The sequence below is a fragment of the Quercus lobata genome, chromosome 10 (genome assembly GCF_001633185.2).
Source record: "Quercus lobata isolate SW786 chromosome 10, ValleyOak3.0 Primary Assembly, whole genome shotgun sequence".
NCBI lineage: Eukaryota > Viridiplantae > Streptophyta > Magnoliopsida > Fagales > Fagaceae > Quercus > Quercus lobata.
This window is the reverse complement of record NC_044913.1, coordinates 26,177,210-26,249,298: the sequence shown is the minus strand read 5'-3', so window position 1 is coordinate 26,249,298 and position 72,089 is coordinate 26,177,210. Positions and strand designations below refer to the sequence as shown.

The following is a 72,089-nucleotide window of genomic DNA, read 5'->3' as shown; positions in this document are numbered from 1 at the left end:
TAGGAATATATACTTGGGGGGGCCGGGTTGTAACAGAGATATACCAAATATAATTTTTAAGTCTATTGGATACAAAATTATCAACTTTCATATATTATTATATACTTGAACATGTTGGGAATTCAACCGAAATTTCAAACCTGTGAGAAACAAAAAAAATAGAGAAAACAAAATGCCAAAAGTAAAACAATCACACACACAAGACAATATTTACGTGGTTCGGCAATTTGCCTACGTTCACAGAGTTGCAGGAATTTCACTATTATCAAAGAAAATTGCAATGTGTTCATCAAGCATCGAAGTATTAACATTTGTTTCTACAGCCACAGGTGTCCTAATTTCTGAATTGCTAACATCTTTTTTCTTAAAGAATGCATCAATTGTTTTTCGTTTGCTCATAATTCTTTTAGCTTTAAGAATATGACTCAATTAACCTGAAAAGAATTTTAAAAAATAAAATTTTAATTAGAAATTTTTGCTTAGTTATATGAAAATTATTCATACTCAAGGAAAAAACAAAATTTTTACTATAATTTAAACAGTCAACCCATTTTTAATACAACTTTAATTAATAATAACCTCTCAAATAATTTAATTAATTTATCTTTTATAATGTATTGGTTAATTTAATTATATAACTTTAATTATTATTGTTTAGCATAACAATAAACTATATTGCTTTAATTTATTTGTCATTAATTATAATGCTTTAATCCTAGTTGGTAATTACGCGTATGTTACACGTAAAATACGCGTACATACATAACAATTAATAAAACTCTCGTTTGCCAATTTGTTTCTAATTGTACAGTAAATTACGCATTATTTTGGAATGAGAGTTTCATTCCGGTTTGTAACACACAAAAGTTATAAATTGCGAAAACATACGGGCTATAAAATACTAAAGAGATAAAGTTGAAGTCAACTACAGTAATAAATGATTAAACAATTCCTAAGAAATAGCCTTAAAAGAGTAAACACATATTCTTTGTTACAATTCCAAAAATATAGCAATAAACAATTAAACAATTCTTAAAAAATTACAATAAATAATAGCTAATAATTTAATTATTAACTTTTGAATAAATATTAATTATTATTTAATAATGTTGGTTTACACTAAAAACCAACACACTAACCATTGACCAACAAAGAGGAATAACTGCATAAGATAAAGACAAACAGGAAAAAAAAAAAAAAAAAGGGGAAAAAATCAACCAATGAATGATTGAGATGTATTCAGCAAAAAAAAAAAAAAAGAGTGAGATGCTATTAATGTTAAAAGAATAAAAAGGCTCAGGCAGTCAGGCAGAATTCATTTCCACTAAACGTCTAAACCATTTGGTCATTCAGAGAGAGAGAGAGAGAGAGAGAGAGAGAGAGAGAGAGAGAGAGAGAGAGAGAGAGAGAGAGAGAGAGAGAGAGAGAGAGAGAGAGAGAGAGAGAAGAGAGAGAGAGAGAGAGAGAGAGAGAGAGAGAGTTAGAGAGAAAAACCTTGAGGGAGGGGCGGTCTGCCAGAGCCGGAACCGGAGCGGAGGAAGCAACGATGATCTACAAAGATTTACAAAGAAAAACCCTCCGGCGTCGACGATCTACAAAGTAACAAAGATTTCGTTTCATTTTAGTGACAGTGAGAGAGAAAGAGAGATAAAAAGAGAGAAATACCTTGAGGGAGGGCCGGAGGGAGCACCGGAGCAGAGGCCGATCTCCGATCTGCGATGAGGGACGAGCGACGACGGCGACGACGAGCGAGCTGCGGCGTCGCGGCGACGTGACCGTGGGTTTGCTTGGGTTTGGTTTTTATCTGTGTATTGGGGATTTTTTTTTTTTAGATAAAAACCTCAGTCTCTCTGTGTTCTCTGAGTTTCTCTCTGTGTTCTCTGTGTCTGGTTTGCTGTTTGTTGAGTTTGGTTTGCTGTTGAGCTTGATTTGCTCTGTATAGGCAGTATCGGGCATTGTGGTATGCTGTCACCGATTTGATTTCTCTCTGCCAGCGACGTGATGGTTGGATTTTCTGATTCTCTGTAATATTTTTTTTTTTTTTTTTTCGGTTGAGAATGCGTGGGCTTGCCGTGAGCGAGCTACTGGGCTCACCGTGGGCTTAGCTTAGCTTGCCGTGGGCTTCTCTGTAAATTTTTTATTTTTCTTCAGATTTTAGTTCAATTTTTTTTTGGGCTTTTTTTTTTTTTTTTTTGCTTGAAAGTAGAACAGATAATTTTTTTTTTTTTTTAATTTGAGTATGTTACTAAGTTTTGATTGGGGCCTGGGAGAATGGGTGAGAAATTGGTAGGGGGGGCCGGCTGCCTAAGGTTGGGGGGGCCTAATTATTTTTTCTTCATAGGCTAATGGGGAAATTTTTTTTTTTGCAGGGGCCTCGGCCCCCCCAAGCCACTATGTGGCTCCGCCCCTGCACGCATATTATACCAATATATTAGAAAGAGACGTAAAAATTAAAAAAAAAAAGTTAGGAAGAAAAGTTTAAAAAAGGAAAAATGAAGGTCTCCATTGCAAAAATGGGAAAGGGTGACCAAGCATCATGATAAGCATAGACAAGAAGATATTGGGTGCGCCTAGAGATAAAGCACCCCACTAGCTTTGCCTTTTTATTGAATTCTACCTCTCTTTAATCAAAAAAATATACACCCATCGGTCATGATTCATGAAACTTTAAACCTACGAACTCGATTCATCCTAAGTTTCCGCAAATCCAAACAAAACACATTATAGGAAAATGATATTTTAAGGAACAAGCAACTAAAATTATCTCTGATTTCTTTTTACCATGCTTTCTTTTTATTAGGAAAATGGAATACCTAGAGTTTGTTAAAATTAAGGGATAATTAAAACATGGTACCGTTATTAAATGGATGTTATGAGGTACCTATTAGGGTTAATTATTGGGTACTTCTCGAGTACCATAAATGCGTACTTCCCCTTTTCACATAACTGTGAGTCCTACTAATTAATTTATGGTAGGACCCACAATTCAGGTGAGGAAGGAGAGTATGCATTTATGGTACTCCCGGGATATTCAATAATTTTCCACCTATTAGTATTACCTTTCTTATGCCTAAGTGAAGCTTTGAACTTAACAGATGTCTTAACAACATTTATTACTGAACTATTTTAAGAAAATTTTTATGGGAAAAAAATTGATTTTTTGATAGTTTTTTCTATTTTTTTTTGAAAAAATAAAAGTGCTATCAGAACTTTTTAAAAATGGTTAATTAACAAATGTGTAAAGTCTATATTTTTAGGTTGGCAATCATGAATGAAAGTAATCTTTAGAACTTAGTTTGTCTAGTTGTTTAGTATTGAAATAATATTTGAAACAAGACAAATGGAGTTCAAAACAGCTGAAGACTCAAGAAATCAGAAAATTGGATTGTTGAAGGCTGCATTTCGATTTGATGGATCTTAAGCACATATAAATACAAACCGTAGAGCACGTTTTTGCACACTCAAGAGGGCAGTATTCTATACACAGATTTGGAGATGTTTCATACATTTTTGGAGCTACAACTAGAGACCTTGTGTAAACAACAGATCTAATCATAAAGCAAAGTTGTTGCATCCAATCAACCATAGTTGCTGTTCTAAATCTTTGAGTGGAGATCTCAAAGTCACAAATAGGAGAGTTTGTGTGTAACAATTTCACAGAAGAAGAGTTCGTGGATTCAAAGTTGCATGTGGTTACGCCAGTAAATACTACATGAGGTAGCAAAAGATTTATGGTTAAGTCTACTATACAAATTTCGATTATATTTAGTGAAATGTTGCCTAGAAGATAGTTTAGGTTAAATTCTCACCAAGTTTTTTTTATTTTTATTTTTATGAAACCACAGTTTCATAATTTTTTTTTTTGAGTTATCATTCTTGGTGCTCATGTGATTTGTGCTTGTTTGATGGTTTAATCATTTTAATCAAGATCAAAATTAATTAATTAATTAATTGATTGATTGATTAAAAATTGGTTAATTTGGTGATAAGTGAGGTCTAAAACCCTAACAAAATGCTCTAAGAATATATTATTGTTTGATTTAGGACAAAGAGGCTTCTAACTATTTAACCCTAGGCCATTTATTAAAGCAATTAGGTATTAAGTGACTAGAAAATCATATTATTGGTTGCCACTCCTCATTCCCCTTAAGGCTTAAACCATGTATTTTCGTCAAGAAGTTGGTTCAGAATTAAGTATAGATAGTAAGGATGTAGTAACTACTAACTAGTAAGGCAGCATATGGGAGTTGATGGGGATAAGGGCACTGAGGATTGGCGGAAAATGTTTTTCGCTTTAGAAGAGGAAAACATTTATTGCTTCTTTTATGTTATTTTGAATTGACTTTAGGAAGGAAAATGTTAGATTTACAAAAAAATTTAAAAGTTGATATGGTGAGTGGTATCAGTTAGTGAAAAAATGATATTAATAGTGAGCTCATACGAGAATGAGTAAGAATTGCCTTTAACAATAGTTTGTAAAAATATTATAAAATAGTTTGTTATTGTAACATTACTCCTTTAAAAAGTTAGTTTTTCTTTTTTATCAAGACTTTCTGCCATACCAAATACCAAAAGATATGAAGAAAAATATTATCAAAAAAATATTTCTTACCAACACAAATAGAGCGTTATTCATAAATACATTCGTCTGTCTGCTAATACTTTTGTTGAAAGATGAAGTGTCGAAACATGTACAATGCCACGATTCAGTTCGCAATAAGTTTCGGACTGAGCCTTGTGCCTCATTTTGGTAACATAATAACAATCCCTTCTTGTGAACATCCTTATGTATACCCTTTTTTTTTTTTTTTTTTTTGAGAAAGATCCTTATGTATACCTTGATTTCTTTTAATAGCCATCGTATAAAGAAAAAAAGATTTGATTCTATATTTATCCATTTGCTTCACAGGGTCGAGTTCCTTCTTCTCTTTAAGTATGTCTAAAACTTGACAACATTTTGATATTTTTTTTTTTTCCACATTAAAAAGGCAAGAAGAATTGGGCACTGTATTGGAACGAGGTTTAAAGAAATGGACCATATATACCCATTGGGTTCGGGACTACAAGCAGGGGAATTGATAACCATAGCATTTATCCCAACGGACCCAACTCCACAAGGGCAATAGTGGGCATTAGTCGGAGGAATGGGGTTTTTCCCAAATGTTTTTTGTTGTGAGATTCAAACTTGAGACATCCACCCTCCAAACCACTTGGAAGTAAGCTCAATGACTATTAGACCACTACCCTCAATAGTGAAATGAACCATATATATTTTGATGAACTAGTGATTAGATTTAGATAGTTGACAACATTTTTTTTATGACAATACAACCATGTGTTTGGATTTAATAGAGGGAATCTAATCTACTCTATCTAAGTTTTACCTAATGTGAGTACTTATGCTTAAATGTAACTTGACTTGGTTGTTATTTAAGTAGGGGGAAGTCAAATTTATTTTGCTTTGGGCATTGTCTAGGAAGGAGCGTTTAGACTGTTAGATAAGCTTCTTTAAAAAAGTTTTTGGGTCTTCTCTCTTTTATTAGGTATCAAGTTAGGCAAAAATGGCCCATTACCATCAATTTTGGAAATAATTTGCTCAGAAACACTGTTTCCGAACTATATAGCAATCTACCACTTTTTCGGGCCTATAGCGGCGTTTTCCTGAAAAAATTTTTTATAAGTCCCATAACAGGTTAAGGGGTCCTATAGTGGCGTTTTTAAGCCCTATAGTGACGTTTTTGGGCCCTATAGCGGCGTTTTCCTGCAAAATTTTTTTGTAAGTCCCATAACAGTTTCAAGGGGCCCTATAGTGGCGTTTTTAAGCCCTATAGTGACGTTTTTGGGCCCTATAGCGGCGTTTTCCTGCAAAATTTTTTTTATAAGTCCCCATAACAGGTTCAAGGGGCCCTATAGTGGCGTTTTTTAAGCCCTATAGTGACGTTTTTGGGCCCTATAGCGGCGTTTTCGGAAAAAGTGGTATTTCCCTAATTATTTCCGAAACAGTGCTCTGTTATTAAATATTTCAAAAATTAATGCTAATGGGCCATTTTTGCCTATCAAGTTACCTGACTCTCAAAAAAAAAAGATATCAAGTTACCCCACAATTTGGGCTTGATCCAAGTGACAAAAGGTAGCTCATTTCTACTTTATAAAGAACATGGGCTTAGTAACTCAAACTAGTTACATCCAACTTTACGTCCTATTTAAAAATGGGCTTAAAACAAATGGTGAAACCATTGTCAGAAATCAGAATTTAGGAAAGGAAAACGTGTAGGTAGAAACTAGAAACCCTAATTTATTTCAAAACTCACTAATATAACTAAAGCCCAACTACACAACATGGCATGCGTGTGTGTGTGTTTTTTTGGATAAATTAATTTGGAGGTTTTATGAAATGAAACTTCTCTTGAGGGTTGTATAAATAATTAAGAATTTTTTTTTTATAAAATATATATTTTAAAATTCAAAATAAAAAATAGCAAGACAAGACAAAAAAAAGAAATGAAAATGAGAATATGTAGAAGTATAGAACTAAGTTTTTCAAGAAGTCATTGGTACAATTCTATGAATTCTTGGATATGTCTAAAATCATTTATAGTAGGGCCACAGACACATACATATGATAACGGCAAGCTGGTATTGTTTTGTTTTGTTTTGTTTTTTTGAGAATCAAGCAAGCTAGTGTTCTTTTCTCCTATATTCTTTATCCAATTTATTTTTAGACTATAAAGTATGGTCATGCGTGGCTCCAAACTCTTTTTATGTTAGAAAAAACTTAGGTACTGTACCTTAGATGCTGTTTTTTAGATTCCTTTCTTAAGATTCAGTCATGTGGTTACTTAACTAAAAAATACACTTCCTTTCCATGAGAAAAAATCCACATGGCAAAATCTTAAAAGGGGAACCTAAAGAACAGAACCTAAGTATTCTACCTAAGTCTTGCTATTTTATGTTTTGGGGAGTTGGTTGAATAAACAAGATATATATCCAGTGCACTAAGTTATATAAGAGAATTTTTATATAAAAAAACAGAGGTATATAAGAAAATGCTACAAATGACTCATTTTCATTGCATAATGTGACACCATAATAAGTTTTGGAGACTAAATTATGTGATTTGAGAAAGGTCATATACTACACCTAAAAACCTCATAAATTGATGTTGTAGTGGGTTGAGTTTGAAATCTCCAAATTTATGTTATGTCCAAAGTAATGAGTCTACCATCTAAATACATCATGAAAATTCAATATATATCAAAATATTAAGTAAGAATAGGAAAATGATAAATTTATTGTATCCATTTGATTTGACAAAGGTTGCTATTTTTCTTGTTGAAATTTGAATCGATTTGCAATACTTTCTCCTTATTTCTCTATTGTCAATCATCTGCATCTTTATTTAGTCTTTCTACAAATTATTAAATCCAATGGAAAGTTTAGTAGGAAAAGCAAACGCAACAGAGAAGGATATGCGTATGAAGCCAAAAATCGTCTCGGAGATGTGATCTTTGATTTTGGTTCTCATTGATTGCAAAAGAATAGAAAATGTTTGCAATGGGAAAAGTCGAACAACCTGGCAGGAACAACCATGATGACTGACCTTCAATATCTAACTCAGCAGGGACTAACCATCTAGAATTAGCCTATCTAGCCACTAGGAATCCAATGCTGGATATCTCCAGCAATTCTGTAATGGTACTCTTGTTTTAAATTTTAATGTTTGTTTATCAATGGTATAAAAAAATAAAAAAAATCCAATGGAAAGAGAGAGAGAGAGTACCAATTTAATAACTTTTTTATTTTTTTTAAATGAGTCAATTCCATTCCACTACCTTTTACTACCCTCCGGGCATATGTTTTTATTTATTTATTTATTATTATTATTTTATTTTTCTTAAAGATCAAGAGAAAACTCATTTATACAGCAAGAATGGAGTGATCAAATAATTAGTGTACGTCTTGGACAAGATGAAAATTTCAGCTTATTTGTAATTTCAGCTTATTTTTACTACTATTTATGGGTCATACTGCATTTTTTTGTACTATTTATGAGTCCTACTATACTATTTAGCTAACTTTTACCTTTATCTATAGTACTTTCAACAAAAAGTTTTTAGTTTCAGCTAAATAAGTTATTTTCAAACGGACACTTAGTGTGCGTTTGGAAAGCGCATTTTGCGCTTTCCAGACGCACGTTTGCGTTTCAGTTACTCTTTTTTTTTTTTTTTTGGGAGCCAAAATGTTTGACTTTTCCATGAACAGTGCACACTTGTGCACTGTTCACGGACCCATAAATTTCACTTTTCAGCAATTTTTTCATTAAAAATGGATTCTACGGTACTATTCACACATTTAAAAATTATTTTGCTACAGTGTTTTTCAGTTTTTAGTTTTCAGTTTTCAGCTGTATCCAAACGGACCCTTAGATGCGGCTTGGATAGAGATTAATATGGCCTTTGCGTTTTGCGTAGCGTTTTGGTCCCTTTTTTTTTTTTTTCCTCACGCGTTTCATTTTTGACTTTTTACCACATCAGTGGGTCCTGTGCACTATTCACAGGACCCACAAATTTCACTTTTCAGCAACTTTTTCATTAAAAATGGATCTCATGACACTATTCACACATTTAAAAATTATTTTACTACAGTATTTTCAGTTTTCAATTTTCAATTTCAGTAAAATAAGTTTTATCCAAACATACCCTTAATCAATGGAATGTGACAAGTACACGTCTTCTTATATTTTATGTGGGAAATGTTGAACAAATAGATGAATCACACCGCAGATTATTAATTTGAAATTGCAGCATGCAGCTAGTGCATAAGATTTCAATTTTTTACAGGATTTAAGAATACTGATTAATTGGAAGTCTTGGATAAACTAATTCGGAACCTGTAACACATATGCGATGAGGTTTTTTATTTATTTATTTTTTTTTTTTTTGCATTGAAAATTTATGGTGAATTTGAGTTTGCTGAATGCCAAGAGATTTTTCTCTTCAAAATAAGATGTAAGAAAAAAAATTAATCTTTCACTGAAGCAATAATAACTTTTATTAAATTTATCAATGGTCATATACGCATCAAGTAAAAGAAAATATGATAGATTATAATATAGACTCCGTATCACAAAGTTTTGTTCTGAAGCTATCTAAACTTTTTTCAAATAACAATAAAGATACAATCAATGAATAACTAATAAGAGAATATAAGTCACAGATATAAGATGAGAATTCTACAGCAACCCAAAGTCTTCCTCGAGCAATCCTCAAACTCAAGCCACATGCATGTGATTCTTAAACCAGCTATTCTTCACACAATATTGTAATGGAATCAAAATATTATAGGCTTAAAATTTGTGTTTGATAAAGTTGATATTAGGATAATATCCATTAAAATTTGCAAAGGGGTGGGTAAGTGATGCTTGAGAACACTATAGTCCCACATTTATATTTATTCATGTAATAAAATAAAAGATGTCAAACACAAATAAAGTTAATAGGCTTAAAGAAGCGTTAATAATAATAATAACCCAACAAAATTAAAAACCTATCGAAATGCGTTAGGAACAAAAACGGAGGCCTCATCTTCCTTCTAGGGAGGGCATCCAAATTTTTTTGTTGGCATGCCTTCTTGTTGTATTTATAGTAAATTAATTGTTGTGACCGTTTATTAGTGAATAACTTAGAGTTGGTTAACTGCTTAATAGTAATGGGTTTCAAAGATGTAGATACAATTTGTAAGGCATGAATAGTTTGCCAAAATAGAGGCATAGATACAATTGCAAGAGCATGAAACATAGTGATAGACCAAAAATGTATTGACCCATTTGGTAAATTAATTAATTAATTATCTAAGTTAATTAATTAAGTCAATTTAACGTGCAATAACGTGGTAGCATAAACAAATTACCAACTAAGTTAAATGCAACGGAAAATAAGTTTGACACAGGTGATTTGTTTACGAATAGGGAAAACTACCAAGACAAAACTTCACTTAGTGAATTTAAGGTTACTACTCCCGAGAATCCACTATTATCAATCACAAGCGGTTACAAGTAAAAAGAATCTCAGTACCTAATATCAACTTATAGTTGAACCCTTACCCCAATACCCAATTGGACTTGTATTGTAGCGGCAATCTCTTCGTTCAATGCACGAATCCCAGTACATGACTAATCAATGATGTACGAATCCTAGTATGTGACTAACACTCCAACTTGAGGAAGATTGTTGGCTGCAAAGTTCTTCAGTTCATCAATAGTGAAGATCAGAAAGCTCATTGGTCACAAAACCCTTGGCATAAAGACACAATAGTTTCTACAGAGAATATGATGAATTAGAGTAATTTCTGTCTCCGGTCACAATATGCATGGATTATTCTTTTTCAACACCTTGCATCCATTGTGATGGCTTTTAAAATAATCCTTATATATGTTTAGGGTTGTGAGAAAAGAAACCCTACACAAATACTCAAGGATATGCATGTAATCAGATTTGAAAAACCTAATTTCGTAATTCTTGACAGATGCAGCTTGTGTCAAGCTTTTGTCGAGCTTCAACAGTAATTTTCGATAGAAAAGATTCTGTCAAGACTTCTATCGAGCTTTAATGAACAACACATTATTCACTTGTTTTTTGGTCAAATTTGCATGACTTTAGTAATAAACTTGAACACTTGTTTCTTGAAGTATTAAACCTATCCTAGATCTACCCAATTACAAGTAAAGTGTATTTTGTCTGAGGATTAGTCAATTACATAAATATGTCCCTGACACACAGATTACAGGTACAAATGGTAAGTCCAAGACACAGATTCAGGTGAAAGTTAAGAATAGTTTGCAAAAATGAATTACAAAGCAAATGCAAGTTAAGAATGGTTTGTAAGAATAAATCCAAGATATAGAGTAGTTGCAAGAACAGAGACAATTTCAGATGCAAGATGTAGAACAATTGCAAAGATATGACATAAAGTTTGAAAGATAGTTTGCAAGAATAGAGGCATAGATACAGTTGTAAAAGCATGAAACACAGATTACAGGCACAAATGGTAAGTCCAGGACACAGATTTAGGTGAAAGTTAAGAACAATTTGCAGGAATTAATTTCAGAGCACATGCAAGTTAAGAACAATTTGTAAGAATGAATCCAAGATATAGGGCAGTTGCAAGAACAGATAAGATAGTTTGCAAGAACAGAGACAATTTTAGATGCAAGATGTAGAAAAATTGGTATAAAATTACAATTTGTAAGACAAATGAGCACAGTTATCAGATAAGAAGCTAAAAAAAAGAAGTGATCTTACCTCCCATAGTCTCCAAGGTCCCACATGCTGGTGGAACACTCTTGGACTCACTGTGTCCATGACCAAGCACATGTAAGCCAAACAAGCATTCCCCCAGTTTGCTCCCCAAGCATCCTCGAAGTTCCAAAAGACCGCTAGGCATGACAAAGAGATGGTCTAGCCAGAGTTGGCGAAGAGAAACTCCCCCACCACATAAAGCAAGAATGCTCTAGCCATCTTGGACCTATCCCCCTGAGTCTCCTGAGAGCGGGAGAGGAAGTCACCAGAAATCTGGTAGTATCAAATGGTCTCACAAGAATACCCAATAGCTCTTTACCAAGTGTCGTCCCCGACACGCTCTCGAGGTTGATAGGAGGACCCTTGGCTCTCAGCTTGCTTAGCCTATGGAAATCATAGGGAGTCATGGTCATCTTCCTACCAGTAATGTGAAAGGTGTGGGTAGTGTCCCAACACCTCTTAGCCAACGCCTGAACCAGCACCCCGCTAGTAGAACTCTCAGGAAGACGAGCCTTGAGCGCCTCGAAGCCAGCTGCCCTCACCAAGGCCTTAGTCTAGGGCCAGAATGTCCCGAACCACTCCATGATGTTAGTCATATTGCCCCAGCCAATAAAAGAAGGACGACCTTAAAATTGACAAAAACAAGTGCGTGATGGAAAAGCATTAGAATGCATGATGGTATAACGTATAAAACTGTTTGCAGAACCAAACATGCACGCGGATACTCGTGAGTATGAGTACGCATATTGGAAACTTGTGTGTGCATTTTTTATGAACAAATATGTACGTGCATGCACGAGTATGTGTACGCATGGTTTTGAACAAGTGTGTGCATAAATGAGCATGCTTATGCATGGTGAACCTATAATTGTGTTCATCGCTGTTCTTCAACCCCCTTGGATCAAAATCAATCCTTGGCATGTTTCTACCCCACCTAAAGCACAAAATTTTCATCTTGACCCTCCCTACAACAAAACTCAAGCATTTTCAAGTCCAAAAATAGATTAAAATGGAAGATCAAAGAAAAACTTGAAATGAGAAAAAGTTTGAGAAAATTATCAATCTGAGCTGTGCATTGTAAGATAGGTGTTGATCAGACTTGTAGAGGAGCCTCGTTTAGACGAGTAGCATCGATCCAGCCAGTGAGAATGAACATATCGCTAGAAAGGATGTAGGAGGTTTTTGGAGCCATTGGTTTTCTTGAGAGGATTTTTGAGAGAAAACGAGCAAGGATTTCAGATTTGTGACTGAAATGGGAAGAAGAGAGGGGAGGCAAAAGTTTTGGGAGTTAGAGAGAATATGAAGAGGTAGGATGAAGAAGAGAATAAAAATAAGAAAAGAAACAGTTGTAACTGTTGGAAAATTTGAAAAGGCGGGAATGGCACTAGATGGCTAAACTATGTGTAGTTTAGGGTGCGTTTGGATACCGCTGAAAACTGAAAACTGAAACTAAAAACTGAAAAACACTGTAGCGAAATAATTTTTAAATGTGTGAATAGTATCGTGGGACCCATTTTTAATGAAAAAGTTGCTGAAAAGTGAAATTTGTGGGTCCGTGAACAGTACACGATGTGCTGTGATTGGTCCAAAAAAATTTGAAAAGTCAAAGTTTGCGGCTACTGTTCATTGAACAGTGCATGAACAGTAGCCGCTTGTGGGAAAATCGCGTGAAAAAAAAAAAAAAAAAAAAAAAAAAAAAAAAGAAAAACGCAAACGCGGATTGGGCAAAAAACGCCCAATCCAAACGCAACCTTAGTCCAAAAAAAAAAAATCTACAAGCCTTGGAATTTGCTGAAATATCCCTAGTGAATCAATATATCAAAATTTGCATGGAAGCCCCTTGAAAAGTCATAATTTACAAAATATCCCCAGTAAGTCTTGAAGAACTAGAAATTACAAATGGGTCCTTGATGGGTTAAAAAAAATGTCAGAATTTGCACAGAAGTCCCTTGAAGAGTAAAAATTACGAGTACATCCTCGATGGAACAGATTTTCCCCAATGCAGTAAGTCTTAGTTTTGTAATTTGGTCCTTGAAGTGGACACTTCACAATTCAAAAACCCCCCAATGATGCAAATCCCTAATTTAAATTGTGGTCCTTCTTAAAGGACACATCTTGGTTTTAATCTTCAGTGGAACATATTGTCTTAGATTCAACTTCCCTAATGGATCAAAGATGTTAGGATTTGCACAAAGACCCCTCAAGGAATCAAGATTTGTAGGTAGGTCCCTAAAAGAGTGGATTTATTCTACCTTCACCTTCCTAAGGTTGGAATTCTCATATAAAACCTAAAAATCCCAAGGCAGCCCCTTAGGAGTGAGCTTTGCACCATGATTACAAAGAGACATTGGATTTTGTGCCTCTCAAAATCACAAAGACCTTCAAAGGCCTTTACAGTACCTCAAAAGAGAAAATCCCAAAACATAAAAGAGATTGAGATAGAGGCAAGACCTACCCAGAACATAGAAGAGATTAAGACAGAGTTGAAATACACCTAGAAAAGTTTGAGGCAAGAGCCATAGATTGACATCCTAGATGAGTTCTCCTTCTAGCTTGTAAGAGCACCCTTGTTTGATTTGTGTGATGTTTGTAGGTGGTGAAGTGATCTCCCCATCTTAAGGCCGTTGCCGAGGTTTTTTGTTTGTTTGTTTGTTTTATCTTTTTAGTGACTTTAGGATAGTGAGTCACTCGTCTTTTGCTTGAAAATTGGCATACCAGGCTTAGGGAAAGTGTGCCTATCGCTACTCGTTTCTCGAGTAGCACTAGTGGGAATTCAGACATATGAATCTTGCTCGACTCTCCGAAGTCGCACTTGCCCCATGTATGTGTGTTGTTTTCCACATGTGTGGGTGGGCTTGAGCTGTATGTTGAAAAAAAATGGTTTGTCTCCTTTTGATCTTGACCCCGTTAATGAATTTAATGAATCAAAAGATAGGCAACAATAAACACCTCATTTTGTTCCCCTGGCAACTCAAGCTCTCATTCCCTAATGACGATATCACTAAAAAGTCTATGACTGGTCTGGGGCCCAACTATGGAAAGTCTTTAACTTAGAGGATGTTTTGGTGAAAGAAAAACCTACTAGAACCATAAGTACTCGTGTGCATGTTTAAAGCATGTGTATGCATACTTCGACCATGTGCGTGCACCTTCGGGTACGCACGTGCATGTAGGGTTATAGATGACCTGTAAGGAAAGTTTTTAATGTAAAAATCATGTAGAGTTAATTCCACATCGACTTAGAAGAGCCTTTTCTAATCACTATAAAAGGCCCTAAAGGCACTTTTTCCAAAACACACTATTCACTTAAAATAGTGAATCAAAGAGGAAGTTTTGATTCTAAAAAATCCTCTAGTTAATATTTTCTTGGTTAGTACCTCTTTTGTTCTAGACCTTCTATTATTTATTTTTTTTTTTTGGAGAAACTCCAGACCTTCTAGTTAAAGCTTACTAACCCAAAGTTTTTTTTTGTTTCTTTAGATTGACTGAGGGGAGTGGTTAAAACCAAGTCAAAGAGCTCTTCATTTGAGGTACTTTTTTTTTTTTTTTTTCCTTTCATAGTTAGGAGCATGATAGGTTAGATTAAGTTGGTTATAATGCATGATTAGGTTCTGTTCAATTTAGTTTACACTTATTTAGGTTAGTACGCAATAACATAACATGTGTGATATCTTTGATTTCTAGATTGATAGTTAGGGTTTATGTGCTTTGAATGAACAATATGAACATGCAATTGAATGTGGCCAGGCATTGATACATAAGTGATGTGGCCGTGATACAGTGAGGTGAGTGAAAGTAAGTCATACATATGAGTAAGAACATTCATGTTTGATATGATGATTTGTTTGCTTGATGATGAATATGTGAATGCAATGCTTTGGAAGATGAATATGCTTGGTTTATGCCATGTGTATGATGTTATGCCTGCCTCCCTTAGTTAGAATGATGATGTGTGCTGCCTTAATAATGATATGATGAAGTGGATGATAGCATGTTTTGATATATGTGTGTGAGAGACCGGCAAATTAGGTGCTCTCAAAAAAGAGATTCGGGTGCTTTTAAGGGAACCTCTCTTTTTGGGTAAGCAGTGTGGAGGCTCCACTTATTTTTTTTTTATACAAAAAAAAAAAGAAAAAAAAAATACAACTTTACATGACTAAATGCTTCATTGTCATTGATTAAATAAAAATAAATACAAGCTTGGTAAATTGAATCTTACAAGGCTTTGAGTCCTATTTACAATCTACCAAAAGAATACATGGCTTTTTGTCCTAGTTACAATCTATTCAAAAATAAAAACAAAGATAAAGCCTAGATCTACCTATCCAAAGAAACTAAATTCAGAGGCTAGGTTATGGAATGCGAAGGTGTTAGGCACCCATTCCGCCCAGACAGGGAGTCTTCTAGACTCTAATGACCAGTGTACACCTTTATGCTGCATGATATGAATGATATGTTGTATACATGAGACACTCAACCAAACTAAGTCACATAAATCTATTTATGAATGCATCCTCTTCATTGTTAAAAAAAAATTCTAGATCTGTTTTTGTGAATAAAAAAATTGGTTTTTGATTTGAATGTAAAAAAAATCAGATTCGTTTTGGTATAAGTAAAAAAAAAAAAAGTTTTTGTGAAGAAAAATCAAATCTGTTTGGTTAAGAAAGAAAAAGAAGGTTTTTTTTTTTTTTTTTTTTTTGGCTAAAAAATATCATATTTGTTTAAAAAAAAAAAAAAAAAAAAAAAAAAAAAAAAAAAAAATTGGTTTTTGATCTATATGTAAAAAAATCAGATATGTTTTGTAAGTTAGAAATCAAGATTTGTAAAAAAAATAAATAAAATCTGTTTTTTATATTAAATAAAATAAAGATTTTTTTTTTTTTTTTTTTTTAAGAAGAGAACTACATTCATGAAATAAACCTATGCTACATGCATCAAACAAAACATTACTACTCATGACTTTCTTTTTTAATTTCAAAATATGCTATGTTTAAAAAATTCAGATTTGCATCTAAGGAAGATACAAATCAGTTTTTGATTTTGAAAAATTCAAATTTGCATCTAAGGAAGATACAGATCCGTTTTTTATTTTGAAAATTTTAGATTTGCATCTAAGGAAGATACAAATCCGTTTTTATGTTAGAAAAAAAAAAAATCAGATCTGCATCTAAGGAAGATACATATCTATTTTTGTATTAGAAAAAAAAAAAAAATCAGATCTGCATTTAAGGAAGATACAGATCAGTTTTTATATTAGAAAAAATTCATATTTGCATTTAAGGAAGATACAAATGTGTTTTTATGTTAAAAAAAATCTAGATTTGCATCTAAAGAAGATACAAATATGTTTTTATGTAAAAATTCAAATTTGCGTCTAAGGAAGATACAAATCAATTTATGTAAAAATTCAGATTTGAATCTAAGGAAGATACAAATCCGTTTTTGGTTTTGAAAAAGATGTGATAATAAGCAGATTTTTGAAACTCAAAAAATAGATCATGACAATAAAGACATCAAGAACATATTTCCAAAAAAATATTGACCATACATGTTATGAGTATTAGAAATTAAAACTAAAAGAAGATTTACTCATGCATCATCAAAATAAAAGAAATAGAAAAAAAAAAGGGTAAAGAAAGAACCACCTCTTGCATGGACGTACTCTTCTTCTTGAGGGAATATTTTAGGGTTCAAAGAAATTTATTCAATTATCTTTGAAACCTAAAATACCTTGCTTACAAAAAAAGAAAAAAAATAAAAAAATAAAAAAATAAGGCTAGAGCCTCCAGAACGTCTTTAACGTAAGAGAGAAAATAATAGAAAAGGAGAGTCAGAAAGAGAGGAAATCAAAGAGCATGAAAAGTCTCCTGAATTTTGAGATGCAGCCTCTATTTATAGAGGTTGGGAGGCTCGAAAAAATAGCTAAATGATTAGAATACGAATTGGGACGCGTCCTTATATCTAAAAAATTGAAAATTGATGAGTTTTATTTCGATCTAAGTGCCCTTGGGCTGAGGCTCGAATTTGTGCCAATCGGCACTTGAAAAGTGCCGAATGGCCCTTTTGGGTGCCGGTCCCTTGTTTGAGTTTTGATCTGTTTTGGACTCCTTTTTTGAGATTTTTTGAGCTGGGACTTGCACTTAAACACATTTTTAATCTATATTCTAAAAATTAAACTCTTTTTCTTATAATTCAATTCTTTTCAACAATGATTATCTTGTAAATAAATACTCCAAAAGGTCTTGATTATCAACAATCTTATTGTTATTTGATTATCCCCTTTGTTCCTATGCAAGCAAGCCTATCTTTGATACTTACTAACAGCCAATTACAAAATTATTTAATTAATTTCAATTGTCTAGCCAATCAAAATTAATTTAAATTAATCATGTGTGGTTGGTTCTACCTACACACAATGCATGCTAACTGTGCAAACTTGATCATGCGATATCTTTCAATCCGACGGTCTGATTTGGAAATCGGGCATACCATCGTGACCGTTAGAATCTCAAGATTATTAATGCATGTAATGCAACCATGAATTTTGGGTATATGATTGGTCATTCTAGTCATCTTCCTTGATTAAATTATGGGTGCAAAATTGAGTGTCTACAATGTGTATGTGTTGATATATGCATGTGTTAGATGAATGCTAGGATGATGTTATGAATGAGATGCATGTGTGACATGAGATTTCCATGATGAGATGATGATATGCCATATTTAGATGAATGGTAGGTTTTGTGCAAGATGCATTTTAAGGTAAACTTAGTGTGTATGTGTGTATATAAGATACCTATTAGGAGATTCTTAGATAGAATTAGGATGTGAAATACGAGTTAGGTGGGGTTAGGTGTTTAACACCTTCCCATTCACATACCTAAACTTCGGACACGTGCTCTAGTAAGATCAGTTCTTTCATGAAGGCCACTATATATATGGTTCCTAGATCTAATCTAGGTGGTTAGTCCATCTTTCACCCTCTTTTTGGTCCACTCAGCAGAGGCGTACTCCCCGTTGTGGGCACTTTCACCCACACTCAGTTAATCACAAGTTAAGAGCAAAAACAATAATTGAAAGGTTTTGAAAACGATTTAGAAAACTAGTTTATGCTTTAGTAAAACAAGCAGAGAGGTTTTGAAAGATTAAAAAATGTGCAAAGGTGCTATGTGAGTGTTTAGAAAAGATGAATTAGGGTTTTAGAAAACATGGAGGAAAAAACTAAACTCTCTCTAGTTAGGGTTTTATTGGAGACATAAAGTTGGTATTTATGAGTAAACTAGGGTTTTCAGGGCCTTTAAGAGGCCTTTGGACGTTTCTAAGGATTTGGGGGGCGGCCCAACCCAAAGAGTGAAGTTTTGGGGTTCTAAATTTGAAAATCTAGATTTCTAGAATTGAGGGTATGCATGCGTGCTTACAAGAATTTGTGAGTGCCCCCAAAGGTGTGTATGTATGCTTGCATTTTCGCTGCACTGATGACCAAACTTCAAACGACCATAACTTACTCATTTTAAATCCAAATTAAGCGAAATTTGTATTCAAATTGAAGCCAGGATGTCTATTTTCTAATAAAATAAACCTAACTAAAACATTCTTTGTAGTGAAAATTTTATGGTCAAAATAGTGAGCAAAGATGATTTTTTAGCATTGTTTTCAAAACAATTTGAGTATTTTTGAGTTGTGATTACTATTGAATTATTGAGAACTCTTTAATTACCATTGGTTGACGTATTTCAAGTGCATCATTAAGGCCAAGGATCAAAGGTTATTAACAGGTACAAAATGAGGTGTTTACACTAAGTCTACAACATTTTCACGACAAATCTAATGTGACAATGTATTATTGGTGGGTGAAAAAATGATGTTAATAATGGGCCCAAATTAAAATTATTAAAATCTTATCACATAGTTTTTTTTTTTTTTTTGGGTGAAATTATTGTAAAAAAGTTGTGAATGTAACATTACTCTTATTTTTGTTGACCCTAAATTCTTGTGATTCTTAAGTTAGGGTGTTCTTCATTTTTATTAGAGTAGTCAGAATAGGATAATTTAGTATTGTAGGCTCCAAAGACGGGCTTGTTGGCCAAACCACTATTTGGGCTCACAATTTACTTATATGGTGGATCTGGGTATCCTACCTTGGGTTGTCCTTGGCTAAGGGACTCAATGCAATCACTTTTCTCCCTCTTTCTCAATATTATCTCCTCTCTATCTCACTTACTCTTTTCTTTCCTCAGAATTGCATCCCCTAACTATCCATTCATTTCTCCTATTTATAGCCTTTATTAATGGGGTGATCATCATTATTTTCTCCCTTAGTGCAAAGAAGGGTCCAATGTCAAGGAGCTTAAGTGGATTTTTAGGTACGGGTGGCTTTGGAAATGGTTCCCACTTCAGTTAATGTGTTCGGCAGCGGAGTTTCCTACGGTTCTGCCTGGCACTTAAATGGCAATGTGTCCGGGTAATGTGACCGAGCATGTGCATAGTGCCCGGAAATGGTTTTCCGAGCATCCTGTGAGCAGGGTGTACACAATCCGCCTTCTAAGTGTCCGAACAACACTCAGTTCACATTGGTAGCTATTTGTGGATTTGGGCCAGGGCTCTTGTTGATGTGAAGGTTGGATCTTTGGCCCATATCATTGATTCATGGTCCAAGGCCCAATATGAACTTGGGCGTTAGGTGCCGTACAAGTATAATTTCTTTTTACAAGTATATATGCACATATTTTTGACCTACACATGGAGCCTCTTCTGTATGGGCGGTTTAAATTTTCTTCTATGCCTCTTCAAATTGTATCTCCATTTGATCTCTTTAAAAAAGAAACTGTTGAAGTTTGGATAAGTAGTGCTGAAATTAGGATCATTTGGGTTTATATTATATTCAGCAAAAACATATGTTGGGTAAATTATTAACATAATAATTTTTTTATACATAGGAAATCTTTCTAGGAAGAGTACTTTGCACTCGTCTCCAGTCACTACAACATGGCCCTTAAAGCCTTGGACTTTCTATAATTTTGTTCTTCTACATGGGAATCACAAAGCCCAAATTTTGTTCCTGTTGTTATGTTTTGCCAAAGTGTTATTGTGTTGTCTTTGTGTTACTTCATTGAAGTGTTGGTTTGGATGCAGTATAGATATGTTGTTTAGTTGTTAGTGCATTTTTGTAGGAATGTGGAAAAACTACTTTAGTGTTAAGTGTATTATTTTCTATTATTATAAGTAACTTATCCAATGATGAAATGTTGTTTTTGTAACTGAACTATAGCTTAATGAAATTGGGTAAATCTTTTAAGAGAGCATTTATTTATTTAACAAGTTATATGTTTTTCACTAAATTTATAAATGTCACTTCCAAAAAAGGGTTTTACTGTTTCTAATTATTTTCATACTATTAATAAATGTTTTGTAAAATTTAATGCATTGTCTATTATAATGTGCATTTTCACTTGAAAATATGAGTCCAAATCTTCTATCTTACTTTCTCTACTCCACAAATAAAAACTTGCCAAATATCTATCTACTTAATTAAATCCTAATTTTGTGGCTTATTTATTTCAGTTACCTAAATTAAATAAATAAAGAAAATAAGAAAAACCCAACAGTCAACCCATCCCACCACTAGTAGCGCCACCTTCATTCGCCGCAACCACCAACTACTCTAGTCACAGCCATCCAAGTAAGGTACCATCTTGGAACTCTAAACAAAGCCAAGCCAAATATAGGACCTTCAAACTCCAACAAAGTCCAATATTCTGTCATTCCTTTTCTCGGCTTTCTCAAGAACTAAAATTATGGTTGATTCAATCAATTAAAAGTGCAGGTGGGTGGACGGGTGGGTGATGTAAAATCTATTATAGTTTTCAAATAAAACTACTTTTATTTTTATTTTGCCTTTCTAATTGTACCACGTTATATCTTTGCGACCTTTGGTTCCTGAGAAATAAAAACTTGTCATATCAAACTCTATATTTTGAGGTGCTCTTTGTGATGAGGAAAATCACGACCAAAATTTTCTGGTTCCGATGGATGGCTGTGACTGAAGCTGTTGATGGCTCTGGCGAACAATGGTGGTAGTGTAGGTGGTAGGATGTGTTGACTTTTGGGTTTTTCTTATTTTCTTTATTTATTTAATTTAGGTAACTTAAATAATAAAGCCACAAAATTAGGATTTAATTAAATAGATAGACATTTGGCAAATTTTTATTTGTGGAGTATAGAGTGGAGTAGAGAAAGTGAGACTAGAAAATTTGGACTTTGAAAATATCATGTGATGTAGACTCTTGTTCAAATGTTAGCTCACCTCCTGTTCTCCTTCTTTTTCAAATTAGTGCAGTGGATTCTCTTAATGCAAAAAATTGGTGACCATTGTAGCTATGAACTGAAGACTACATGTAGTAGAGAACAATGTTATAAAATTTGCTTTGTTGTGCTTTTTTATGGTTGTAAACTCAGTAATCATGAAACTATTTGAGGATGTATTTGAAGTATTTATTTTCTCATATTTTAGTTTGATGAATTATTGAGAGATTGATATAGGATAGTTACAATTTTACATTTGTGAAAATCATGTCTCATCCATGAATTGTGCTCTCTTCATTAGCAAATGGAGAGGATCTTTAATCTTTTGGATTTTCTTACCCAAGGTCTAGTCCCTAGTTCCCTTACTACTGATTTATCAAGCTTAAACTTCAAAATTTTCTTTATGCACCATATTGTTTTTTTGGCCAGTAATATAGTCAAACTTTTTTAATATGAGAATTCACTTACATTGATATTTGGCCATTGACATGGCTTCTCACATTCTTCTATTTTTCATAATGAAATGATTATGAAAGTTGATGTTGGTATTTTTACCTATGGGTTTCTTGCCCCCATGTTGATTTAGTGTTGATTCATGTGCATTCGATTGTCAAAATCTTGAAAATCTAATTATAGCCAATAAATGTTCAATTGTATTGCCTTGGGAAAAGGAAAAAAAAAATGATATTTGTTTAGTTGTATAGCCAAAAAAATTGCCTTATTGTTTGCCCATTAGGAAAAGAAAAATAATGATATCTGTCGCTAATCAAATGTTATTGTCAATTTTTGGCTTTTTAGTGTTTTTTGGGTAATTTTGGACATTCTAGGGGTATTTTGGTAATATTGGATGTCCAAGGGTATATTGGTAATTTTGGAAGTGTAGGGGTATTTGGGTCATTTTGGGTATTTAAGGGTATTTTGGTAATTTTGGAGGTCAAGAGGGTATTCATGTCATTTAAGTAGTTTTAAAGGTATTTGGGTCATATTGGGTTAAATGGGTAGGTTACTAAATTAAATGGGTTGGGTGGGTAATGAGTAATTAATTTATATATAAACGAGTTATAAATGGATAAATAGGTAATTACACACCCGATCGATTTATGACCCAACCCAAAACCTGCTCATTTGCCACCCCTACTATATACTCGTGCTTCCCTCCTTCTCTCAAATTCTCAATCTCATTTCTTTTCTTTTCTTCTCTTCACTTCAAGACCTTAGCCTTCCTTGGCCAATGGTGACTATCGCTCTTCTTCTCTCTCACTTTTATTTTTTATTATTGCTTTCATTTTCTTTCATTTGGTTCTTTGAAATCAATGGGTTTGGAGATTTGTATTTTGTTTGAGGCTTAGGGGTCTTGGTGATTTTGTTTGGTTGTAGGTGTGTCTGAATTGTGAGTGTAGTTTGATTTGGGGTTTAACCTTTGGATTTTGAGGGGTTTTGGGTTTACTATTGTTGTGGGGATGTTTGCTGCATTGCTTGGTCATGGGGTTTGGTTATGAACAAGAATCTATGTGCATGTCTTGTGTTCATGTGAATGCTAATCTGAGTAGTGAGCATGTGTGCACAATTTTGTGTTCGAGCATAGGCATGTTCGAGCATAGGCATGCATGCTTGTGTGAATCAAATGTTATGAAAATGTTCTAGCAAGCATTGCATAGATGGAAAGTAAAAATGCCATGGAAAAGGTTCAGTGTTACCTCCCTTGTATTTTTGTTCATTTACCTTTGTTTCCTTACTATGCTCTATTGATAACTAAAAAAGGAACAAACTTTAGATTAGGCATTGAACAAAAAACGGAAAAGAAAGATACGAGAAAGTGAGAAAATATTGTTAGGATGTCTCTGCTCTATTCTTTCTTCTTTCTTCCTTTGCTTTGCTTCTTTATGTATCTTTTTTCTTTGCTTGGACTGGTTTTTGTTTGTTGAATCTCCTTGTGGTTGTTGTTGTTTGCTATAATGGGGTTTCAAATAAGTGAGAAAGGAGGGATTTTCTGGGTCCTCAAGCTCTGTTTTTTAGTTTGAGGAAGAAAGGAGGTTGCTTTTTAGGTTTGCTGTAGTAGTTTTTGGCTGTTATTGATTGTCGCTTCGGGTTAGGGAAGGAATGGAGGGAACTTTTTGTGTTTAATTCTGTTTTTTCATAGTCGTTGTTGGCTTCAAATGTATTAAAAAAAAAATTGGATTTTTTGTGTGTGTGTGCATTTTGGGTTTTGTTTTTGGAGTTTTGGAGGGTGGAATGGCTGTTGTTTTGTGTTGGTGGAAATGGGAAAAAGGTGGAATTTTTAAAGGTGTTTTAGGGGTATTGTTTCTAGTTTTGTTCTTTTTGTTCTGTTGGCTGTATGGTGGCTGGGATTTTTAGGTTGAGTGATGACAGAGATGAGGGAAAATTTGGTGTGATGAAAACCAAAGAGGGAGTAGTGGGAATGTGGTAGGTCGGATTCCTAGGACTAGGGATTTAGGTTTGATAGTGCAGCCAATCCGCCAAAACCGACTTGTTCAAATCCAACCAGTCAGGTTGGATTGATTTTTAGCGGTTGGGTTGTAAGTTTTTTTATTTAATTTTTTTTATAGTAGGTTGGGTTGGGTTTGGGTAAAAAAATTCACAAATTCGCCTAATCTGATTTGACCCACCTATATTTAATATATATTTAAAATTTAATAAATATATATAATATATATATATATATTTATATATATAATATTATACAATTATTTATTTATTTTTTCCCCTCTTCCAAAATAAAATCCAAACCCTAATTGGTGTTATGCTTAGAATTATTTGATTATAAATTTGCTCTTATTTGTGATGGCGTTGTTTTAATGCTAAATTTAATAATAATAATAATAATAGTAGTAGTAGTAGTAGTATTAATTAAAAAAATATCCAACCCGATCTAACTTGATCTACATGGGTTGGGTTGGGCTGAGTTTTTTTTAACCCACCATAGTGGGTTGACTTGAAAAAACCCATTAACCCAATTCATGCACATCTCTAACGTTTGAGCCTCAAAGCGGTTGTTGATTCTCTTTTTTATGTCCTTTAAAAAAGATAAAAATATAGGGTCCCTTAGGGTTTAGGGTATGTGGATAAGAATGGAAGTGGATAAGAATGTGATGTTTTACCCTTTAAGGTTGCTTAAAATTTTCTAACGATTGGGACAGACCTTAATTTAATTACCTGTGCATCCATTTAGGACTTGAACTGCAATGCATTTAAAGGAATTGTGTCATAGACTATAAATCAACACTTAATAATTCAATAAATCTTGACATGCCCATTAAATAAAAGAAAGTAATATGATTTAAAAAAAAAATCACATGCATGACCTAATTAAAATAAAGGGACCAAATAAGACAATCAAAAGAACCAAATAAAAAAAGGACATGTAATTTATAAAAATTAGTTAATTGCCATAATCAATTCGATGTTCAAATAAAGAGACTCAAATAGTATATTTAGTTCTAATTTTCCATGGAAATTACACTAAACTTTTAGCACACATTCCATAGAAAATTACAGATTTTTTTTTTTTTTTTACAATTAAATTGCAACATGGATAATTTTATTCAATCAATGATATCTCATTCAATCCAAGTTCAATTTTCACCCATGACTAGTCAAATTAAAAGGAATTTCATAATCTTAACCATTGCTCCAAAATTAATCCAATCACATGGTTAGATTTCAATTAAATCTCAATTAAATTTAGTCAACCACATCAAAATTGATAAAAATCAATAAGAAATGGAATTTGACTATTATAACCAAGAAATCCTTCATTTTTAGGCCAAAATTTTTATTGAAATTTAAAGCCGGACAAAATACAGTACCAACATAGACGAATGTACAAGTAATATATATATATATATATATATAATTTTTTTTTTTAAAGCTCAAATATGAAAATAATGGTTTTGACCCTTGTAGATACCTTATTTTGTACCCCTTATGACTCTATCCCCTGTTCCCCAATGATTATATCACTAGAAAGGTCCACGACTAGTCTAGGGCTTAACTATAAAAAATATTTAACTTGGAAGATGTTTTGGTGAAAATAAAACCTATAGGAGCCTTAAGCATGTGTGCGTAGGTTCTTAGTGTGCGTAGGTTCTTCGCTTGCGTATGCATGCTTTGATTATGTGTGCACACATGTAGGGTTGTAGAATGCTTTATAAGTAAAGTTTTAATGGTAAAAAGCATGTAGAGCTAATCCTACATCGGCTCGGAAGAGCCCTGCACTCCTCTTTGATCATTAGAAAATGACTCCACTGCCCTTTTCCCAAAACAGACTGCATTCACTAAGATAATTATTTCAAAAATTTGATTATCTATCCAAGATTAATGTTTATCTTTTATTCTCATGCACCAAATCACACTTTAAGAAAAATACTTAACAATCTCAAAAATTCATTTAATTAATTTTAATTATCAACCAATCAAAATTAATTTCAATTAATCACACTTGATAGGTTTCACCCAAATGAATGTGTGGATAAGACTGTTAAAACTTGATTTTGCGATATCCTTCGATCTGACCGTTAGATTTGGAAACCGAATATATTGTTGTGATTGTTGAAACCTCAAGATCATTTTCATAATACGTGATGAATGAGTTATTGACTAAATTTGACAAGGATTTTTGGGTATATAAAATGATCATGTTTTCCTTTTTCAATGTTAGATTATAGGTGCGAAATGGAGTGTATACAACAGCCAACATCACGAAATTAAAACAAGTTTGACTTGGTTTTTGATTGATAAAGCCTCTATGGAAGGGCAGTTCAAAAGTCACTTCCAATTGATTGAACCTTGTTCAAATAACTATCAAATTTAGATATTTTGATCGATTGAAAGACAATCAAATGGTAGTTGAAATTTGTACAAACACTTTCAGAAGACAATCAAATGGTAGTTGAAATTTGTACAAACACTTTAAGTTTGAACATTTTTTCTTTTTTTGAGAAATAATTTTGAACATTGAATGAGTCATAATAGACTAATGAATTTATACATTATCATGAAATTTACCAACTTAAAATCTAACAAAATACAACCACATTTATATCTACCATAAAATTTCCCTTTTCTACTTAAGAAAATCTTTTTTTTTTTTAATTTTTTTTATGGCCAAAATTTGCTACTAATTTAAATTTATTCATAAGGGAAATAGTTGAAGGTATTATCGAAGGTTAAAACAGTGAAATCCCACTTCAAATGATGAGTCCGAATCCGAAACCATAACCCACCATAAACTATGGGCAGAAGGGCCCAAGACCTCTCTCTTGACCCACCCACCCGGGTTACCCCACGCGGAGTGACCTACGTCCAATGTAGTCAAGAACTTCACCAACTGGTTGGACTATGTGCAAGTTTATTTATTTATTTATTATTTTTAAATTTTATTATCCTCTGAATATGAATTAAATAAAAGAAACAGAAATCAAAACAACGAATCAGAAAGAGTAGGATGGTTCTTCTTCTACCAAATTTTTATTTTTATAAATTTGACTAATATTGGATTGAGTCTACGCTTCTACCTTCCCTGGAAAAAAATTGAGTGTAAGATGATTAAAGGAATGCGAAAGTCACACGTCACTTTTATATTATTTAATTATGCTTTTATTAAGATAATAATAATATTTACTAGTATCTTTTTTAGAGAAACATAAGTAAGACATGCTTACTTATGTGGACATGATTTCTTCAGTGACTCCACAAAGTTCTTTTTGACTAGTATCTTATCTAAGAAAGTAAGAAACCTCTTTAATAAGTTATATCTCCACAAAGTTCAAAGGATTTATTTCCTTTACCAAGAATTCACTTAATTTCTCTTTGAATGGGTCATGATTTCTCCTCCATGAAGAAATTTCTGAGAACTTTGTTTAAGACATGATACACAAAAAGTACATAAAAACACAAACCACAACGATAAACTTCGTGAACTTTTTAATTGAAAAGAAGTTTATCTTTGTTTTTATTTTTTGCCAACAAGAAGTTTGTCTTTATACAAAATATTGGTTTTGTTCATATAATAGATATAATTTCTTAGATACACACATTTGATTTCTCAATAAAAATTAAACACATAGTTGTGTTGACTAATGAAGTTTAAATATTTTTATACAATTAAATTCAATGTAATAATGTGTTTAAATTTAATTGTAAAACTTAATATATTTCAACTAACAAAAATAGTTTTTTTGTTGATAGTTCGATGGTAACAACAATGGGGAAGTAAATATGAACTTGGATTCTCTTCATAAAAGAGATTAGACAAAGTCGGGACACTATTCCTTAAGCTGTTAGTCTTTTGGTTAAGTATGGTTATGAGTACTATAAATAACAATATTATCAATAATAGTTTTTGATACGCCCGACCAAAATGGTAATCGTCCATACAATGCAAGATAGGGACGACCTTACTAAAATCGTCCAGAGAGAGAAGGTCGTCGCTCAAAGACCTGAACACTCGTTCCCACTCCTCGCGGAACGGTTACGAGACATTAATCAACCTTCAGACCGTTGGAAATGGCAGCTCATCATTAACACCCAGCAAGGACGTTACAAGGCTAGATTAAAGCCTTCATCAAGACTCCACCAACGGCTAGAAGAAATGGCCTGCGAGCACACATATATAAAGACTGAACCCCAAAAGGGCTGAGATAAGAAAACACTCTAGCATACTACTCCCATTGCTCTCCTTTGTCAATCTTTCTGACTTTGGCATCGGAGACCTTTTTGCAGGCACAACGTCGGCGAATTACTTCCTTTCGTTCGTCCACGGATTGCAGAAGATTGATTTGGCGAGGAACGGCTTCCATCTGGACGATCATAATCAACTAACGATCAATTCATCATCAGTTTGGCGCCGTCTGTGGGAACGACGATTCAAAACGTGATCTGTCCCCAGTCCAAATGGAATCCAGTACAAATCCAGATCCTGCTGCGCTGGCCCTGCAAATCCAGTCGCTGTCAGCAACCGTGGAAGAACTCACAAGACAGAACCAAGAGATGAAACAACGACTACTACAGGAAAGCAATCGTGCAGATAGGGGAGACGACGAAGACAGCAACAGAAGGCGAACCAGCACTCCGGAGAAAGCAAGCTCGGATCTTTTGAGAGAGATGAGGAAAGAGATGGACGAACTAAGAAACGCCATAAAAGGAAAGACGGACCAAAGCTTGGAGAGAATCGTCCGGAAGACGGATTCGCCCTTTACTATAGCCGTCCAGGAGTGCCCTGTACCCTCCAAGTTTTGTCTACCCCAGCTGGAACCTTTCGACGGGCTGAAAGACCCCTTGGATCACCTGAATACCTTCAGGACGACCCTAGGCCTCCAACAGCCGCCTGACGAGATCTTCTGTCGCTCATTCCCTACGACCCTCAAAGGAGCAGCCAGGGAATGGTTCAACAAGTTACCAACATCGTCCATTGACAATTTCGAGCAGTTGAGCAACTCCTTTGTCCGTCACTTTGTAAGGGGACAGCGACCAAAGAGAACTGCCGACCACTTGCTTACCATCAAACAAGGAGAGAAGGAACCACTAAGGTCCTACGTGACACGCTTCACCCGAGGAATGTTGGAAATAGACGAGACAGATGACAAGGTACATCTCACGACCTTCAAAGCAGGTTTGAAGTCCAGGGATTTTGTGGCATCCTTGGCAAAGAACCCCCCTAAGACGATGGCCGAGGCACTGATAAAAACTCAGAAGTACATGAACGCGGAGGAAGCCCTGGCAGCTATTGATGGAGCAGATAAGAGTAGGGAAAAGAAGAAAGAAAAGGAGGACGATAAAAAAAGGGCTAAAACGGGAACGGGCTGACAGACGGAATGACGATGGAAATCGAAGGAGAGACGACAAAAACCCTCGTCCATCAAAGTTCACCCCGCTGGTGATGCCAGTAGATCAAATTCTAACAGAAATAAGGGACGAACCATCCCTAAAGTGGCCAAAACCACTCCATTCAGCATCTGGATTGCGCGACAAGAGGAAATACTGTCGTTTCCATAAAGATCATGGGCATTACACGGAAGACTGCAGGGACCTAAAAGAGCAGATTGAAGAGCTCATTCGTAATGGGAAGCTACAACAGTATGTAAAAAGGGGGGATTTCGGCAGGTACGGACAGAAAAGCCAGCCAATGAATGCACGAAGAGACGAAGATTGCCCCCAACCTCGTCCACAGAACGCACTAGGGGAAATAAAGACCATCGCCGGGGGACCAACCGCCGGAGGATCATTCAAGTCTCTCAGGAAGTCATACCAAAGACAGGTAAACAGCGTCCACAATGTACCACCGTCAAAGCAAAGACGCACCAGTGAGGACTTGCATTTCTCTGAGGAAGATGCCAGAAGTGTGAAGCAGCCCCATGATGACCCACTCGTCATTATGATCATGATCGAGGGGTTCAACACGCGTAGAGTCCTGGTCGACAGTGGAAGTTCAGCAGACATAATCTATCTTCCTGCTTTCCAACAACTAAAGCTGGACCCAAAAAGGCTCCGTCCTTTTGAGTCTCCCCTCGTCAGTTTCAGCGGAGACAGAGTATACCCCAGAGGAATCACGACGTTAACAGTAACGGCCGGGTCATACCCCCTTCAGGTAACCAACCAGCACAATTTTCTAATAGTAGACTCACCCTCGTCCTACAATGTGATCATTGGCAGACCAATGCTTAATCGCTGGAAGGCTGCTATCTCCACCTACTGCTTAAAGGTGAAGTTCCCAACAGAACATGGAATCGGGGAGATTAAGGGAGATCAAGTACTGGCCAGGGAATGCTACCATGTCGTCCTGGCCTTAAAAGAAAACCATACGTGGACAATTGAGGAGAAGACGCCAGAGATTATGGAGAAACTTGAAACGGTAGATCTGGCTGAAGGGAATCCTCCAAGGATGACCCAAATAGGGACGAGCATGAGCTAAAAGACGAAAGGCGAAATCGTCAGCTTTTTGAAAAGCAACCTCGATATTTTCGCCTGGAGCCATAAGGATATGCCAGGAATCCCAGCAAGCCTCATCTAGCATCATCTGAATGTTGATCCGGGAAAGAAACCTGTCCAGCAAAAAAGGAGAGTCTTTGCTCCCGAGCGAAATAAGGCAGTGATGGACGAGGTAAATAAGTTGCTTGCAGCAAAATTTATCCGAGAAGTCCACTACCCAGAATGGTTGGCCAACGTAGTCATGGTCAAAAAATCAAATGGGAAGTGGAGAATGTGTGTCGACTTCACAGACCTGAACCAAGCATGCCCAAAAGATAGCTTCCCGCTGCCCAGAATCGACCAGCTAGTAGACTCCACAGCAGGACACAAACTCCTCACGTTTATGGATGCGTTTTCAGGATATAACCAGATACAAATGGCTGAAGAAGACCAAGAAAAGACCGTTTTTATCACCAGCCAGGGACTTTACCGCTATCAAGTCATGCCTTTTGGGCTCAAAAATGCAGGGGCCACCTATCAAAGATTGGTAAACCAGATGTTCGAGAAGCAAATTGGGAGAAATGTGGAGGTTCATGTTGACGATATGCTCGTCAAGAGCAAGGAAGAAGAAAACCATCTGGACGATCTCAGAGAGACGTTCAACACTCTCAGACAGTATAGCATGAAACTAAATCCGTCCAAATGTGCCTTTGGGGTTTCCTCAGGAAAGTTTCTCGGGTTTGTAGTGTCGCAGAGAGGGATTGAAGCAAATCCCGAAAAGGTCAGGGCCATCCTGGAAATGTCTTCACCCAGGACGGTCAAAGAAGTGCAGTCCCTAACAGGGAGAATTGCGGCCCTCAATAGGTTCGTCTCAAAGGCGACGGACAAATGCCTTCCATTCTTCAAGACTTTGAAGAAGGCGTTTTCATGGACGAAGGAATGCGAAGCGGCGTTCCAAGAGCTAAAAAGTTATCTTAGCAACCTGCCCCTCTTGAGCCCGTCCAAAGAAGGTGAAGATCTATTCCTGTACTTAGCCGTCTCAATCACGGCTGTCAGTGCGGCATTGATTAGAGAAAATGGTGGTTTGCAACTTCCTGTGTATTACGTTAGCCAGGCCTTCCAGGGTGCCGAGGCACGGTACCCGCGTATAGAGAAGATTACCTTCGCCCTGATTATGGCTTCGAGGAAACTTCGTCCATATTTTCAAGCCAATCCCATCGTCGTGATGATGGATCAGCCCATAAAAAAAGCAATGAACAAGCCTGAAGCAGCAGGAAGAATGGTGCAGTGGGCAATCGAGCTCAGCCAGTTCGACATAAAATACCGTCCGAGGGTGGCGATAAAAGCACAAGCACTGGCCGATTTTATAGCGGAGTTCACCGTCCCTGAAAACGTAGAGAACATCTGGACGGTTAATACTGACGAATCGTCCACTCAACGCGGAGGCGGAGCTGGCATCGTCCTCACTTCTCCTGAAAAGAATGTCATCAAGTATGGAGTCCAACTTAAATTCCCTGTGACCAATAATGAAGCAGAATATGAGGCATTACTGGCAGGATTGAGAGTAGCTCGGGCACTAGGAGCTGAGAATGTTGTACTCCGGAGCGATTCCCAACTCGTCATTGGACAAGTAAGGGGGGAGTACGAGGCAAAGGAGGCAAGGATGCAGAAATACCTCAAGCTGACGAACCAATTGATCAGCTCCTTCAATTACATAGAGTTCGTCCAGATCCCCAGGAATCAGAACACAGAAGCTGATGAGGTGGCCCGAAATGCCTCAATGGACAGCGGAGGTAAGAGGTTCGATTGGAAGACGGAAGAACAAAACCATCCGAGCATACTGGAACTTCAGATTTCCTCCGTTCACACAGATCATGGATGGACAAGCCCGATAGTCACATTCCTTCAAGAAGGACGACTACCGGATGATCCAAAGGAAGCTAAAAAGGTAAGGAGACGAGCAGCCAGATTTACGATACTTAATGACGAACTCTACAAAAGAGGCTACTCCCAACCGTATTTGAGATGTGTTGAAAAGGAGGAAGTCAGGTACATCCTTGAAGAAGTGCATGGTGGAATCTGCGGAGATCACACGGGGGCAAAGTCCCTCGCTAGAAATATCATGAGAGCTGGCTACTTTTGGCCAACAATGCAACGAGACGTAGCTGATTTCGTGAGGACGTGTGACAGTTGCCAAAGATATGGGAATGTTCAAAGAATCCCCAGGGAGAAAATGACCACAATATCATCTCCCTGGCCATTCGCACAGTGGGGGATCGACATCATGGGTCCCTTACCTCAGGGAAAGAGACAGGTGAAGTTTCTGCTCGTCGCCATCGACTACTTCACAAAATGGATGGAGGCAGAAGCTCTGGCAACATCACCGAAGCAAAGGTACAAAATTTTGTTTGGAAAAATATTGTTTGCAGGTTCGGTATACCAAGGACGATCATATCAGACAATGGTCGTCAATTTGACAGCTAAAACTTCAGGTCATTTTGCTCGAGCTTGGGCATCAAAAATAAGTACTCATCACCAGGTCATCCCCAGGCCAATGGACAGACAGAAGTAACCAACCGGACCCTGCTCAAGATCATCAAGTCTCGGTTGGTGGGGGCAAAAGGAATGTGGCCTGAAGAACTGCCAAGTGCCTTGTGGGCATATAGGACGACAGCGCGGACACCAACTGGAGAAACATCGTTCAGTCTGATATATGGCACAGAGGCAGTTATATCAGTCGAAGTTGGTCTCACAAGCTTAAGGAGGGAATTTTTCGACGAACAAACCAATGAGAACCAATTGAAGGAAAACTTAGACAACCTGGACGAGATTAGAGATCAGGCAGTAGAAAGAATGGCAAAGTACCAACAGAAGATAGCAGAATACTATAATCAAAGAGTGAAGCTAAGAAGATTCAACATTGGTGACCTCGTCCTTAGAAAAGTCACCCCTGCGACAAAGGATCCAGCACATTGCAAATTGGGACCGTCCTGGGAAGGACCCTACAGAGTTGTCCATTATTTGCGTCAGGGCAGCTACCACCTGGAGGATTCAGAAGGAAAAAGACTACCTCGTCCGTGGAACGTCGAACATCTAAAGAGGTATTACGAAAAGGAACCATAAACTTCATTGTAAAACCAATTTGATACTTCTATCTTATGTAAGCAATTGTTCGAATTATAAGTATTGTCCAGCATCCCTTAAGTGTTATTGAGCAAATCATGCGCCACTGTTTTCAAAGATAAGCACAAACGATTGTCCCCTTAAAGGCTTGACGATGATAAAATTCCTTGAATGGATGTACATCGTCCCTAAAAAGTTTAATGACGATAAAATTCCTTGAATGGATGTACATCGTCCCTAAAAAGCTTAATGACGGTAAAATTCCTTAAATGGATGTACATCGTCCCTAAAAAGCTTAATGATGATAAAATTCCTTAAATGGATGTACATCGTCCCTAAAAAGCTTAATGACGGTAAAATTCCTTAAATGGATGTACATCGTCCCTAAAAAGCTTAATGACAATAAAAATCGTTAACAAAATTACGTCGTCTCTGAAAAAGATTAATGACGACAAAATTCTTTAAATGAATTACATCATTTCTAAAAAAGCATAACGACGACAAAAGTTCCTTAAGGGGATGCACGTCGTCTCAAAAGCTAAATTTCCTTGATGTCCATGTGCATCACACAACATGATTTCGTCTGTACAGAAGAGCAAGAGGATTAAACCCTTCAAGTTGATCAACATAATCTCGTCCATACAGGACAACCAAAAAGTCAGATTATGGGAAACATTTCCAAAACCCCCAGGAAGGTACAAAAATCCTCACACAACTCATGCAATCATGAAAAGCAAAAACAAACACAGACAGTTATAAAATCAAACATAGAGTTAAGTTATTCTAGAAGCAAAAATGGGGGGCCCCAAAAACAGGAGGGGCATCCAAACAATAGCTGTTCTTGACTTAGTGCATAAAAAAAAAAAGGAAAAGAAATTTTCTTAAAGGCAAAATTAAGCTGAAGGGGCAATATCATCGTCCTGGGTGGCCTGAGGTGGTTCAACACCGGTAGACGCCCCTGCTTGAGCCGCCTCGTCCTCCTCAATCTCCTTATCGACAGCCTCAAAGTCTAAATCGTCAAGGCTCACGCTAGGACCATGCTTGACCAAATACCTTCGCAGCAGCTCGAACCCTTTGAAGTACCACTAGAAAAGAATGGTGTTATATTCTTCAGTGGTTTGGAAAGCAGTAACGGCCTTGGCTACTACAACCTTCATCTTCTGAGCGGCCGCCGCTAGTAGTTCGTCCTTCTGCTTCACAGATTGTCTCTCAACGTCCAGCTGCTCTGTCAGTACACGAACCTACTCCTTGGAAACGTTGAGAGAATCCATGGTCGTGACCAAATCCTTCCGCAAACCAGAGGCCTCAGCCTCCAGAGCTTCTACCTTCGAGTTGGCCACGACGGCCTTCTCTTCATTCGCTAAATACTGAGTAGTGATGTGCATGGTCTCCCCCAACACCTATGAACGAGTACAAAGTTAATAAAAATTAGTTCAATCAAAAACAACAAAAATGATCAAGCAGATAAAAACGAGGAAAGGAACAAGATGTATGATGATTCACCTGCACAAGCTTATGAACGTGGCGGCTCACCATCTTGTGAGAAGGAATGCTCGTGACTTCCCTCATCTCACTAGGGGTAAAAAGCTCGGTGGCACGGTCCATGGCTGTCCCAGCGTCCGACCAAACACTGGCACCAACCTTCCCTTTCCCCTTATTAGTAGCCTTCTGCTTCTTCGAAGGACGAGCCACCTCCTCAATTGAAATACCAGGAGATGCAGCCAGACCCTCTTCCAGATCAAGGGTAGGTGTGGATGACCCTCTTTCCACCACCTCTTTCTCCTTCTCCCTATCTGTGATTCACAGCCTCTTCTGGCCTATGCTGGAAAGGGGCTCATTCTTTTTGCCCTTAATTTTGTCATACATCTCTTTGTTAAATTTCGACGTCATTTCTACACAAAAGAGATCAAGGACGAATAAAAGAGATGTAAGGACGACTAAAAAGAATGCAGATAAACACGAAGAAAAGGCGTGAAGTACAACTTACGTTTTCTCTCTTCACGGTCGAGGGTACTGAGTACGTAGAGGGAAGGTTCTGGTCCCAGACAGTGACGAGCTAAGGTACGCGGATCAATCAGCTCACCAAAATCCTCTATCGTCCTTGCGTACTTGATTGCAGCCTGCACTCGCTCTGCAAACTTGGCCTCTAGCTCTGGACGGTCTTTCACTGCAAAGGACGACATTAAAAAAAAAAAAAGAAAAAAAGAAAAAAAGAAAAAGAAAAAAAAAGGGCCAACAACATTGGGGTACACGCACCAATCAAAGGGGTCTCCCATCGTCGCAGCAACCTAGGTACGTTCCCCCACAGATCATCAGGCAACGTTTCCCAACCGTCCCCAGATACAAAGAAGTATCTTGATTTCCAGTAGCGAAAGGACGACGGAAGGTCAGCTACCAGACGAGCCTTCCTACTCTAGGGTACGAACTCATAGTACCCAAATTCTCTGGACTCTTTTAGACGATACAAGTGGACAGACTCATTAACTGAGATCATATCCCCGTCAACAATGGTCGTCCAGATTACCATACAACTAATCACTATTCTCCAGGAGTTAGGCATAAGTTGCCCCGGTGCAAGGTTAAAATGGTCAAGAAGCTCCATTATGAACGGATGGACGGGAAATCGGAGGCCACACGAAAAAGCAGCCTCGTAAAAGCAAACTTCTCCGTGGGCAAAGGCACAAGCCTTTTCGCCCTTCCTGGGTAGACGAGCCTTAGTTCCCTCTGGAAATTGGAATCTGTCCTTAAATTTACTAAAAACCTCAACTTTCAAGGAGCAATTTTCCTTCAGGGCATGAAATCGACGGGCCGTCGCTGGAGCAGGGGAATGGGAGGACGAGGGAGCACGGGAAGGAGTGGTGGTCGTAGCACCGATCCCGGCTTCTTCCTCAACCACGTTTGAGGACGAACCCCTTTCTAAATCACCTAACCCTTCTTCTAAACCCATATTTTCCTCTCTTAGGTGCCCTCTAATAGACCGAAACCAAGCTTGAGACTCCAACAAAAGAGGGTATAAAACACCCAACGCCGAACCTAACCCGGTACCCCTATTAACAAATTCCTCAACTACTGGGTACGAACCGGCGAGGGAAGGCACACCCAATAGGTCACCGGAAAGCTCTACCAAGGAACCTAGGCGGGCAAGGAGAAAAGCTACGGAAGGAAAGTTACGCCTAACTTCGAAAGTGTCCACCATTAAAGGAAAAAAGGGAAAACTAACACCACCACTCAGTAAGAAGAGAAACCAGTACAGAAAGAGAAAGGAACTTAAGTGACACAAATGCAAGGAAAAACCAAAAAGGAAAGAAAAGCGTAAATGGGGGTGGGCGTACCTGGAAGTTAGGGAGAAAACTGAGGAGGTGAGGAGCAAAATATGCGTAGGAGAGATCAACTGCACAGAGAATGGGGAAATGGAAAAAGGAAAAGCCAAAAGAAATCAAAGGTTTTTGCCTTGGAAAGTGCGGGAAAACTGAAAAGGCACTCACCGGAAACGAGGCACTCCCACCAGTAGAAATCAAACACGTGGCACTGAGAGGAGCCACAGCCGCCACTACGCAATCAATGCGGAGCAGAACTCCAAGCACCATTACTGAAAAATAAATAAATCAAAAATAATGATAATAACAATCTTTTCATATTCCTATAATCGTCCGAGAAGTGGACGACCATGGAATAGGGGGGCAGCTGATACGCCCGACCAAAATGGTAATCGTCCATACAATGCAAGATAGGGACGACCTTACTAAAATCGTCCAGAGAGAGAAGGTCGTCGCTCAAAGACCTGAACACTCGTTCCCACTCCTCGCGGAACGATTACGAGACATTAATCAACCTTCAGACTGTTGGAAATGACAGCTTATCATTAACACCCAGGAAGGACGTTACAAGGCTAGATTAAAGCCTTCATCAAGACTCCACCAACGGCTAGAAGAAATGGCCTGCGAGCACACATATATAAAGACTGAACCCCAAAAGGGGTGAGGTAAGAAAACACTCTAGTATACTACTCTCATTGCTCTCCTTTGTCAATCTTTCTGACTTTGGCATCGGAGACCTTTTTGCAGGCACAACGCCGGCGAATTACTTCCTTTCGTTCGTCCACGGATTGCAGAAGATTGATTTGGCAAGGAACGACTTCCATCTGGACGATCATAATCAACTGACGATCAATTCATCATCAGTTTTCTTAAACTTTCATATAACGAACCTTAGAGCTAAGCTTCCCATACACTAGAAATTATGCTGGGTTTGTCCACTCACTTCGACTAGCTTTAGGGCCTTTGCTTCTTGTTACCTTAGCTTGGCTTTAGATAAATTCCATGTGACTCCTAGTATTTTAGTGTTTGTTGTAATTTGGCAAGCAGGGGCGGAGTCAGGATTTTTTACATGGGGGGGCCGATTTTCGACGACGATGATTATCATCGTTGTATGGACAGTCTATATATTTAGGTTGATATGGACTTTCTTTGAGATAAGCTTATTGGATTTCATCTTGTTTGTTGATAGGAAATTCACATATTTGTTTACGTGATCCTAGATCACGATCTATCTATTCAGATTGAATTCTTGAACATTTGGAAGGGTGTTCATTAGGCATTGAAGTATCAACATTTATTTCTACAACCACATTTGTTTCTACAGCCACAGGTGTCTTAAATTTTGAATTGCTAACATCTTTTTTCTTTAAGAATGCATCAATTGTTTTTCGTTTGCTCATAATTCTTTTAGAATTAAGAATATGACTCAAAAATTAACTTGAAAATAACTTGAAAAATAAAATCTTAATTAGAAATTTTTACTTAATTATATGGATGTTATTCATACTCAAGAAAAAAAAAAAATCCACTATAATTTAAACAGTCAACCCATCATCATTCCTATTATTCAAATTTTCCTGTATTTTAATTTTTTTTTTAAATTAAGAATAACCCCTCAAACAAAAGCAAAAATTAAACACACTAGTACAAAACATAAAACAAAAAATTTATAAATACCCACTGCCACATGATATCTAACTAATCAAAAATAGGTAATAAATCAAAAATTTTTTACCTTAGAAACTTTATCTTCACAAAGTGCAAACTTTATCTTCCCTTCAAGACTCATCACAAACAACCTCCCTATGCCCATGCCTTTAACCATATATTTCTCTAAAAATCTATGAAAAATTAAAGAGCATGAGAATATTTAAGTGTAGATAGTTGAGGAAAAAAAAAAAAAAAAACACTAAAAAGAGATGAAGCGAAAACTGAAAACTCACCCTCTGGCTACGCCCCTGTTCTGAATGATTTATTTTAAGAAAGCAAGAAGAAAGAAAATAATGGTTAGTCTTTTTTTTTTTTTTTTTTTTTTTTTGGGATCGTGAGGACTGAGTTTGAGAGGAGGGCTGGGCTGAGCTGAGCTAAGGGTTTTGTTTTGTTTGGGGGCTGCTGGAACCAGTGGAGTGGGCGGTGGCGTGTATACATAGTAGACATTTTTTTTTTTTTTTTTTTTTTGGGATCGTGAGGACTGAGTTTGAGAGGAGGGCTGGGCTGAGCTGAGCTAAGGGTTTTGTTTTGTTTGGGGGCTGCTGGAACCAGTGGAGTGGGCGGTGGCGTGTATACATAGTAGACAAGAAGAGAGTAAAAAGAGAAACAAAAGAAAGGGTTCTGAATCTTCTGATTTTGAGTTGGATAATAGGTGATAAAGTGTTGTTTTGTTGGGTAGTGTTTTGGGTATTTAAATATAAGTGGGCTGTGGGCCATGTTTTGTTTTATTAGAGGATAAAAAGGCCTACACTTGAAACTAGAGTCTGGGAGTGAATTGAAGTATTGAACAGAAATGGAAGGGGGGGCCGGATTACATCATTGGGGGGCCCAATTAAAATTTGTATATATGCTGGTGGACTTTTTTTTTTTTTTTTTTTTTTTTTTTGCAGGGGCCACGGCTCCCAAGGGGGAACGTGGCTCCACCCCTGTTGGCAAGTAACAAGTGCTAGCAATGTGTACCTAGATGTAGTTTATGTTTGAGAACAATTTATTTAACTTTTTATTAAAAAATTTTGGCTAAAATTGTGGTAAAGGATATTTGTACCTTAAAAAAAAAAAAAAAAGTGAAAAAAATAGAAAAAGTGAAGTTTTAAAAAAGTGTATATAAAAACTAATAGTAAAAACTAATACCAAACCGCTTTCTTTATAATAAAGAATAGACCACAGTACCCAAAATTTCGATAACTATTCCTTAAGCTATATATTATTTCTTTTTAGTAAAGGATGGTTATCATGAGTACTATAAAATATAAATAACAATATTATCAATAATAGTTTTTTTTTTGAAAACCTTATTATTACTTTTTTAATGATTAATAGTTGAATACTTATTTCAATATATAGAAACCGCGTGTTTCATCAAAAAATAAAATTAGAAACCGCGTGTACGTACTGTATAATGTATATGATAGATTCTTTTCCTACCAGAAGAACAAGAACAGTATTTGGTCCAAATGGAGTAGCTGACCTTTAGGACTTTATGAACTTTTTCCATATGGAGCTCTGTTAAGGTCATAGACTCATAATCAAGGACAACAAACTTGCAAAAAAAAAAAAAAAATTATAATAATAAAATAATCAAGGACAACAAATATTCAGCAAAAAAATAATAAAGGACAACAAACAGTACATTCTTTGTTGTAATTCTTCTAATATTTTAAACCAAACACAACGAATCAACAACGTCCATTTTTATTACTTCAAAAATTTCCCTCAACTTGTTGGAAAGTAGCATTTGTTAACTTTGGGACGAAATGAGTAATTAACCATAATTTTCCAATCATTTAGTTAGTAGTTCTGGTTCTCAAACTATATTATTTATTAGCATCTCGAGTCTATTAAACTCGATTTTGGCCTATAAATCGAGCATCAAAAACTCAATTTCTATACTCTAATTACTTCTGATGTGGCATATTTTTTCACGTGGCGACTACATGAAAATCGAGTCTCTAAGACTTGATTTATAAGCCTTATAAATAAGAACAAATTAGAGAGGAACCCAGAGAAAAACCTAGAGAAGAACCTAGAGAAGAAAAAAAGAAAAAACCAGAAACAGAAAGAATCAGCTTTAGACCATCGTGCGCGACCCAGGCAGACCCAGGCAGCGCGAGGCCCAGGCCGCGCGCGACCCAGCTCTTTCTCTCCCTGTGATTTGAGTCTTTAAGATTGGGATTGATGTGTTTGGGATTTCTTAAATTTGTTTTTGGGTATTTCGGCTTGTACATGAGACTTAAAATTTTTTAAAATATTTTTGGGTTAGAAATCGAGTCTTAGAGACTTGATTTCCAAGTAGATGCCACGTGGAAAAAATACCACATCAGACATGATCAATCTATGAAAATCGAGTCCCAAAAACTCGATTTATAGGCCTTAAATCGAGCTTTTTAGACTCAAGATGCTAGTAAAAAATATAGTTTTGAAACCTTAACTACTAACTAGATAGTTGGGAAAACTAAATTAGTTACCCAAATTCCCCTTAACTTTGCCACAAGGAATGAGTCAGGTACATTGGAGACCAGAATTCCGTGCACTGTCAACACATGCAACCTCATCACAAAGGAAAGAGTCTTTTATATATATAACGCAAAGAAATTCATAAATTGTTACGCCAACTGCCTTGAGTCAAATTGTGATAGGTTGTTTATAATTTTTAAAGTAACGTTATAGATGCGAACTATTTTATTATATTTTTATAAATTATTGATGTGATAAATTTTTATTAATTTTAATATGAGTTTACCACTAACATCATATTTATACTTATCAGTAATTATTTAAAAAATATTAAACTTACATTAGTTATTTGTAAAAATATTGTAAAATACTTTGTTTATATAGCCTTACTCCAATTTTTATAGGAATTTACCATTTTTGTTTGTACTAATCACATTTAACCAAATGGAAAATTATGACAAAAATCGTGTACTTTTTTTTAATGAGAATGAATGAAGTCTGAATATAAGACAACAACAAGGTGACCCATTATCTTTTCCTTATATAAGTACTTAGTTTAGTATTTCCTAGTACAAGAAAACAACAAACATTTTCATGTGCCCATTTCAAACACTTCACCATGTCACAATTCCTTAGCTACCTCCTCATCGTCTCCTTCTTCTTCTTCTTCTTCAACTCCATAGGCACCAATTCTAGTCCTTTGTTAAGTACATGCGCACCACGCTACTGTGGTAACGTTATGATCGGATACCCTTTTCGGGATTCTAATGAAATCACCTCTGATCAGCAATATTGCGGCTACCCAGGGTTTGGCGTTAGGTGCGAGAACGGCAAGGCCGTACTTGGCTTGTCCGGTGACCGGAACTACTACGTGAAAGATATAAATTATACCAGCCATACCCTAACCCTTGTGGATATTGATGTCACCACCAACCAAACGTGCCCAAGACCACGTCAAAACTTTTCTCTAGAGACACTACCTTTGAAATATTCTTCAATGGATTCGAATCTCAGTTTTTACTCTAATTGCTATCCCTACCCTCCAACTGTGCCTGTCATCCCGTGCTTGAATATTAGTAGCTACCGTTCTTATGTTTTTGTGGAGAATCATGAGACGGAGGGCTATGATTGGTCAAAGAATTGCGAGGAGAAAGTGGTGGTGACAGTGAGACATATACAGACTGAGATTAATATTGTTGATTTGATTCATCGGTTTGGTGTGGCTATGAATGATGGCTTTGTGCTTGATTGGGGAAGAGTTAAGGATTGTGTTACATGTGAGGATTCTGAAGGGTATTGTGGATACGACGCTGCGGCTGAGGAGTTCTTGTGCGTTTGCAACGATGGAAGCACACATAGTAACAGCTGCAAAGGTATGCTCCCTTGGTCAATTTCACGTGTCAAAAATTTATATTACATATCATGGTAAAAAGGTGTAGAGAAGAAAACAGATAATGCTGAATTATTCAGCATAACACCTTTGAATAATTAATTCAAAGGTATGATTGCGTGAACTACTTATTCTCTTGTGGGAACCACATCACGTGAAGGTTTCCACCCAATAAATTCCTCTCTCTGCTTTAGGTTTATTTTTGTATCCTAGTGCTAAATCGTTGTTTGGGTTGTTGCCTTGGAATGCATTTTAATAGATTTTTCTTACCGAAACCAAGCCCATAGATTTTCACCTTCAATGAATGGTGTGTACATATAGAATATAGATTAAGTAAATATTACATGGATTGGAACCTTTGGATCCTTTTACAGTTTAATTTATTAGTTTTTACTTAGAAAACTATAAGGTTTCATAATTTGAAACCTCCTTGAGGACCTTGCGTCTCCTGCCCACAAACCTCCTTAAAACTATATGATTTTATTTTTTAAAAATTAATTTCACCTTAAATTTTACCACTTACGATGACATTACACCATTTAATCTTAGCCAACAACCCAATAAAAACATGAACAAGTGTTCAACCAATTTATGTGAATTAAGACTGCAAAAATTTACTGTATAATATTTCCAGTCTTCATTATTTCCTTAGTAAAAGTAAAAAATTACACTAAGACTTCCCTTGTACAAAACTTTCACTAGAGATATGACTTACCAAGATCAACAACTCTTTGTGGGTTGTCGACGCCAAAGCTCTCCTCCTCCCCCTCTTGTCGATAAGTCTCTCAAACTCTCACTCTCTCTCTCCCTCGCCTCTCGCCTCGCCTCTGTTCTAAATTGGGATTGGAATTTTTTTTTTCTCTTTTCGTTTTGCCGCTTAGTGGCTTGGGCTTTTGCTGCTTAGTGGCTTGGGCTTCTAGGCTTTTAACCTTACTGCCTTAGTTATGACCTATGAAAATTATATATTGTTTGTTTTGACTTGAGTATTAGGATTTAGGATATATATATAAATATATATATATATATATATATATTTATATGCATTGTTGTGGGGTTTGTGATGTATTAATTGATATAGTGATAATAAATATAATATTGTTTGTTGGTTGGTTATAGCTTATGTACATAAATATTTAAATATACCTAAAAATAAATATTAATTAATTTTCATACTCCCGATGTATTGTATCTTAGGTTTTTCAAAAAATATTATATCCGTGTATTGTACCTATATCGTACCATTACTCGTACTTGTATTGGTGTATCATAAGTTACTAAGCAATTGCCCTCGGGGCTAGCTATATATGTACATCATACTTTTCGGAATTGCCCTTTAAGACCAAGTGCTTGTTGTTATTGAGCCATTCCATACTTCGAGCACATTCTCAAGGCTCTCTTTGCACGAAATTGATTGGTAACTGCGATGATAACTTCCATACAGTGTTGCTATCATGTGTTTTTCTTAGTTTCTTTCCCACACTATTCTCTTTCCCTTTTTGTGAGACTCTTGGGGGTTGATCTTTCCCTCGCTTCTTTGGTCTCATACTTTCGCTTAATAGCCATTGAATTGTAGAATCTCCGATCTCCTTTTGCTAGGATTGCAACCTGCTTACCATAATTTTTCATTGCATAATCAATTAGTTAAATGCCATAATCAATTCAATATTCAAATAAAGAGACCCAAATAATATATTTAGTTCTAATTTTCCATGGAAATTACACTAAAATTTTAGCACCCATTCCATAGAAAATTATAGTTTTTTTTTAATTAAATTTTTTAACAATTAAATTTCAATATGGATAATTCTATTCAATCAATGATATCTCATTGAATCCAAGTTCGATTTTCACCCATGACTAGTCAAATTAAAAGGAATTTCATGATCTTAACCATTGCTCCAAAATTTATCCAATCACATGGTTAGATTTCAATTAAATCTCAATTAAATTTAGTCAACCACATAAAAATTGATAAAAATCAATAAGAAATGAAATTTGACTATTAAAATCAAGAAATCCTTCATTTTTAGGCCAAAACTTTTATTGAAATTTAAAGCTAGACAAAATACAGTACCAACATAGACGAATTTTTTTTTAAGCTCAAATATGAAAATAATGGTTTTGACCTTTATAGACATCTCATTTTGTACCTCTTATGACTCTATCCCCCGTTTCCCAATGATGATATCACTAGAAAGGTCCACGACTAATCTAAGGCTTAGCTATAAAAAATATTTAACTTGGAATTGTTTTGGTGAAAATAAAACCTGTAGGAGCCTTAAGCATGTGTGTGTAGGTTCTTAGCTTGTGTATGCATGCTTTGATTATGCGTGACCACATGTAGGGTTGTAGAATGCTCTATAAGGAAAGTTTTAATGGTAAAAAATGTGTAGAGCTAATCATACACCGGCTCAGAAGAGCCCTGCACTCCTCTTTGATCACTATAAAATGACTCCACTGCCCTTTTCCCAAAACAGACCGCATCCACTAAGATAATTATTTCAAAAATCTGATTATCTATCGAAGATTAATGTTTATCTTTTATTCTCATGCACCAAATCACACTTTAAGAAAAATACTTAACAATCACAAAATTCATTTAATTAATTTTAATTATCAACCAATTAAAATTAATTTCAATTAATCACACTTGATAGGTTTCACCCAAATGAATGCGTGGATAAGACCGTTAAAACTTGATTTTGCGATATCTTTCGATCTGACCGTCAGATTTGGAAACCGCATATATTGTTGTGATTGTTGAAATCTCAAGATCATTTTCATAATACGTGATGAATGAGTTATTGACTAAATTTGACCAGGATTTTTGGGTATATAAAATGATCATGTTTTCCTCTTTCAATGTTAGATTATAGGTACGAAATGGAGTTTGTACAACTGCCAACATCACGGAATTAAAACAAGTTTGACTTGATTTTTGATTGATAAAGCCTCTATGGAAGGGCAGTCCAAAAGTCACTTCCAATTGATTGAACCTTGTTCAAATAACTATCAAATTTAGATATTTTGATCGATTAAAAGACAATCAAATGGTAGTTGAAATTAGTACAAACACTTTAAGTTTGAATTTTTTTTCTTTTTTTGAGAAATAATTTTGAACATTGAATGAGTCATAATAGACTAATGAATTTATACATTATCATGAAATTTACCAACTTAAAACCTAACAAAATACAACCACATTTATATCTACCATAAAATTTCCCTTTTCTACTTAAGAAAACCTTTTTTTTTTTTTTTTGGCCAAAATTTGCTACTAATTTAAATTTATTCATAAGGGAAATAGTTGGAGGTATTATCGAAGGTTAAAACAGTGAAATCCCACTTCAAATGATGAGTCCGAATCCGAAACCATAACCCACCATAAACCATAAGCGGAAGGGCCCAAGACCTCTCTCTTGATCCACCCACCCAGGTTACCCCACGCGGAGTAACCTACGTCCAATGTCGTCAAGAACTTCACCAACTGGTTGGACTATGAGCAAGTTTATTTATTTATTTATTATTTTTAAATTTTATTATCCTCTGAATATGAATTAAATAAAAGAAACAGAAATCAAAACAACGAATCAGAAGGAGTAGGATGGTTCTTCTTCTTCCAAATTTTTATTTTTATTTTTATAAATTTGACTAATATTGGATTGAGTCTACGCTTCTACCCTCCCTGGAAAAAAATTGAGTGTAAGATGATTAAAGGAATGCGAAGGTCACACGTCACTTTTATATTATTTAATTATGCTTTTATTAAGATAATAATAATTATTTACTAGTATCTTTTTTTGAGAAACATAAGTATGGACATGCTTTCTTCAGTTGACTCCACAAAGTTGTTTTTGACTAGTATCTTATCTAAGAAAGCAACAAAACCTCTTTAATAAGTTATATCCTGAGCTAATACATGCTTTCTTCAGTGGACTACACAAAGTTCAAAGGATTTATTTCCTTTACCAAGAATTCAATGGCTCATGATTTCTCCTCCATGAAGAAATTTCTGAGAACTTTGTTGAAGACATGATAAACAAAAAGTACATAAAAACACAAACCACAACGATAAACTTCGTGAACTTTTTAATTGAAAAGAAGTTTATCCTTGTTTTTATTTTTTGTCAACAAGAAGTTTATCTTTATACAAAATATTGATTTTGTTCATATAATAGATATAATTTCTTAGATACACACATTTGATTTCTTAATAAAAATTAAACACATTGTTGTGTTGACTAATAAAGTTTAAATATTTTTATACAATTAAATTCAATGTAATAATGTGTTTAAATTTAATTGTAAAACTTAAGTAGCATTTGGATTGCGCGTTTTTGCGTCTAGTGTCTGCGTTTCCTTTTTTTTTTTTAGCCATAATATTTGACTTTTCAGCAGTACCAGTGGGTCCCGTGCACTATTCACAGGACTCACAAACCTCACTTTTCAGTAATTTTTTCATTAAAAATGGGTCCACGTTACTATTTACATATTTAAAAATTATTTTACTATAGTGTTTTCAGTTTTTAGTAAAATAAGTTGTATTCAAACGGACCCTTAATATATTTCAACTAAAAAAACAATTTTTTTGATAATTCAATGATAACAACAATAGGGAAGTAAATATGAACTTGGGTTCTCTTTATAAAAGAGATTAGACAAAGCCGGGACACTATTCCTTAAGCTGTTAGTCTTTTGGTTAAGTATGGTTATGAGTACTATAAATAACAATATTATCAATATTAGTTTTCTTAAACTGTCATATAACGAAGCTTAGAGCTAAGCTTCGCCCATAAACTAGGGTTACGTTTGGATTGGGCTAAAAACCCAGCACGTCTGCGTTTGGCGTTTTTTTTTTTTTTTTTGCACACGTTTGTGAGACTTACAGCTACTGTTCATGCACTGTTCATGAACAGTAGCCACAAAATTTGACTTTTCTCATCCTTTTCAGCAAATTAGTGGGTTCTATGCACTGTTCACGGGACCCACAAACCTCACTTTTCAGCAACTTTTTCATTAAAAATGGGTCCTATGGTACTATTCACGCATTTAAAAAATATTTTGCTACAGTGTTTTTCAGTTTTCAGTTTTCAACTGTATCCAAACGGACCCTAAATAATATGCTGGGTTTGTCCACTCACTACGACAAGCTTTAGGGCCTTTGCTTCTTGTTACCTTAGCTTGGCTTTAGATAGATAAATACCATGTGACCTTTGTTGTAATTTGGTCAAGTAACAAGTTGTAGCAATCCATATAGTGTAATTATATTTGGTTTTTATTTACGAATATTTTATTTAGCATTTTGTTAAAAATGTGCTAAAATATACTTGTATTTAAAAAAAAAAAATGTGAAAAAAAAAAGTAGAAAAAGTGAAGTTTTATTTTTTGGGGTAAAGTATGGTTATCCTAAGTACTATAAATAATAATATTATCAATAATAGTTTTTTTCCTTATCATTACTTTTTTTAATGATTAATAATTGAATACTTATTTCAATAATAGAAACCGCGTGTTTGATCACAAAGTAAAATTACAAACCGCTGTGTACGTACCGCATATGAGAGATTCTTTTCCTGCCAGAAGAACAAGAACAGTATTTGGTCCAAATGGAGTAGCTGACCTTTAGGACTTTATAAACTTTTTCCATATGGAGCTCTGTTAAGGTCATAATTAAGGACAACAAATATTCAGCAAAAAAATAATAAAGGACAACAAACAGTACATTCTTTGCTGTAATTCTTCTAATATTTTAAACCAAACACAACGAATCAATGACGTTCATTTTGATTACTTCGAAAATTTCCCTCAACTTGTTGGAAAAGTAGTATTTGTTTACTCTGCCACAAGGAACGAGAAAGGTTCACTGGGAGACCAGAATTCAGTGCAATGTCAACTCACGCAACCTCATCACAAAGGAAAGAGTACTCTTTTTATATAACGCAAAGAAATTCATAACTTTTCACTGCAAGTGATAAATTGTGATTAATTATGAATTTATAATTTTTACATGAACATTTTTTACCAATCACATTTAAACAAATGAAGAAGTATGACAACAAGGTTACCCATAATCCTTTGCTTATATAAGTACTTAGTTTAGTATTTCCTAGTACAAGAAAGCAACAAACATTTTCATGTGGCCATTTCAAACACTTCACCATGTCACAATTCCTTAGCTACCTCCTCATCCTCTCCTTCTTCTTCTTCATCAACTCCTTAGGCACCGATTCTACCCCTTTGTTATCAATATGCCAGCCACACCTCTGCGGTGACGTTAACATCAGCTACCCTTTTTGGGTTCGTAATGAAATTGCCTCTGATCAGCAATATTATTGTGGCTACGAGGGGCTTGGCGTTATGTGCCTAAATAACGGCGAGGCCGTACTTGAATTACCCGGTGACCGGTACTACGTGAAAGATATAGATTATGCCGACTATACCCTAACCCTTGTGGATATTGATGTCTCCAACCAAACGTGCCCAAGGGCACGTCATAACGTTTCTCTAGAGAAACTACCACTGAAATATTCTTCAATGGATTTGAATCTCAGTTTTTACTTTAATTGCATTTCCGACCCTGCAATACTTGTGCCTCCCATCCTGTGCTTGAATATTAATGGTAGCAACCGGTCTTACGTTTTTGTGGAGAATCATGAGACGGAGGGCTATGATTGGTCAAAGAATTGCGAGGAGAAAGTGGTGGTGACAGTGAGACATTCTCAGATCAATATGGGTAATTTAACTGGTGGGTTTGGTGCGGCTATGAATGATGGCTTTGTGCTTGATTGGGAACGAGTTAGGGATTGGGCTATGAATGAATATGATGGCTTTGTGCTTGATTGGGAACGAGTTAAGGATTGTGTTACCTGTGAGCACTCTCATGGGTATTGTGGATACAACGCTACGGCTAAGGAGTTCTTGTGCATTTGCAAAGATGGAAGCACACATAGTAATAGCTGCAAAGGTATGCTCCCTGGGTCAATTTCACTTGTCAAAAATTTATATTACATATCATAGTAAAAAGGTATAGAGAAGAAAACAGATAATGCTGAATTATTCAGCATAACACCTTTGAATAATTAATTCAAAGGTATGATTGCGTGATCTACTTATTCTCTTGTGGGAACCACATCACGTGAAGGTTTCCACCTAATAAGTTCTTCTCTGCTGTAGGTTTTATTTTGTATCCTAGTGCTAAATCTTTGTTTGGGTTGTTGTAGTAGCCTCGGAATGCATTTTGATAGATTTTTCTTACCAAAACCAAGCCCATAGATTTTCACCTTCAATGAATGGTGTGTACATATAGAATATAGATTAAGTAAATATTACATGGATTGGAACCTTTGGATCCTATTGTTACTGACGGAGAAAGAAAAGTTTACAGTTTAATTTATTAGTTTATACTTGGAAAACTATAAGGTTTCATAATTTAAAACCTCCTTGGGACCTCGCGTCTCCTACCCACAAACTTCCTTGAAACTATATGGTTTTATTTTTTTAAAATTAATTTTACCTTAAATTTTACGACTTACGATGACATTACACTATTTAATCTAAGCCAACAACCCAACAAAAACATAAACAAGTGTTCAACCAATTTATGTGAATTAAGAGTGCAAAAATTTACTGTATAATATTTCCAGTCTTTATTATTTCCTTAGTAAAAGTAAAAATTACACTAAGACTTCCCTTGTACAAAACTTTCACTAGAGATATGACTCACCAAGATCAACAACTCTTTGTGGGTTTTCGACGCCAAAGCTCTCCTCCTCCCCCTTCTTGTCGATAAGTCTCTCAAACTCTCACTCTCTCTCCCTTGCCTCTCCCCTCGCCTCTGTTCTAAATTGGGATTGGCAATTTTTTTTTTCTCTTTTTGTTTTGCTGCTTAGTGGCTTGGGCTTCTAGGCTTTTAGCCTTACTGCCTTAGTTATGACCTATGAAAATTATATATTGTTTGTTTTGACTTGAGCATTAGGATTTAGGATATATGTATTTGCATTGTTGTGGGGTTTGTGATGTATTAATTGATATAGTGATAATAAATATAATATTGTTTGTTGGTTGGATATAGCTTATGTACATAAATATTTAAATTTACCTAAAAATAAATATTAATTAATTTTCGTATCTCAATGCATTGTATCTTAGGTTTTTCAAAAAAACATTATATTCCCGTACTATACCCGTATCGTACCAATACTCGTACCTGTATTAGTGTATCATAGGTTACTAAGCAATTGCCCTCGTGATTAACTATGTATGTCATACTTTTCGGAATTGCCCTTTGGGACCAAGTGCTTGTTGTTATTGAGCCATTCCATGCTTCGAGCACATTCTCAAGGCTCTCTTGCGCGAAATTGATTGGTAACTGCGATGATAACTTCCATACAGTGTTGCTATCATGTATTTTTCTTAGTTTCTTTTCTACACTATTCCTTGCCCTTTTTGTGAGATTCTTGAGGGTTGATCTTTCCCTCGCTTCTTTGGTCTCATACTTTCGCTTAATAGCCACTGAATTGTAGAATCTCTGATCTCCTTTTGCTAGGATTGCGACCTGCCTACCATCATTTTTCATTGCATTCAATCATGTACCTTACAAGTTTTGATAATTTTTTTTCCATTCAAAATACTCATAATTTGTGAGCTTATATATCTCAACCTTCTCTCTCTTTCTTTTTTTTTTTTTTTTTTTTTTTTTTTTAATTTATTTTCTACATTTTCTAGCAAAAGGAATGAAAACATTATGTAAAATCTTTGATTTGGTCATTTATTTTATTTGTTTTCGGTTTTAAATATGTCAATTTTTTTTAAACTTTAAGTTTATTTTTTAAATTTTTTTTAAGAAAAATATACGGGATCATATTGGGTAAAGATCATAGGTTTTACAGCTCGTTTTAGTTTGACTTGGTTCTGACTTGAGAAATGACCAATTTGCCAAATATACTCAATGCTACCTCCCAAATTTGGCCAACACAACCCACATAGCTCAATCTTGTTTTTCCCATGCACATTGAACCAAGACGCTACATAATAAGGTAGCCTAGCCCTATCTTGCGCTGTTGCACAAACACAGCTTACCTACTATTTAACAATTTACCCTAGGTTAAGTGCATGCAAGGCTATCATGATATAAATGCAATTTTTTTGTCCAACTTTCGTATTCTACTTTATACTTCACAAATTATGGTATGTCATGTTTATAATTTATTTTCTTTTTAAACATTGTTTATTTTATAAATAAAATACATAAAAAAATTATGATTGGTAAAATATAAAGTAGAACAAAAACGATAGAATAGTACGAATTTGTATTCATCATGATACATACACCGCACATGTTGCCTCCAACTTGCCAAGCCTTTACTATGGGTCCATCACATTAATTTTTAGGCTACCACCACACTGCCAACTGAACATGAACATGTTGATGTCGCAACAAAAAATTCAATTGAGCATATAGCTAAGTTGCGTGGAAAAAAGAAGGGCTCAGCTCAATCTTTCACATAAGTGCCTTATTCACAATTCCAGCCTGGCACGGAGCTATCCTAATGCTCAACAAGCTTTTTACATTTTTAAAGACTTTCGTGCTTGATTCTCAAAAACATTTTGTTATTAGATTTTGGGTCAGCTCTTACATGGTAATTAGCTAGGCAATTTCCTAATGTATTCAGCGATTACCTAAAATTTCTCAAGCGAATAAAAGTCTTATAATTTTGGTCATATAGGCTTTACCTAACTTTCTTCTCAAAAAAAAAAAAAAAAAAAAAAGGCTTTAACTAGACAATAATAGTTTGAAAAGAATTGTATTATATTTTGAAGTTTAATAATGATGATTTAGATTTAGTTTTAGAACTAGGAACTTTGGAAAGTACTTCAACTGATATATATTTATGGTTTAAATTTATTTTTACAACTAAAAAAATTTCCAATTTTTTTTAAGTAAAATAAAATATATACTCCAATTTACATATATAAAAAACTAAATTCTTTGAGTCAGTTTCTAGGATATTGAAAATATGTGTTTTTTGTTTTTGTTTTTGTTTTTAACTTAAACCTAAAAACCGATTTCATATATATCATCCAACCAACAGTAGCTGGTGAGGGTTTTGATTACTTATTTCTTATTATAAATATACTTTTACTTGTTCTAAGGCTACATCCACATATTGTATCAAGTCATTACCATTAGTCATGCCCCAAATCCATATTCTAAACAACCGTCTTCATCAGCTATCCTGTGTGTTTGTGAAATGGAGCTGCTGAAATTGTTGTTCTTTGTCACACATGACCAAGTTGTCTTCAAGAGATATTATTATGAGTTAAAATTCTATATTCCATGGTTTGATAGTCAGAGCCGTATGACTCCGTCGGTTATATAGTCAAGATCCATATATATCTCTGATGAAGACTTTGAAATTCATTGTATATATGATGCCACTGAAATTGACTAGGGAGTTGCTAGAATGTCCATGAGTTAACAAATTATTATTATTATTTTTTTTTTTGAGGGGGATGAATTAACAAATTAAATGTTAAGATTCGAATACGTTTAAAATAATTTTAAGCCGTCAAAATTTATTATCAGCGTATAAATTAATTTGGTTATGTATTCTTTCTAGCCAAGTGGAATGCAAAGGCATGAAAGTAGGGGTCATATATGTCATGTCTGGTGAGGAATGGTAATACATAAAATAATCTTTAGAGGAGAGATTTTATTTTTATATATTTTTTAATTACAATAGAATTTTAATCTATAATATCCATTCTATATATGATGATTTCTTTTACTATCAAGTTAAGACACTAATTGAATTTCGGTGTAATTAAGATTTAAAATGCATACCATGTATTTAATGATAAGAAACTTTATAGTTAAGTTAATTGAAACTTATCTTTAGAAGTGAGGTTGATCAGCACAAAATTGCATTGAAATTCAACATGATCTCCGTGAGATAAAGTATAATTTTCAACCATGGTATTGAGGAAAAAGAAAAAGTGAATGTGTCCTATTGTGGGAAAGTCTCACGTTGGTTAGAAGTGGAAGTTGGTATGATTTATATATTTTTTAGTTAAATTTTTTCCTTTGACTGGGTTTATGTACTAGTTAATTTGTTAGTGTGAATATAGGTTAGATTTTCTAAGAGTAGTTGGTTTATTGTTAGATTTTCACGCTTGTATGTGTATTAAGTGCGAACCTTTCTTTTTAGGGTTGGCTGCTTTAAGGTCAATCATACAACATGTGACAGTCATGTTTAACTGAAAAAAAAAAAAAAAAAAAAAAAAAAAAAAAAAAATAGCATTCAACATCAATCTTAGAAGGTAAAAGCCCACAAAAGAAAAGAAAAAAAGGAAAAAAAAAATTATGGATAAGATATCTAGGAGGTTTTGTAGATTTATTATTATTATTTTTATTTCCTTCCTAAGATTTGCATAGTCACCTCTCTATTTATTAATGATCCTATAGGAATCATTGAAAAAGGTTGTTGAGTTAGGAAGAAATTATTCATGCCTTCGAACCAGGCATATAATAATTAATACAACCTTCTTAGCTCCTCAGATCTTAGAAAAATATCTCCATAACTTTGTTGATTTTGAATTTCAATCCTTTTTTCAGTCATGTTTACTTAGTTAATCCACTGTAATACCTACCCAATTGCTAAAGAATATTTTTACGTATTTTCCTATATATTAATTTGTTTTGGAGAAGAGGTTTATGTATTTTTTGGAAGGCAAAACTGTAAAAGGAACTACAAAAGAGAAAGTGCTGATCTCGTCTACTAGGTGGACGAGCAATAAATTTCTGTAAAAGAGGAGATTCAACCCTGAAGTAATAATATCAGGGCTGCGTCTGCTAAGAACCCTCTAATTCTTAAGAAAGAGAACTATAAATATATTCAAATATTCTAAGTACGAAGAGATAGAAAATTTGTGTGTACCTTTCTCCTTGGTGGCTTTTATAGCCTTCCTTCGTATAGAAAGTTGGGGGCTATTTATGGCTCCTCTATGGCTGTCAAAGTGACGTACTTGGGGTCTTTCAAGATCATCGATTGACTCCTTCACATTTGTCTGGCCGTTGTAGTTCATCGGTTACAAATGAATTATGGCCGATCTTTAATGCTATATACTAGTCAACTCTTATACAAAGTAAAAAAAGAGAAAAGAAAAGGAGGAATAAAACTGAATTCAAAGAGACATTCAAACACGTCGCATCATTTATAGAAAAGTTTTTTTTTTTTTTTTTTTTTTTTTTTTTTTTTTTTTTTTTTTAAAATTGGCTATTTCAACAAAACAGTTGTTTAATGTAGTGTTGAAATTAGATAGGAAACTTTGTTGTTTTGTTTTGATAATATAATCCTAGAGCTTTGGTAATTTCGTTGCGCATATTGCCACCCTTCACATTCAACCAAAAAAATTGTCACGATGGTCTCATAGTTGAAGTCAATAGTCTTCTTTCTCCCCCTCTCTCCTGTACAAACTATTCTCTTCTCAAAACCCTCAATAATAGGGCCATCGCTTTCTAGTTTTTTTTCAACATTCTGCTACTGCGTCATATACGTTACTTCTCTACCTATTCTTTTCTTCATTATCTTCTAAACATGAATTCCCATAATCTATCTCTCTCTTTCATTATCACCCTATTCTTCTTCTCAACAATACTACCACCATCTTACTGCACTGTCTATGAACCCTTTGTTAGGTGCAGTCGTCCCTTTGGGTGTGGAAGCATCAAAAACATTTCGTACCCTTTCTGGGGAGGTGATCGATTTGTATATTGTGGTCGCAGATCGTTCAAGCTTGAGTGCCACAACGATGAATACACGGTTTTCAGATTTAAAAAGCTAGAGTTTCGTGTCCTAAACATCACCACATTTTCCATGACCATTGCAAGATTGGACCTCTGGGATACTCCTTGTTCTCGAAACCTCCTCAATACCACCTTGAATTATACCGAATTCAATTACGCTTCAAACTTTCATAACCTTACATTATATTACGGCTGTCCTCCTTCAGTACACAGATCGTTCCGAAATTGGTTTTCGTGCAGCTCAGAAACTGGCAATTCACATAACGGTTTCTTAGTTGACAAAGAAAACGTCTTAAGTACCAAACCTCGGGAGCTTGAGAATTGCAACACAACAATTAAAGTCCCAATTTCACGGACTGCTCTCATTAACAAGTCTGAGGTTGTAAACCAGGCACTTCAGAAAGCATTGAATCAAGGGTTTGATGTGCTGTACAATGCATTGCCGATAGTCTGTAGGGGGTGTATGGAATCAGGTGGGAAATGCGGTTCTAACTCAACATATCCATTTGTCTGCCATTGCCATGACGGAGAGCATCCTTATTTCTGTCTAAGAGACGGTATGCATGCTGTCTCTCTTTTCACTTTCCTGTATTAGGTTTAAGCTGAAACATTCCTTGGATTTGCTGGTATTGCTAGTATAGTTCTTATTCTTAACTATAAATCTCATAATGTCATAGTTAACAATTCTCTTTGCGCAGTCCGCATAGTACTAGCAATTGCATGCATACCATTCTCTCTTTTTTCTTTTGGATGGAATAGCAGCCCAAAGACTTGATCCTTGTGTATCTAATAGCTAGTCATACCAACAGAACACTTTAATAAGTTGTCATAATCTGTCGGGTAGTGGAATTATCTCTGTTATGAGCAATTGCATTGATAAGACTTTCTTTTTTGTATATTGTCTTATTGCATCTTCTTTCTCTGTATATAAGATGTGCAAGATAGTGAACCACCAACCCTATAGCATTAAGCAAGTTCCAAGTTTTTGGTAGAAATTATATACGGTGAAATCATGTTATCAACTTATCATTCATTAGACAGTAGAGACCACAACCAAAGTTGATACTTTCAGTCCATATAGTGTTCTCCTGTTCTTAGTGACTTTATTTACCGAAAGCGAAAGGGAATGGCCCGAAAGGGAAAAAAAAAGGTCAAATTAGTTCATTATCATATATATATTTTCTTTGTATTACTACCAAATATAATGTTGCGTCCATAATGTAGAATGAATAGCATAGTAGGCCTTACTCTTTTTTTTTTGATGAACAAGCCTTACTCCTTCATGGTATCTTATTTGGAATTCTTCTTTTATCATTAATGCTAAATAGCATAGCACGATTGCACAACCAAAACTTTCCCCAATTGACTGGGTCATACTTGTTGACTGGTCATGATCATCATCTTGTTCACTTTTATTGCTCTAATGTGGGCCCCAGAAAACTATTCATTCACCTCTTTACAGCCTTATATTATAGGAGTAAGAACTATCCTAGTACTCACAATCATTCACAATTTGCAATGTGGACAATTATGACAAAAATTATGATTTTTTATGTGGTCCTAGAGTTTTAATATTATTAGTTTCACATTAACATCTTAACTCATAAACGGTCAAAAAGAGGAATTGCTAGGAATATTTATGACTACCAATTGGGACTCTTCAAGCTAAAGCCAACACAAACCCAATTACTTCAATTTCAATGTATGGTTTTATATATTTCTTGTGATATGCAAAATTGAGGATTGTTGGGTTATAGATTGACCACAATTAATTAATTAATTACTCAAGTTGATTAATTAGATTAAATTATATGCAAATTCAATTAAGGCACAATCAAATCATCAAACTAAATTAGAGTGCAGTGGAAAATAAGTTTGATACGATGATTTGAACACAATGATGGGGAAAACCCTCAGAGGAAAAACTCCACCTGGTGAATTTTAGATCATCACTCCCAAAGAATCCATTAACAAGAAAAAGCAGCTACAAGTACAAGAGATTTTACCCTATAGGCCTATCCCGAAATACCTACCTATAGTAGAACCTACTAATCTATATAGGAAGCTCAGATTCAATCTCCCAACTTGTCACTAACTCCACAACAATCCTTTTGATTGTTGTAACTTTACAGAGCTCTTCAATCCATGCTTGGATGAATTGAATGTAGGTTGGCACAAAACCCTAGGCTCATACATGTTGCAACAACACTTGTTATGTATGTGTCTCTCTAACTCCTTGATGATAACTATAAAATATGTCTCTTATATGCTTTGGAACCTTAGTGCACAAATTCCTAAAAGGCATAATCATCATGGGCAGAAAACAAAATTTAAAATTAAGTTTTCCCAAATCTCGATAGATTGAAAGGAGTGGAGCTTGGTTTCAAGATTCATTAATTCTTGATTGGATGACTGGTATTGAGCCAGGTATCGAAACTTGCAAATTCAACTTTTCCTGAATAGCCTTGAATCTTCAATAACACCATTTGTTAACCACTTGTAAGTAACATTATGGCAGACTTAAGTTTGGACAAAATTGCATAGAAAATGTGTCTTGATCTCGAATATGCCAATACATAAAAACATGACCCTTCAATCTCCCCCTTTAGTAATTTGTGACAAAACCACAATAGAATACATTTTACTCAAGATTATTCAACACAAAGCAGCCCAATCTAAACACTTGAACTAATGAAGAATTTTGCAAGAAGAGAGTTCTAGTATCGATATGGCTTAGCAACTTGTCTTTGACTGAAATGAGCTAAACAAGATACATCAAGGCATCATGTGTAAAACAAGACAAGTCATAAAAAAAAGCTCTAGTAGATACTTAACACATGTAAGAGATATGGAAAGGAAAGAGCATGTGGAATAAAAGTGGAGCAAATGAGGGGAAGGATGTATAGGTAGCGTCCACAAGGGCATGAAAGGTAGCCTCCTCTCGCTAGGCTGGAGTCGAATCAGGCCTTTGGCGCTTAGCTTGAGAAGAGAGCTGTGAGAAACTCCTAGAGATAGTTACCTTCCCAAGGGCACCTTAGAGAACGAAATGATTGGTAGGAGGGAAATAAACATTATATCAAGTAAGGATACAAGCAATGGCGGAGGGGAATACAAGTTTCTCACATCGACCAGCATCTTGAAACGTCTCCATAATAGAGAGAATCAACTGAGAGGGAAAGTACCATCCAATAAAAATTAAAGAAACCAAATATGAGACTCAGTGATGGTGTTATAATGAAAGGCCAAAGTAAAGGCATAAGTCATGATCATGTTCAACATACAGACGAGTGTTCTAAACGAATTCACGAGTCACCATAATTAGGGTATAACCCCAAGTGGATGGTTGTCCATAGAAGATGGTAGCTAGTGCATTGAGAGAGAGGGATGCAAGCATTGGTGCATTACGGTGGTCAGACTCAGCCACCCGGGTAAAATGGACTAACTAAAAGATAAGCTCTGGAGTCACAGAGATACATGTACCTTGAACACTTGTAGTGAACATGGTTACGGAGGTACCGACGATGTATATGTTGGAGTAAAACTCCTGAACATACACCACTGGACATGTAGTGAGTCATTCACATAGGAACTCCAACCCACGAGACTGGAAAGTCTGGGGTATCGCTGTGTTTGACAACTTAGATAGAATAATCTGACTCTCAACGTGAGGCCGATGTAGAGTGAAGTTCTCTCTCTTTTCAGCAGTTCGTGTCATTGAACCGAAGAGAATCAAGAACGGGGGCAAAAAAAGAAGAAGCATGAGAGACAGGATTACAAATGGGGGTGCTCTTTTTAGGTGCCATGGGAAGATGCTCTAAGGAGAGAGAGAAAGAAGGCAATAAAGAGAGATAACCACATAAGATAAAGTGTAACGTGAAAGAACGATGCACGAAAATGCATGAACATAGGGCAAAAATGCCAAAAACCCATTCCAACACTACAACACAAGAATAATCAAGCACACAGTTTTATAGATGACAATAGGTAAAAATGCATAGAGAATGTAATGCATGGAAATATTATAATTTATTAAAAAAAAAAAAATTCAATACCTAAAGATCAACAAAATAACTAAAAAACTCAAAAAAAAACCCCAAAATTTTCAAAACCTAGGTCTAAGAAACATGAATATGTGAAAAATACATGAAAAAGAAGAGATCGGAGAGACTTACCAAGGTTTTGGAGGTGAGAGGGGGCAGAAATCAAGGTATGGAAGCTTGATTTAGTGTTTTAGGCTAGTCGAGAGAGATCAGGAGAGATTGAAGAAAAGACAAAAGAGAGAGATTTGAAATAATCTTCTAGTATATATAGAAAAACATGTCTCGATAGATTGAAGAGATATCGAAGATCAGATTATTAATAGATAGGTTGCGTGGAAAAAAGACGGGCTCAACTCAATATTTCACTTAAGTTCCTTATTCAAAATTCTAGCTTGGCATGTTGCTGTCCTAATACTCAACAAGCTTTTTACATTTTTGAAAGCTTTTGTGTTTGATTCTCAAAACCTTTTTTTATTAGAGTTAGGGTTAACTCTTCCACTAGATTACTTAGGCAATTACTTAACGTGTTAAGCGATTATATGGCTTTACTAGACTATGATCGTTTGAAAAAGAATTGTATTTGAAGTTTAATAATAATGATTTAGGTTTAGTTTTTTATGGTTTAAATTTATTTTTAACTAAAAAACTTTAAAAGAAGTTTTACAAGTAAAATAAAATACTCTAAATGACATATATAAAAAATTAAATTCTTTGTGTTTGTGTCGTTTCTATGATTTTATTAACAATACGTGTTTTCTTTTGTATAAGTATGACAATACTTGTTAAAATAAAATTTTGAAAACTAAAATGGCTAAAACTTAAGATAGAGTATATAATCACAAAATAATAATAATAATAATAAGTTGTTTAATCATATTATATATCAACTGAAAATGATATAGCAAAAAGTTAAAATTAACTCAAAACTAGTTTAGAGGATTCTTTTCTAACTCACTAAGTGTCGATTTCCTATCATCCAACCAGTTATAGTTGGTAAGGATTTTGATTACTTTTTTTTTAATTTCTTTTTATAAATATACTTTTACTTGTTCCAAGGCAACATCCATATATAGTATTAAGTCATTACCATTAGTCATGACCCAAATCCATATTCTAAGAGACCGTCTTCTTCAGCTGGCCTGTGTGTTTGTGGAATGGAATTGCTGACATTATTGTACTTTGTCACACATGACCTAATCATCTTCACGATCGAGATTGAAATTAATGTTATTATAAGTAAAAATTCTATATTCCATGGTTTGATAGTCTGAGGCCTATGACTTTGTTGGTTATATAGTCAATATCGATATATGCGAGTCTAATGAAGACTATGAAAGTCATTGTATATGAATATACCAATGAAAGTGACTAGGCGAGTTGCTAGGAGCCTAGGATATCCATCATTTAATATGATATTGAGATTCGAATATGTTTAAAATAATTTCTAGCCTTAGAAAATTTACTAGCCGAGTAGCATGCAAAGACATGAAATTAGGGGCCATATATGTCATTGTCTGGTGAGATTGAACAACGCAAAATTGCGTTGAAATTCAGCATGTTCAACGTGAGATAAAATATCATTTTCAACCATTGTATATATTGAAGAAACAAAAAAAAATGAATGTGTCCAATTGTTGGAAAGTCTCACGGTGCTTAGAAGTAGACTTTGGTATGATTTATATATGAACAGATGTACTGGTTTTTGAACATCTTCACCTTATAGTGTAGTTTGTTTATTGGTTAGCTTTTCACGCGTGTATGTGTATTTGGGGCCAGGATTTTAGAGAGGTTGTTGAAGAGTCCTAATAAAATTGGTTAAGTATGGACATTTTTTAAGGTCAATTATATAGCATGTCATGACAGGCGTGGTCAACTAAATTAGCAAGCATCACTTTCTAAAAAAAAAATAGTAAGCATCAATCTTAGTAGAAGCCCACAAAAGAAAAAAAGAAAACAAACTTTTAGGGATGAGATATTGGGATAACTAGTTTTTGCAGATTTTTTAATATTTTTTTTAATATATTTTTATTTTATATATAGTTGATTTCCATCTTAAGATTTGCATAGCCATCTCTTTATTTAGTTTTGATCCTTTAGAAATCATGAAAAAGGCTGTTGGGTTTGGAAGAAATTATTCATGCCTTCAAACCATCTAAGCTCCTCAGATCTTCAAACACGGTTATTAGAAAAATATCTCCATATCTTGTTGATTTTGAATTTTGATTCTTTTTAGTCATGTTTACATAATCCATTGCAAATTTGCAATATCTGTCCAATTAATAAAGAATATTTTTACGCCTTTTCCTTTTAACTTGTTTTGGAAAAGTAGTTTATGTATATTTTTTTTTATAGGTAAACTGTAAAAGGAATTAAAAAACAAGTTGAACTGTAAAATTCATATAAAATGCTGTTCAATATTTTGGTAGCTAAAAGACAGAAAAAGAAAAGAAATGAAAGAAGAATACTTATATTTCTTAATTTGTATACAATTAAGTTCAATTATAATATGGATTTCAAAGAAACATTCAAACACGTCACATCAACCTATAGAAAAGTTAAATAAAATTGGTAGTTTCGATGAAACGATAGTTTAATTGTAGTATTGAAATAGCTAGGAAATTTTGTTGTTTTGTTTTGTTTGGGCAATTTCGTTGCGTCTTTCGCCCACCTTCACATTCAAACAAAGATTTGTCACGCTAGCTGATCTCACAAAGTCTCACCTTTCTTCGTCAAAACAAATGGTCAGCTTGTTTATTGTAAATAAGAGGGTTCATTTCATCAATCCATCATTATAGCTATCGCTTTCCAGTCTTGGTTCAACATTGTGTAGCTGCCTCATAAACATTATTTCTCTCCCTATTCTTTTCTTCATTATCTTCTAAACATGGAAGCCCATCATCTACCTCTCTCTTCCCTCATCACCCTCTCCCTCTTCTTAGCAATATTGCCACCATCTTACTGCACCGACGATGCACGCTTTGTTGATTGCAGTCGTCCCTATGAGTGTGGAGGAATCAAAAACGTTTCTTACCCTTTCTGGGGAGGTAATCGACCTGAATATTGCGGTCGCCAAGGGTTCAAGCTCGAGTGTAATGAATACCCGATTATCAAATTTGGAGAACAAGAGTTCCTCATACTAAACATCAGCGAATCTCAACATATCATGACCATTGCAAGATTGGACCTCTGGCTTTGCCCTCAAACCTACCTCGATACCGTTTTGAATTATAGTATCTTTGATTACGCTCCAACCGTTCAAAACATAACTTTCTTCTACGACTGCCCTCCTCAAGTCAATACACTTATACCGGTCCAAAATAGATTTAAGTGCAGCTTGGAAGGTAGTGATGTAGATAATAACGCTTACTTTGTAAACGAATCGTCAGCAAAGATCCATATTAGGGAGCCAGAGAAATGCAGAGGAGAAATCCGAGTTCCAATTTTACGGAATGCTATTGATGAGTCTGCGGGTGTAGTCCCGGCACTTAAGGAAGTATTGAATCGAGGATTCGATGTGGAATACATTCCCTTGGACGATATTGTCTGTAACGGGTGTGTGGAATCAGGTGGGAAGTGCGGTTCTAACGTAACACACGAATTTGTCTGCCTTTGCCGTGACGGAGAGCGCTCTTATACCTGCCCAGGTAAAAATATGCTTGCTCTTTTCTCATCTCACTTTCCTGGATTAGGCTATAGCATACTTCTTGTTCTTGGTTTGGTTTTGATGGTATATACTTAATGTTCTCAGCTATAGGCCTGTAAGGCATAGTTGATCCTTCTTTAATTACTTCTTTTTGGGCAGTCGGCATAGTTAATACAGTAATTGCATACCATTGTACTGCTTTGTTTTCTTTTGGGGAATGTGGGTCAATCTAGTAGGCCAATTACTTGATCCTTTGTATTTCTAATAGACGTCTTACCAACAGACCACTAAAAAAAAAATTCGAGTCACCCATAGAAGAAGTGTGAGAGATGCAGATTCTAATTAACCCACCCATAATGTCTCTTTCCTATACCAATCTGCAAAAATTTGACATTCCTCTTCATCTTTCTCAACAAAAGCTTGTAAAGAAAAAATTGTATAGGTACTCTTCCCCTAGAGTAGCACCTGTTATCTTTTTATGTTTTATATATATATATATATTTTTTAAAATTTTTTAAAATTATTGATTCTTTCACGGACGAATATCACCTATTGGGCTATTATCAAGTTGATGTTGAAAACTACATTTAATAATCTGCCAGGATGGTGGGAGCAATTTCGTTGATAATGCCCCTTATAGAGAAGAAATTACTCCCTAAGACTTTAAGCAAGAACGAAGATAGTTGATCACAGCTTATATTGCATTAATTTTTCTCGAGTTCCCAATATGTTTGCGAACAAATTGCCAAGTTCCTTGTTTTTGGTAGAAAGTATATATAGTGAAATCATGTTATCATCACTCATTAGAGAGTAGGTACATCACAATTCACAACCCAAAGTACTTTCAGTCTATAGTGCTCTTCTTCACATCCTTTTTTTCCTTTCCTTCTCCTCCTTCTTCTTCTTCTTCTTCTTCTGCTTCTGCTGCTGCTGCTTCTGCCATGTACACTTGAATATTTATAATATATATGTATTTATATATAATTGAAGTTGTTTGATTAATATTATTATTAATTTATTATATTATGTTAATATTTTTCTATTGTACTGACTACGGACTATTATTATTATATTTCTAAAGTAAAACATAATGTCAAAAATATGAAAAGCATTAGGTCCTTCCTAGTTCGTAGCATCTTATTTGGAATTTGTCTTTTACCATTGATGCGAAATAGCACAACCAAAAATTTTATCGATTGACTGGGTCATATATGTTGACTGTTCATGATCATCCAATCTTTCATCTCTTAGAGCCTTATATTCATAGATTCCACATTAACATCTTAACTCATAAAAAGTCAAAAGGAGGAGTTGCTAGGAAAATGTAGGACTATATCAATTGGAACTCTTCAAGTCAAAACCAAAAACCAAACCCTTGTGTGAGAACTGAGAACAAATCCCAATGACTTCAATTCAATGTATGGTTTTGAATATTTCTTGTGACAAGCAAAATTGCGAATATTAGTTACCAACTACACTTCAGATCATGCTGTGAGAAGCAGCCCGGATTTATATGAGAGTAGCAGATCAAATTATGATTGTGCTAATAGCTACTTTTGTGTCATAAAAAATACTAGTACACAAATGACAGAATTTTTAATTATTTCAATCTCCCTTAGAAACGAAAAAGAAATAATATGTGCTGATAAATTATCTGAGAAGGAAACCACTGTATAAAGTGAATTAAGTGGGGTTTAATGTTTTCCAAAATAGATTTGATGATTTACGAAATGGGGGTATAATTTTTAAAATTCTTGAAACACATTAGGAGCCTTGAATTTTCTTGATTGTTTTCTAGATTTCTATGCATTTTGATTTCATAGGCCAATTGTTAAGTTTAACTATTCTTTCTTCTCCGTGAATATTGGAAAATTATGGACTTTTGAATTCAATTGCTGTAACAAAACTTGTTTGACTATTTATGATATCTCTCTAATACACTCAACCACTTCTAAAGTTGAAGGACAAGTCACCCTGAATTTTCTTGCAATAATTGCACAGTTTATGATCATATTAAAGGCACTTGATTAAATTAGGCAGTGTTTTCTTTTTCCCCTTCTTTTTTCGTTTTGTTTTGTTTTTGTTTTTGTTTTTTGTTTTAAACAAGATACAAAATCTTGACTTAGCACCAAACACTTGTCCAACAGATTGAGGTTAAGGTTAAACTTGAGTTTATTTTTATATAATGTCAAACATGCCTATCGGCAATCACAAGAACAAGGCTAACCAAGCAATCCCAATCAAAATCATGTTTATCATAATTTTCTTCCTATTCTCCACTTTCTGTTCAACCAACTAAATCTTCACTCAAAGTCATCCACTCTTATATTTTAGCGTTCAAACATCAATGCCACAAATGACCCTGCCTAATTTGTACATTATTTTCTTATGCTCCATTCATCTGTTTGGTAGGTGTGGGTCTTTTTCTCTGGTATGTGTAACTCATGCTCTTACCTACTCTAATGGAAACTTTTGATATTAAAGTGTTACATAACATTTTATCTAATATATATATATATATATATATATAGTATATACTATTATCATATCATCGTGATGTCATCATTACTAGGGATATTGATGGTTTAGTATATACTATTATCATATCATCGTGATGTCACCATTACTAGGGATATTGATGGTTTTTTTTTTTTTTTTGGTCTAAGACTGTGTTTGTACAAGTTTTTGTCTATATCTCTTTCCTACCATGGACTCCAAAATTGTCAATATAAATGAACTCAAAACTTTCAAAGGAAAAACAAAAGATATTGCCATCGGCCTTAATGATAAAAAATTCATAGAGATATTTAATAGATCAGACGAACTCTTGGCCACGTAAATACAGTTTGGCTTGGTTTAGAACCATACTTTATAATTTTTTAACCACTATTTTATTTTTTAAGGCATAGTTTTTTCAGATAATCTATTTTAAAAAATTTGAAGAAAAACTGTATCAATTTTAATTATGTCTAACCATTTAATAATTATCCATGCTAATCCTTTTAAGTCTTTTAATATAAAATAATGCTAAAGACACAACAATTTTTACAACTAATAGTAATCCTTGATTGAAATGACATCACTTTCAATTGTTGTCGACCAACTTTGGTAGTCATTAGAGAGAACAAAATCTTTTTCGTTGTTGCTTGTTCCTTTGTTTGTCTTTCCCCTCCTTTTCAAACTCCGATCATAACCAAAAACAAAACAAAAGTAAAACTAGCACACTAAAGAGAACTTTCACACCCAAGTCATACCAACTACTTGGAATTTTTTCCTCTTAAATGCTTTTCTCCGTCAACATCTCCCTTCTCTTCCTCTGTTTTCCTCTGCTTCTTACTTACTTCCACTCAAATGGACCTTCAAACCTTCTTCATGTCCCCCAAAACCTTACCTCACATACATTTCTTTCATCATCTTCACCTCCTTAGTCAACTACATTCTATCCCTTGATCCAAAATTCCAAGCCTGTGCCCCTCATACTTGTGGAGATGGCCCAAATATAAGTTACCCCTTCTGGATACCTCAAGAACAAGAACCTTTCTGTGGCTACCCAAACTTTACAATCATCTGCAAAGATAAAAACCCAGTTCTCACAATTGCCAATGATGATTATATCACAAAGGACATCTTTTACTCAAACCAGTCATTTCTTGTGGCCAACGCTGCAATCTATTAGGACACTTTCCCTGCTCCTTTGCATAATGTTAGCCTTGATCACACTCCATTTAATTTTAGTTTGTACCGTAGTGATTTCTCCATCTTCTACAACTGCACTTCAAAGCCTAATTTGTTGGGTTACATGTGTGAGTGAAGTCCCACATTGAATAAAGATGAGAAGAATGAGTGGTTAATATAACATAATTGAGCACATATCCATTGGGCTTAGGCCTTTTGGGTTAAAGTGTGTCTCTATGTGTTACATTAATTATTCAAGAAAGCTCCCTAAGGTGTTTATCCCCCCGACAAATGGTATTAGAGCCCATGGTAGTGTGCGGCGAAGGTGGTGAGGTGTTCATGGTCCCTACCCAACCGGGAAAGAAAAAGCCTAAGCGGCCCACACACAAAGATCTTGGAGAAGAAAAAAAAGAGCCCAACAAATGAATATTGCTAATGATGCTAAATAATGGTGTGATGTAAGGTTCCCATGGACATGGACGTGCGGGGTTCCCATGGATGTGCATGTGGGGTTGACACGTGGTTGACACGTGGTTTCCATGGATGGCGTACGAGAGACTCATGGATGATGCATTGATGAAGTGAAAAGCCCATTAGGCAAGGGGGAGTGAGTAGAACTTATTCATGACCCATAGAGAGAACTTATTCATGACCCATAGAGAGGTCTTGAAGCCCACAGAGAAGCAGAGACTCACACATGAGGGGGAGATTGTTGGGTTACACGTGTGAGTGAAGTCCTACATTGAATAAAGATGAGAAGAATGAGTGGTTAATATAATATAATTGAGCACATACCCATTGGGCTTAGGCCTTTTGGGTTAAAGTGTGTCTCTGTATGTTATATTAATTATTCAAAAAAGCTCCCTAAGGTGTTTATCCCCCCGACATAATTACCCTATATATGAATTAGTCTGTGCTAGCAATTGCACCCTTCATTCTTTTGCAGTTTTCCATAAGGAAGCATTGGAGCTTCATAACTATTCGTCAGACTGGTGCCAGTCTTTTGTTGATGTGCCTGTGGATGTGCATAATGGAGTCAACTTCACAAGCTTGTTGCTGATGAATTATACTGACGTTTTGAAGATGGGGTTCTCTTTGAATTGGAGTGCACATGATTGCAACAGTTGTGAGAAAAGTAACGGACGATGTAGATTTGAGAATAATGAATTTGTTTGTTTTTGTGGTGACCGGTCTCATCTTGAAACCTGCGATGATGGTAATTCTGAATGAAATTACCTTATCATCATTGAGAAGTTTCTTCAAATTTTTCTTATTTTTCTTCTAGAATCTGGACAGATCATAGGCGAACCATAGTAAGCACAATTTCTCTATAGTTTTTGTTCTTGTTTTTTCATTATAGTCCAATATTAGGAGTTTCTAATCACTAGCATACATTGTTAGAGATCATGAAGCTTTCAATTTAAATTTGAACTCTAGCACGTATTATTTTGGGCAACTAAATAGGTTTGAATGAATTAGGCATGATGAATGGTTTCTTGGATTTTTTTTTCCAATGGCTAAATTGGCTTAGTTTTACCTTTTGTTTTACATGGTCTGTTCCTTTGATCTTCTAGAAGTTCTTTAGTTTTCAGTCTCATCTAAACTCTGTCAAATCAATGAGTGCAAATTAAGTCACTTCTCAGAAAGTAAAAAGATTTTAGCTTGGAAGACAAAATGCTACATTTACTCCACAACCAAACAAGAATCACTTCCTTTTTTTGTTCTGTGGACGGTTAGGATGAGCTAAACTAGGTTCAAATCCAACCAATTTGCTAACAAAATTATGTCCCTGTAGTCATACTTTTTCAAAGTGTATGTATAGTCATTGAAGAAAGTTCTTTGGAAAAGATTATCCATACACACACATTTATATATGACGGGTTTTGAGTTTGACTAGAATTTAATTTATCTTCTTTTCCAGTATCTTCTTTTTCTGTGTGTCTTAAGTCTAGGGATATAAAATTTTTCGTAACAGTTGATGTTGTCTATATTGTGATTAGTAAAAAATAAAAATCATATTAGTGATAGATATGTGTGAAAGTATGTTGATTCATGCCTAGCTTGCCATCTTAACAAGTTGTGATAAGTGTTGTGTGAGAAAAGTTGTATTCCTAGTATTGCTCTATTGGATCTCTTAGCTGAAAACATTTGCTACCTGTCTTATACTTGATGCATCTAAGCTAGTTTATCTTCCTTCTTGGCCTTAAGCATCTTTTCTTTTCCTTTAAGTTCAATCGAAGCACATTGTATACTTAAAAGCACACACTGTGCTTAGAAAAGTTATGGAATGAGCTTGTTATACTTCTTTTTTGATGTTAGGAATGTTCTGACACCTCATTCTTTTTGTTTCTTACTGTTAGTGTTGGAATTTAAAAACACACTCTTAAGTGCTTAGAATAATAGGAGAAATACTAAAACACAAATAAATTAGAAAGCACCCAAGAAAACTCATTTTTCTGACTTGCAATGAGTGAGTAGATTATAGGTATTTATATGTTGGGTGGATACTTTTAGCACTTACATAATTAATTAATGGCTACGTATATTTCTCTCTTTTACACATGAACTTTATTAAATACATACATGAACAATATCACATATTCATTTTATAATATACATATATACACACATTTTAGAAATATCTGTTCAATATATTTATCTAAAATTATATTTATTCTGCCTTGGTTACAGATAAGCAAGGGAATAAGTGGTGGAAGTATGTTTTAGGTAATATATCCATTTTCATCTCTCACTTCTGTACAGTGTTTGCTAAAATTCTCAACTTAGACTATGAAGTTGAACTAGTTGGAACTTCCTTTTTTACCCAGGTGCTGTCTCATGTCTCATAACGGTCGTTCTAATACTGGGCATCATATTCTTAATCAATCGACGCCGCATGAAGAAGAAATATGATCCCTCAATCTTACTCAGTCGAAGCATCTCTTATGATCCCTCTGGAACGACAGATCAAGAGAGGGGAAGTAGCTACTTTGGAGTTCATCTCTTCACCTACAATGAACTTGAAGAAGCCACTAACAATTTTGATTCAGCCAAAGAACTTGGAGATGGAGGCTTTGGCACTGTATACTATGGTAAGATTGAGCGCACGCATACACAAACACAGCACTTCTATTTACTGCCAAAATACTCGTGGTATCTAAACTTAATGTTATCAGTGATTTTAGAACTTGAAATTTAGGGCACGTTTGGATAAAGTTTTCAGCATTCAGCGTTTTTTATGGCCCCCGTGTATTGTTTACGGGACTTGTAAGTACTTTTTTTAACAAAAACAACTTTAAAACTAAATCCTACGACACTATTCACACATTTAAAGATTATTTTGCTACAATGTTTTTAGTTTCTAATTTTCAACAATAAGTGGTATCCAAACAGACCCTTAATGTAAGCACATCTTTTCTTCAACAAACTTAAAAGTACTTGATTTAAGTCCTAACAAATTTATAGTGATTACTTTTAGTCCATATTAAGGGATGATGGTTCAATCTTTAGTTTAGTCATGTTATCTAAGGAATTAAAAGTGCTTGAAAATGACTATCAAGTTCATTTGCTTAAACTTGAAGATTTCTCTCTTCTGACCGTACTTCTTGACTAGGCATACTTCGTGATGGGCGTCAAGTTGCAGTGAAGCGCTTGTACGAACACAACTGCAGAAGAGTAGAACAATTCATGAATGAAGTTGAGATCCTTACTCGCTTGCGCCACCCAAATCTAGTCTCACTGTATGGATGCACCTCTCGCACTAGCCGTGAACTCCTGCTTGTTTATGAATACATTCCTAATGGCACAGTTGCTGATCATCTTCATGGTGATCTTGCAAAACCCGGTGCACTCCCATTTCCTACTCGAATGAAGATTGCCGTTGAGACAGCAACTGCTTTGGCCTATCTCCATGCTTCTGATATCATCCACCGCGATGTAAAAACAAACAACATTCTCCTTGACAACAATTTTTTGGTTAAGGTTGCAGATTTTGGTCTGTCTCGTCTCTTTCCCACCGATGTCACTCATGTCTCGACTGCTCCACAAGGTACTCCAGGTTATGTCGATCCAGAATATCACGAATGTTACCAACTTACTGAAAAAAGTGACGTGTTCAGCTTTGGGGTGGTCTTGATTGAGCTTATATCATCTATGCCTGCTGTTGATATCTCAAGGCATCGACACGAAATTAATTTGTCTAACATGGCTATGAACAAGATCCAAAACCACACGTTGCATGAACTTGTGGACCCTTCTCTTGGGTTTGAATCAGACTGTACGGTGAAAAACATGATAACTGATGTGGCAGAGTTGGCATTTCAGTGTTTGCAATATGTTAAGGAAATGAGACCATCAATGGCACAGGTGCTTGAAGCACTAAAGGATATACAACATAGAGACTACATTAAAGATGAGGAGATTAGTATTTCTGCAGATGATGTTGTATTGTTGAAGAGTGATCCGGTACCACTTTCGCCAGATTCTGCGCTAAATTGGAATATCAGTACGTCTACAACATCAAATGGTAGTCGTTAAGCTATGCTTCTTATTTTTCACTAAATATTTCTACCCATTATATGTCAAAGAAGTTGGTACCTGCGCCACATCTACTAAACATTGATAACTTGAATGAGAGTATGAGATGTACATATTATGTCAGAGCTGTCATGGATATGGATTCACTCCATTTCATAAGTTTTGGTCAATTAGCTTTTTAGATGATTTATTCCTTTCTACTAATTAAGAGTTCAAATAAAAAATCTTAATTATTTATTTGTTTATTTATTATTTTGATTGTACATTAGCAATGCATAAAACATCATATGTAAAAATATAATAATAATTGATTATTTCACGTTGGTTGTATGTCAAGAAGACACTTTTTCTTTATGCCAACTGAATATTTCTTCTTTGTGCCAAGTGATTTTGTTCTTTTCACCACGTTAGTACCATTTTTCTTCCCTCACAATAATTTAGTTATTTTGGAGCTCTTTCCTTAGGGATTAAATAATAGAAAAATGCTATATCCACAACATTTTCACAATACTTTTACAACAAATTATAGGTAGCAAGTTCTTACTAATTGTTACTGGTGGACAAAAAATTATTTTAATGGTGAGAAAATAGAACCAATAACAACTTACCATCAAATATTTGTTGTGAAAATATTGTTGACATAACACTTCCCTAAATAATAATGAATTTCTTCAAATTCCAATATCCTTGTAGAGATAAATCTTAATGGAATTATATGAATTTTGTTAGGATCAATAATGTTTAGTGTTGGTAGATTCTATGACATTGATGTATGTTGAAATTGAGTTTGTAATTTGTTATTGAAGATTGAATCAAGAAACAGTTCAACAATGTTGTTGGATTTAAAAGGACCCAGTTAAATTAATCAATTA

At 35.1% G+C, this 72,089-nt stretch overlaps 2 protein-coding genes across 6 annotated transcripts; both read left to right on the top strand.

The window, feature by feature from the left end:
• The first annotated feature begins 29,496 nt into the window (after window positions 1-29,496).
• Window positions 29,497-30,528, top strand: LOC115964570. Its single transcript, XM_031083854.1, has one exon. The coding sequence runs from the start codon at window positions 29,497-29,499 to the stop codon at window positions 30,526-30,528; it is 1,032 nt and encodes a 343-aa protein (XP_030939714.1).
• Window positions 30,529-41,715: 11,187 nt separating this feature from the next.
• Window positions 41,716-71,454, top strand: LOC115964068 (LEAF RUST 10 DISEASE-RESISTANCE LOCUS RECEPTOR-LIKE PROTEIN KINASE-like 1.2). Of its 5 annotated transcripts, none has more exons than XM_031083367.1 (5): window positions 41,716-42,300; window positions 49,234-49,482; window positions 69,373-69,408; window positions 69,510-69,773; window positions 70,295-71,454. In XM_031083367.1, the coding sequence occupies exons 1-5, from the start codon at window positions 41,748-41,750 to the stop codon at window positions 71,215-71,217; spliced, it is 2,025 nt and encodes a 674-aa protein (XP_030939227.1). In that variant the 5' UTR covers window positions 41,716-41,747; the 3' UTR covers window positions 71,218-71,454. The 5 variants fall into 5 exon arrangements, with proteins under 5 accessions (XP_030939227.1, XP_030939229.1, XP_030939230.1 ...); XM_031083370.1 differs by lacking the exon at window positions 49,234-49,482 and adding an exon at window positions 55,715-55,880 and having other exon boundaries at window positions 42,273-42,501; XM_031083369.1 differs by lacking the exon at window positions 49,234-49,482 and having other exon boundaries at window positions 41,716-42,501.
• The last annotated feature ends 635 nt before the right edge of the window (window positions 71,455-72,089 follow it).

What these genes read in the sequence shown, in the direction of transcription:
- LOC115964068 (XM_031083366.1), top strand. Translation starts at nt 48,678, where the DNA reads ATGTCACAATTCCTTAGCTACCTCCTCATCCTCTCCTTCTTCTTCTTC. An exon ending in ACATAGTAATAGCTGCAAAG is followed by an intron (nt 49,483 to 69,372) that starts GTATGCTCCCTG and finishes CCTTGGTTACAG; the next exon opens with ATAAGCAAGGGAATAAGTGG. An exon ending in CTTTGGCACTGTATACTATG is followed by an intron (nt 69,774 to 70,294) that starts GTAAGATTGAGC and finishes CTTCTTGACTAG; the next exon opens with GCATACTTCGTGATGGGCGT.
- LOC115964570 (XM_031083854.1), top strand. Translation starts at nt 29,497, where the DNA reads ATGCCAGTAGATCAAATTCTAACAGAAATAAGGGACGAACCATCCCTA.